The 72,089-nt window shown below is 33.5% G+C and overlaps 5 protein-coding genes and 1 long non-coding RNA gene across 9 annotated transcripts; 1 reads left to right on the top strand and 5 right to left on the bottom strand.

Moving 5' to 3' along the window:
- Positions 1-2,631: 2,631 nt before the first annotated feature.
- Positions 2,632-5,281, bottom strand: LOC146939126 (uncharacterized). Its single transcript, XM_085749737.1, has 4 exons — positions 5,049-5,281; positions 3,674-4,956; positions 3,412-3,560; positions 2,632-3,132 (listed from the first exon to the last, which is right to left on the bottom strand). Exons 1-4 carry the CDS (start codon positions 5,279-5,281, stop codon positions 2,632-2,634), a joined length of 2,166 nt encoding a protein of 721 aa, XP_085605863.1.
- Positions 5,282-6,937: 1,656 nt separating this feature from the next.
- On the bottom strand, positions 6,938-13,908 carry LOC146939127 (amino acid transporter AVT1I-like). Its single transcript, XM_085752912.1, has 3 exons — positions 13,601-13,908; positions 10,369-10,979; positions 6,938-7,639 (listed from the first exon to the last, which is right to left on the bottom strand). Exons 1-3 carry the CDS (start codon positions 13,782-13,784, stop codon positions 7,121-7,123), a joined length of 1,314 nt encoding a protein of 437 aa, XP_085609038.1. The 5' UTR covers positions 13,785-13,908; the 3' UTR covers positions 6,938-7,120.
- A 5,954-nt stretch (positions 13,909-19,862) lies between these two features.
- LOC146939128 (uncharacterized) lies at positions 19,863-21,503 on the bottom strand. Its single transcript, XR_015031553.1, has 3 exons — positions 21,195-21,503; positions 20,949-21,057; positions 19,863-20,077 (listed from the first exon to the last, which is right to left on the bottom strand). It is a non-coding gene; the product is annotated as an uncharacterized LOC146939128 (long non-coding RNA).
- A 4,910-nt stretch (positions 21,504-26,413) lies between these two features.
- LOC146939129 (inactive receptor-like serine/threonine-protein kinase At2g40270) lies at positions 26,414-33,221 on the bottom strand. Of its 4 annotated transcripts, none has more exons than XM_085752911.1 (7): positions 32,881-33,221; positions 31,639-31,747; positions 31,359-31,464; positions 28,231-28,757; positions 27,556-27,746; positions 27,329-27,461; positions 26,414-27,210 (listed from the first exon to the last, which is right to left on the bottom strand). In XM_085752911.1, the coding sequence occupies exons 2-7, from the start codon at positions 31,724-31,726 to the stop codon at positions 26,630-26,632; spliced, it is 1,626 nt and encodes a 541-aa protein (XP_085609037.1). In that variant the 5' UTR covers positions 31,727-31,747; positions 32,881-33,221; the 3' UTR covers positions 26,414-26,629. The 4 variants fall into 4 exon arrangements, with proteins under 4 accessions (XP_085609037.1, XP_085609035.1, XP_085609036.1 ...); XM_085752909.1 differs by having other exon boundaries at positions 31,633-31,747; positions 32,881-32,897; XM_085752910.1 differs by lacking the exon at positions 32,881-33,221 and adding an exon at positions 31,887-31,985.
- Positions 33,222-40,938: 7,717 nt separating this feature from the next.
- LOC146939130 (uncharacterized) lies at positions 40,939-42,720 on the top strand. Its single transcript, XM_085749738.1, has 2 exons — positions 40,939-41,356; positions 41,671-42,720. Exons 1-2 carry the CDS (start codon positions 40,943-40,945, stop codon positions 42,718-42,720), a joined length of 1,464 nt encoding a protein of 487 aa, XP_085605864.1. The 5' UTR covers positions 40,939-40,942.
- Positions 42,721-54,829: 12,109 nt separating this feature from the next.
- Positions 54,830-59,816, bottom strand: LOC146939131 (amino acid transporter AVT1I-like). The gene is made up of 3 exons (XM_085752913.1): positions 59,588-59,816; positions 55,647-56,254; positions 54,830-55,432 (listed from the first exon to the last, which is right to left on the bottom strand). Exons 1-3 carry the CDS (start codon positions 59,769-59,771, stop codon positions 54,914-54,916), a joined length of 1,311 nt encoding a protein of 436 aa, XP_085609039.1. The 5' UTR covers positions 59,772-59,816; the 3' UTR covers positions 54,830-54,913.
- Positions 59,817-72,089: the final 12,273 nt, after the last annotated feature.

A 72,089-nucleotide genomic window follows, 5' to 3' on the forward strand; every position in this document is an offset into this window, starting at 1 on the left:
CCAACACCATTTGCCTAACAAAGCAATATTAAATTCATTCAGCTTCCTCACCCCCAAACCCCCATCCTCTTTACGTAAACAAACAGAGCTCCAAGCAATCCAGGATATTTTCCTGTTATCCTCACTCCCTCCCAAAAAAAAAAAAATTTAAACATAGAATCAATGGAAGAGATTATACCTGACGGAGCTTTGAAGAAAGAAAGGGCATAGACAGGCAGTGTTGACAGGACAGATTTAAGTAGAACCAATCGACCACCAAAGGAGAGAAAACGACTGTGCCATCTCGTCAATCTAGATTTAATGATATTCAAAACAGGTTCCCAAAATACCAATCTTCTAGGATCACCCCCAATCGATAAACCCAGATACATAAACGGAACTTTCCCAACCTTGCAATTCAGTAACGACGCAGCCTCATTTAACCAAGAATCTGAAATATTAACACCAACCAGCAGACTTTTGTGAAAATTAACCTTTAATTCAGACATTGCCGCAAACAAATACAAAACCGCACGTAAAACACGCACATTGGTCCAACTCTTGACACCAACTAATAACGTGTCGTCGGCGAACTGAAGATGAGAGACCACCGTTAAATTTGCGTTTCCTACCCCATATCCAGTGAATAAATTATTGTCCACCATCGCTTTCATCATGACATTCAGCCCCTCAGCCGCCAAAAGGAAAAGAAAAGGCGAAAGAGGATCGCCTTGACGTAGCCCCCTCTTCAAAGAAAACTCATCTGTAGGACTACCGTTCACTAGAACCGAAGCTGTTGCTGTTGTTACGCACTCTCTCATCCACTTTCTCCATAACACCGGAAACGACATCTTTCTCATAACTGCATCCAGATACCCCCAATCCACCGAGTCATAAGCTTTTTCGAAATCAACCTTAAAAAGCATTAATTCCTTTTTTGTTTTTCTTGCCTCGTCTACCACCTCATTGGCTATAAGGATACCATCCAATATCTGTCTACCTTTTACAAAAGTCGTCTGAGTCTCTGCTATTAAACTCCCCATAACCATCCGTAAGCGATTAGCAAGCACTTTCGACAAAATTTTGTAAAGACAACCAACCAGAGATATAGGACGAAAATCATTAACCCGCTGAGGATTGTCCACTTTAGGAATGAGAACTATAAACATAGATTTATACCTCTTGTTAATTTGTCATTCCTATGAAAGTCTGTTATGAAGTGCAAGACATCCCCTTTAACTTCGTTCCAAAAATCTTTCAAAAAACCAAAGTACACACCATCCGGTCTGGGACTTTTGTAACTGTCACAATCCCATATCGCGGCCATGACTTCAGATTCTGAAAACGGTCTGATGAGACTACCTCCCTTCGCATGAGATAACGTGTTTAAAGCCAAATTATCAAACCCCGGCCGAGATGTGTCTGAGTCCGAGAATTGTTCTTTAAAATGGGAGAAAATAACATTCCAAATAGGCTGCACCCCTTCGACAAGAGAACCATTCACCAAAAGTGATAGAATTCGCATCCCCCTCCTTCAACCACATTAAACGCGATTGCTGCCATCTAATACTCGTGTTAATACGAGACAAAGCGTGAATATCATGTGATATACCCCTTAATTCTTCTATTTCTTCCACAGACAACTCCTCCTCTACGGCTTTATCCTCAAAATCCGACATCCAAATTTTTAACCCATCAATTCTTCCAGATATATTTTGAGCGTGGGTTGAATGCCACTCCTTCAATGCTGATTTTAATAGTTTCAATTTTTCTTTAAGAACAAACCCCCCCCCCACCCTTCTACACTGAAGGAGTCCCGTTTGTCTTGTACAAACTGACGATAACCTGGTAAATCTTGCCAACATTTTAACATTCTTGACGGTCGCGGTCCCCAATTTTCCTCATCAACCGATAATTGAAGTGGACAATGATCAGAAAGGCCCCTTAGAAGAGCGACCTGAAAACAATTCGGCCGTTGAACACACCAATCTTCTGACAACAAAAAGCGGTCAATCCTACTCATTGCAAACCCATCTCCCTTAAACCACGTGAAATTGCGGCCACATAACGGAAGATCTATCAACCCATTGTCGGTGATAAACAAGTTGAAACATTGATTAACAATTGCAGCACAATCCCCCCTTACCGATCTTTTTTCCTCCGTATTTCGAACCTCATTAAAGTCTCCACACACACACACCTTCCGCCCATTTAACAGTTGTAACCTGACAGATAGAGATGTCCATAACTCCCTTTTTGCTCGACCCTCACAAGGCGCATATACATTAAGCACATAAAATTCCTCGTTTTATTTAATAAATTTTCCATGAATCTGAAGAACATGCTCCTGAGAAAACGACGACCACACCTCCACCTCCGAAGAGTCCCACATAGTTAATAACCCCCCAGAAGCACCCGCGGAGGGATGGAAAGAAAATCCATGATTTGTGTCACCCCATAATGAAGCACTCAGAATACCATCAATCACCATCAATTTTGTTTCCTGAATACACATAACATACGGTTGTTTCTCGGTCACCAGCTGACTAACCTCCCTTCTCTTCTCCAACCCTCCTAACCCCCTGACATTCCATGATACAATCTTCATCTCTAACACTCCCCCGCTACTACCACCACTCAGCACCGAAACCTCTAAACACCCCCCACCTCCGCACGTCCTCCCTCCTCCACCAGCGTCAACTTCGGTCCTGAGTCCACTTTTTTAGATTGAGACAACACACTAAACTTGTTATTCGGATCAGTCGGCAAAGAAACACCAATAGCTTTGCCTATGCCTTGAATGTCCTCTTCAATCGCTTTGTCATTCCCTTGTAACGTAACCCAATGTTTCCAGTCATTGTTGACTGAAGCCAAGGATGCAGATTCACTGTTGGAACTAAGATTCATCTCCAAAGACTTGATTACCCTCTGCCATTGACGTTCCCGGTCTCTAACCTTTTGTTTCAAAACTTTCATAACATTAGATTTTTTCAAAACTTTCATGACCTCTGCTCTATCTTTGCTTGGCAATCTAGCAACCTTCTTAAGTGTAAACAGTGGATGTCGAAACACTCCTCTCGATTTCTTCCTAACTACGTGAGAATTGGTTGTCCCGCCAATACCATCTGAACCCGTGACCAGCTTCTTTAACCGCTTCTTATTTGAAGAAATAAGGCCAATATCATTTTGCTGAACATAATGTAACTACTCCGCACTCCACGGTCCTGATCGCGATGACCCTGAATCACCATAAGATTCCACTGAAGACTTATCCCGATGTTTCCTTGACACCACCGTTTGCTTGTCACTTTTATCACTCAGAACTGTTGTTCCACTTCGGCCTCTAGTAATTGGAACAAAACCATTATTAAAAGGCTACTGAGTCATATTAAATTGTCGCGCCTCTAATGATTCCTGCATGGGAGAACTGACAGCATCTTTATTAGAATAAACATCCTCCTGTGGAACTTCCTTTGGACTATCCGCAACACTAACCAATGGGCTTGTAGTTACATTCACAGTAATTGATTTCGGAGTTTCCACATTCACTCTTGTATCTTGTTCATCAGCTATAGCATTCTCTTCTTAAACTTCGACCATCGCTTTAACAATGTTATCCGTCATCGTATCCACATTCTTATCCATTTCAAAACCATCAGGAATCTCACCGCCCTCTGAACATGAATGAACAGACCTGTCGTCTTCGTCAAACAAGCAAGCATCATCCCCCAAGCAAAACCCCACTCTTCAATGATTTTAATATCCAACAATACCCCATCTACTAGAATTTGTTCATTCACATTCACCACGTTTATAGATGATGTAGATATAAGAATCCTGGTGTAGTCAAACCTTTCTTTATTTAACGACACATTGTCCGTGCGCAAATATCTTCTACAATCAAGAACACATAGTTTGAAAAAAGTTTCATTCCAAACATGTAAAGGAATACCGTACACGCGAAGCCAGGCGCCTCTTTGGAATGGCAGCACCTCTTTTTCCCATCTAACCAGACTGGCGAAAATAAGTTCGAAGAATTGTTTTGCTTCCCTCACCATATCAAAGACACTAACATCAGATACAGAATGCACGAAAACTTTGTCAGCACCAAGCGGAATTATATCTATATCCTTGAAGCCGACATCCTCCACCCTTTTTTGAATAATCTGTATCGATTCCCCATTTGACACCGTACCAACCATTCCTTTCAACGCCCAATTAAGGTCATCCTCACATGGTGTATACCTTCGTATTAATTTTTTAGATGCTACTATGTCCAATGTTGATTCCTTCGTTCCCTTCACCCTATCCAAAATAGCCTTCTCCTTCCCTCGCTCTCCCTCCCTCACCTTCGGCTTACCTCCCATCCTAACCATCACCGAACCCACCTGCACCTCTCCCTCCCTCCGATCCTTCGCTGCACCTAACGTCTTCGAAACCTCCACTCCCTCACAGCCCAGAATCCCCACGTTTTTTTCTCCCTCAACCTCCTTCTCCCTCACCTTACTCACACCGCTGACACCCTCACCTTGAACCTTACCGACACCCTTACCTCCCACACCTTCCTTCCTCCTCTCCTCCTCCCTCACCTTCGATACCTTCTTGTCAAACCTTGCTAACTTAGCAAAAACATTATACTGACCAAACCATACATTGTTTAGCGCTTTCAAAAGTTTATCCACATCCCGCACTTTAGCATAACGGACAAAACCATAAACTTTGCCATTAACGTTCGTTTTATTAGCCACAAATAAGTCCTCAAGAATTCCACAAACTTCAAATCCCTTTCTCAAAATAAAAATCGAAGCTAGTGGAGGAAAATTTGTAATGTAAAATGTTACGAACCGTTTAAATGACGCATCCACACATGTTTCTGCTCCATCATGAACTGCTTCACGCGGTGGTATATTGTGAGCAGCCGCGCTCCTGACTTTGTGAATGCCCCCCTGCCGTCTAGGTGCCAAGGTGCATAAACCGCTGTCATTCTCCCATTCAGTGTCAGTATAATCGTAGTCCCCCCATGTAGAGGTTTACCGTAACTGAAGTCTGATCTTGGGTTCCCAGCATACCAGTCAGCCTGTGAAGAAACCCTAAACCTATCATTCTGAAAAGCACAGTCGTCCTGCTGAAGCCATCGATCCCCTACCTTGATTCTGTCCTGTCCTGACCCGTCCAGTCGCAGTGCTTTCCTCCTCCGCGGTCTCACGTCGATCCAATCCCCTTCACCCCCCGGAACCCTATCCCCCCGATGTTCCTCACCTCCGGCGAATAGTACCGGCGCGACTGTCCATGGCGGTTCCATTGACCGTCGCAATACGCTCGCACTCCCCCTCTCATCGCTAAGAGATCTCTAAATCTATTCTTAATAGTTTCACTTGTGTTATAATTGTTTCTTTTTGTTGAATATATTAAAAAACACTATTTTTTAATAACTTTTAGTTACATGCATTTATCTCGTGTATGATTTTACAAAAAAATATAATTATTATATTTTAATTTTTCTATTTTTATTTATAACATATAAAAAATTGATTTAGTTGATTAGCAATAAACAGATTGTCTTTGTATGAATTGTACCTTCGAAGGAGACATTTTAAAAATAAAATGAAAATATGTAAGAATTTGAAAACAAATAATAATTTGGACACGTGTGAAAAAACTAAAATAAGGTTCATATTATAATTTTAGTGGTTCTTTGTTTTTTAAAGTTTATATTGGACAGCCAAAGAGTATAAATTGTTAATGGATGGTAAAGGATCCATTATAAGGATTTGAGGCTTAACCATGGAAAATGAATCATTCAAACCAATTAAAACTGAATGATTTGATCCTCAAATCTATAGTTCTTTGCAACACGAATAGATCACATCTACAAGGACGAATACACGTACAATTTGGAATAGGTCTATGCGAATTTAACTCGTCCCAAAGAGTTCCAAGTTCAATAAAGTATTCCATAACTGATTTGGTACCTTGCCTGAGATTGTTGATAGCAGATCTCAAGAGGAGATGTGAAGGCGATCAACTTTTGCCAAACGTTCTTTCAAATCTTCCCAAGCAGAAACACAGTATCATGGAAGACTATAGACTGAGCAATGGATTCAGAAACAAAGTTAAGAATCCATGAATGAAAAAGATGATTGCAGCGTTCCCAAGCACTACGGTTAAGATCAGCAACAGGAATATGCATGGAACCATCAATGAAAGCAAGCTTATTCTTCGCTCCTAATGCATGTTGCATGGAGTGACTCCAAACAAGATAATTGGATCCATTGAGCTTTGGAGTAATAGCCAAAGAACTAAGACCTTCACTTGGATGAACATAATACGCAGAATGTGTCAAAATCGGAAGGAGAAGGTGCTTGACGAGGATCCATAAAAATTGAGTACAAATTGAGAAAACATAGAAGAAATAGAGAGAATTGTGATGAAGTGTGACACAAGCAAGAAGAAAACGCAAGAAACTGCAAGAAAATGCAGGAAAATTGCGAGAAAACAAAATCAAACAGATTGCACAAAAACAAAGCGCAATTTGAGGAAAAAGAAGGAAAGAATCAAGAAAACTGAGGGGGAAAAAGTGAAGATGAAGGATCTTCAACAAGAAACAAGAAGATATGAAGCTTCAAGGAGAAGCATTAATGGCAGAAGCATGAGTAACTGAATCGTAACAAACTTTCTCAAAGAGAAGTCATTGACACCATATTATGAGAGAAGAAGAATCAAGTAAGTTCTCATTAATTGATGAAAGTGTAGCATTACAACTTATATAGAGCTTATGTAGGTGTATGATAACTATATTACAATGATTGTAGACTATAGAAACCTAAGACAGTTAGTTATAACTAATTGTCTAATCTTTATGCTTCTCTCTCTTCTTGATGCAATAAACATAAAAAAAAAATATAAAAAAAAAATCAAGTATAAATGAGTAGTAAAAAATGATGTGTTAAGAATACAAAAAATGCTCCAAACCACCATGTCTTATTTTAAGGGAAAATCACATCTTTATACAACAAAGAAATAAAGCAATTTACTACAAATCGTAGCAAGTAGCAACAGCAATAGCAACCCCATTACAATTATTGAAGAATTAATTAATAACCAGAAACAACAATAACAACCCCCATTGTAACTTTTTTTTTTACAGGTTTTGAATTATATCTACAAGAGATCTATAGGTACCAAAAACAGCAATAGCAACCCCCATTACAATTATTGAATAATTAATAACCATTTCACACCCATATCTCTTGTATGATCCAGAAATCTTCAAGTAACAAATTGATGGCACTAAAATTGAAGCTGAGATACATAATAAAGCTCCAACAAGTGACATAAGGTATGCAAATAAAGGAATAGCCACTGCTATAACAAGAGAAATTATTAATAAAGATATACTAATAATCATATGCGTGACCCTTTTATTGTAATAATTCCATGCAACCTTTATTTTTATGGCATTTATAACTGGAGTAAGTAATAATGCATATTTTGCTATTGGATTAACCAAGGTAGTGTATATTGCCACTTTTGAACTCCATTTTTCTGCTTGGAGGTTTAATGTTACTTGTGATTCAACTTGTTCTCCAAACATTAAGTACCCTAAAATTGCAGCTGCTGTATAACCACAAGTGCATGCTAAAAAGCTAACTGATACGACCTGCCAAAATAGAGGAATTTAGACCATAGATTAGTGTGTTTACAACTGAAATCGTGGAAAAGAAAGAAAATTTAGGATTTTTATCATTAGTGTTGTTAATTTTTTTTTTCATTAACTGGTTTAGTGTGTTTTCTGCTTTGAGAATGAGGTTTGATTCATGCTTGACCAAAAGCCAAATTTATTTTCTGATTCTCGCTGACTTACGGATTTATCTCATAGTTCGCTTTAGACCTAAATATATATTGTACCGACACTTCTATCATAAAACATATTTAATAACAAATTATGAAAATGTCTATGTGAACGTAGTTGGGAGCTATGAAGTTCATATACGATCCAAACACGGAGACATATCTGTATCTTATATGTATTGGACACTGATATATTCCAATGATACTTGTGAATACCATGAAGTATCATACTTAATTTTTAAAATTTTAAAAAATATTTTATAAAATACTTATATGATACTCCACATATAGTAGATACACACGTATATTTATAAGATATTTCACATGTACGTATCCAACAAAATATGAAAGGTGAAAAAAAAAATGTTGTGAGAATATAATGAAGATGTGTACGATTCAATTTTAGAAGTGCATCAGTACAATTGTCTCTCGATGAAGAAGATTTAAAAGTTTTTTTTTATGAACGTAATGATAAAGATGAGACTCAATTAGGCAAACATTAGGATTTCTTTTGAAAGAACATTAGGATTTTTTTTTTTGTTTGGATTTCTTTTAAGGATGATTTAGTGGATATTTTAATAAAGGAATGATAATAGAATATGATTTATACGAAAACTATACATTTTCTATTTTAATTACAAGTATTATTAGTTGTTCCTTTAAAAAAAAGTATTATTATGTTGTAAAGTATGATCTTTATAATTATATATTAATGACAAATAATCAATGTATATTTTCTTGAAGTATTTTGCATGCATATAAGTTTTATTACTAGTAGTGTTGTATCTTAATTTTTTTTTAAAAACTTCATACATACATACATACATACATACATACATACATACATACATACATACATACATACATCATACTCATACTACGTATATTATTAGGCAACATTAGGATTTTTTTGTTTGCAGCTCTTTTAAGGATGATATTGTTGATATTTTAATAAAGGAATGATTATAGAATATGATTTATACAAAAACTATACATTTTCTATTTTAATTACAAGTATTATTATGTTGTTCCATCAAAATAAAAAGTATTATTATGTTTTAAAGTGTGATCTTTATAATTATATATTAATGACGAATAATCAATATATATATATATATATATATATATATATATATATATATATTGAAGTATTTTGCATGCATATAAGTTTTATAACTAGTAGTGTTGTATCTTAAATTTATTTTAAAAATTTCATATATATATATATATATATATATATATATATATATATATATATATATATATATATATCGTACTCATACTACGTATATTAGAAGTTAATTGACTTGGCTAAAAAAAAAATTTAATTGACAATAAAGTTATTATAATTAATTAAAGGCATGAACCTCTTTTTTTTTTTTTTTTACAAGAGGCATGAACCTCTTGTTTATTAGGTACACGATTCTCTTCTTTTACCCAAGATCTCTCGGTTCAAATGGAGTTAAGATCCTCTCCATTTGGTATTCTCTCCATTTCATCCATTTGGAGAGATATAGACACAAAAAAATCTCGAAAAACTAAAAAGTAATTAATGATGGTGGGACCCACTATCTATTTTATGTGTCTATATCTCTCCAAATTGCATACTCCATTTATTATACAAAATGGAGAGGATTTTTACCCGTTCAAATGGATCCTAAAGTGAGGGACAAATCCAAAAAATGTATTTATTCGAGACAATATCACATTATAAATAAATATTCATATAGATAAACCATAAAATTAATATTTTGGCAATCCAATCCCTTTTCATCGGCTCCCTCCAAGAATCCCTTTGAGACTCGCAAACCCTAATCTTGTTCAAACAATTATTCTTGGAGAAAAGAAGGGGACCACACTTGTACACCAAACCCCTAAATTTATAGTTAAATGAGTTTTTTTTTTTAAGAAAAATATAATTTTATTTTATCATTTATAATTATAATGATTAAATGTTATTCACCAAAAACATCAGCTAAATAAAATTGTTTTTTTTTTATTTTTATCGCTTATAATAGAGAATTTTGATTATTTTATACGATAATATGTAAAAAAATTACTATGGTTCTTATAAACAATGAATGATGTGTTTTTCTTATAAAATGATATTTTCTAAAATATAAATGCCGGCAAATAACTATTTATTTCATAAAATTGATCCTTAATTTATAGATTTATGAAACAAGAGTAACGGTACACCTCAATTTACGAGTGTATCGTAGAAGTTCCAAAAAAAATGCTAAAACTAGTGGGGCCAATTAGCTTAGCATGAATCCGTCCCTGCCTAAAGCTACACGTTCATTTTTTTCTTTTTAAGGAGAGGAAAGCTACACGTTCTTGAATCCTATTACTAATTAAAGCCACAGGTTCATATATGTTATTATTTGTATCTACAAATTATTACATGTATATTCAAGGTTTTTTTTTTGTAGAGAATGTATATTCAAGGTTATCAACCAATATAAGTGTTTATACTGATAGATAGATAAGCTCAGTAAATTATATGTAGTAAATAGAAATAGTCACATAAGTGCTTACAGTGGAGAAATGACTTTTATTCCTCATAGAATTGTAGAGTGTAGGCAAAATTGGATGAGCACCATAACAAAAGGCATATAAACTAACAGCAGAAGGTATTCCACTCCAATTAACAAAAACCCTTCCTTTTCCATGAAACCCTATTCCATCAATTGCACCATTCCACAACAATGAAAAGATAAAAATCAAAGCAGCTAGGGCACCACCAGCAGATACATAAGACAACAAACTCAAATCCTCTAACAAAACAGTAGGCAAAATAACAAGACCAGCAACCATAGTAAACAATGTTGTTCCACCAATTGTTAAATTTGCTATGTGGATCTCTGAATTTGGTACTAGTTTGTTTAGATTGTCTCCTTCTAAAATAAGAAAACCTGTTACAGCTAGATAGAGTTCGACATTCATGATGACTGATACTATTAATCTCCCTTTGGATCCAAATGCATGTTGACCTATGTCAGCAAATGTTTTGATATTAGGGTCCATGTCCATGCATTTTTTGACCAATGTCCCTGTGTAGCAACATGCTATGGCTATTGTAAATAGTAGCAATATGCTTAACCATCCTCCAGATGCTAGTGCATATGGTATTGAGACAATACCAACTCCTGAAATTAGAGAAGAATAAAAAGGTTAGTAACAAGTTAATGTCTCAACAATTAATGCTTAGTTTTCTTTTGGTTTTCAGTTCAATAAAAAAAATGTTTCATTGCATTTTTAGCCTCCAAATTTTCACTTGCACACAGGAATTCGTTTCTCTTTTCTAAATCAAGTTTTTTGGTCTCTCGCTCATGTTTTTGGACCAAAAAATTGGCGTGTCAAGTTATTTATTTAAGTGCCATAAAACCGTTGATGTTATTGGGTGTGTCTCTCCTCAAGTGGAGCACGCTTAAGTAAAAACACAGGGAAATGTTAATTGGTGCCTTTCAGCTACTGGTTCAGGAATAAAGTATAGTAGTATTTGTATTGGAAGTTAAGCAGTCAACGTGCTGTGAAATCGGTTGTGTTGGTGGTCATGTGCTTGATTCTCTAATATTCCAGGTCTATTGAAGTCTGAAACTTCAAGCGTCAGTTCTTCCTCCATTCCAATACCGTCTTGTTATCCATCTCAGTCTCATACTGTTGTCAGACTGTTATGCTCGTAAGAGCTTTTATGTATGCTGCTTGGGTCAGAAGGTTGCTAGTATGTGGATCTTGATGCCATGATGGTGGCCGATCCACTCGCCAACTTACTCTTCATTTTTTTAAACTTGGTTTTGCGTCCATACGTGGGTTCGCTGAGTTGCACTTGTGAGGAATAATGTTTATTTTGTTAAGATTGATTTGGGTTGCACCACTTGCTTTTTATTATCACGATGTACACCCAGTTGGATTATAATTGGGTCAAGTCTAATGTTCCCACAACCTCTATATCGCCAAAAACAGTGTCTTGTTTAAACTCGTTTTTCATAGAAAAAATCACCGGCACATGTGTCGGTTGTATATAAAAGAGAATTTTAAATCACAATCGTCTATTTTGAAATTATATGAATGTAAATTATTTGATCCTGGCAGGAGCCAACCATCAAAATTAGAGTTTATCAAACAAATATCTGGTATAGGTTTATCAAACAAATATTAATGTATCATTCTTACAATAAAATACTTACTCTATTTTTAAATTGGATAATAGTCATTTTGGTTCTCGGATGTGTAACGAGTAGCACAATAGTCATTCAATGTATCAAAATTCTAAAATAGTTTCTAATTATGCATTTCGTTAATATTTTTTAATACCGACATATCGGTCCCTCAATATTCTTACATAATATCAAATCAGTCCCTATAATAACTTTTTTATTGTCATATCAATCTCTATCAGAAAGTGTTATTGTGAATATCAAGAAACTATTTTAACGTCAATGACTATTTTTACTAACTGAATGCACAATCATGAACTATTTTGAAATACATGTCACTGTTTGACCATATGTAATACTCGCATAAACTACTATGACTTTTTTTTTTACTAATATAAAGACAAATGTTAGTGTATAAGATGTTGTATGCTTTTTCTCATCAATATTTTTAAAATATCAATTTTTTATAATTTTTTATCATAGATAATTAAATATATTAACGGTCAAAATTGTGCATTATCATATATAAATTGCTCAACATATATTTAGAAACAATTTAGGTATTAATATAGTCCTATTTTCTAAAAAATTAAATACTTTTTTCTCCTTCTCTAACCAGGAGTATTAATTACATTAAAAATACAAGTCCCCTTTTTAATAATTCTGTTTGTTAAAATATTTCCTATTTTCTAGTTTCAGATTTGTAAATTTTTGAAAGGTGTTGGCTTTAGTCTCTCTTTCGTTATTGTTTGTTTGGTTGTGGTTAATATATATAGGTGATGCTTTATGTATCATCTGTTTATAAAAAAAAATACATTAGAAATGTCAAAACAAATTAATTATTTTTTTTTCTAAAACATTAATTTGTTTCCTAAAACATTAACCGCAGTAGTTGAAACAAAAATTCATGTTTTATCTTTGTTTTTTCGTATTTGTATCTTCGTTGTAAGGTATTATAGTCTCGACAAATATACATATATTCCTAGTTAAATATAAAAGTTATCTTTTAAATTAGTCAATAAAAATCATAGGTTATATTGAGCTCTTCTTCTTCAAACCTCTCTCACCTCATCTCTCTTTACTTCACCATAACTTGGATATATTACACTATTGTTGAATGTGATGAACTTTTGTTTTGGTTAGAAATCAAAGGTATACATATTATTATCCTATAGTAAAAAGAAAGAAATGAATATGACAAAGTTTTGTTGTTAAATTGAGAATGAGATAAAGGTGATAAACATTTGTTATTACAAAAATCCATTATTTAAAAAAATGTTATCTATGCATATCCATAAATATCCACTGGTATCTCAAAATTCGGAGATTATCTGTTTGGTGGATACTCACATATATATTGGAAGAATATAGATATCATATTTATTCAACAGAGAGAACACAAATATCATATTATCTTCGTACCATTATATTATATTCATTTACATTCCTAAATGAAAATATATTTCATAAAAATATAAAGTGCAAAAGTAATAGTTAATACTTAAAAAATACGTAAGAAGCAACAAATTAAGGGCATAAGATCAAAATATGGAGAAGAGAAAAGTGATAATTGGTGATGAAAACAATAAGATAGACGGCAAGAAAAGAACCTGAAATAGCATTAACTAGATGGAAGCAAGTCTTGAATGAAGAAGCGTTACCCACATGAACCATGTGATATTGACCCTTATTTTTTGACACAACCCCATTTGAATCATTCACTTGATACACTTTTTCATCAACCAAGAGTGGTACTTCTATGGAGGAACATCTATCACCTTGCTCTTCAGCCATGTACTACAAATCCAGTAGATGAATGTGTCTTGTAATTTATGACTGCATGATGGACATTTGAACTTTCCTTCTCCCTTTTATAATGAGTTCAGAAGGGTTAAAGTCTTCAACATTTTTTAGAAGTACTTGTTTAAAAAAAAAAAAAAAATTAAAAGTAATTAAGAGAGATACCAAAAAAAATTGATTTATTTTTTCAAATAGTTAATGATGTGGAACTCATTAAATGGTAGGATTCAAACCCACTGGGGTTGATTTGGGATTTTGGAGTGTGCTCCTCTCAATGTCTCATGTTCGATTATCTCCGGTGTAAATTTCGATAGGTTAGTTTAACTTCTTAAAAAACAATGGCAGGATGCAAATTCAATTTTTTATAGTTAACTCTTTTTAAAAATCTTTTATTAATTTGTTTCAGAAAATGGAGAGAAACCCAACTCATCCAAACATCATTTTTTTTTCTACCACTAATTTAATGTCCCAAGATGAAAGCATGAAAGAAGATCACTCAAAGAACAAAGAAACAACATTTTTCGGCTTGTTTCCTTCCTTGTGCGCCCTAGGGTGCGCCTCTTGCGCCCCATGCGTATACCAGTGTCGATAAGGCACAAAGTTTATGTCATATGCGTCCCAGAAAGCATCCCATGTGCATGACTCCACTAGGAAAAACTTGTTAACCAGTTTTAAATTTGCCTATATATAGTGACCCTTGCAAACACTTTTATTAATTCAAAAACTTAAGTGATGCAACATGAAGGCAAGGAGCAAGGCAAGCATCAAGGAGCAGTTATGGTTTCCCCAACTCCTCTCTATAGTATGTTTTGTATTATTATTATTTTTTCAAGAAGCTAAACTAGTCAATCCTAATTGGCACCGGGGAGAATCGAACTTGAGATATTCAAGGTCCCAAGTCAACACCACTAGACACATCCTAATTAGTAAAATATGTTTTTTAATTTATTCTTGTTTATGTTTTTCATTACCGTGAGGAACTAATCTCTTGATAATGACATAGAGAGAGGGATTGTTCTAATGTCCAATATATACTCGGAATATGTTTAGAAGATCTGGTGAACAAACTATGGGGTTCTCTTGTCAGCTTTTAAGAGTACGAATGGTGGGAAATCCTTATATTTAATTACTGCATGATTTACCACACGATTATACACGATTGATGTTGGACCTATGCAATCAACTCCTAGATTATGGGTTCGTCATTGACCGTCACGATTGGAATTCATCTCATAAGTCACCTTTAATGGTCGTTGCTGCCACAATGGGTTTCTAATTTTTTCCATTGTTGGCCACGGTTGTATGTATGTCGTTTTGGTTGTTTCCACCATTCACAGTCATGGGAACGGCAATCTGGTTTCTGGTTGTTGGCTCATCATATATGGGAGGAAGTAACCAATAGTGCTAACGACATTGCTCATTGTTGTCTTTACCCATTTGATCAAAGGATGACTGAAGACTGATTTTATGATTTCCTTTTCATCGGATCATTATTATAAACAAATATTTTCTTTTCCAATTTATTGAATAATTGATGTATCTGATTCATAAAATCGTCTAGATTCATAAATCTAAAAATGAATCTTTGTCACCATCAATGATCATCGAATGAAGTAATTGTCGTCCCGTGAGCATAGCTCAGTTGGTAGGACAATGCATTATAATATGCAGGGTCCGGGGTTCGAACTCCGGACACCCCATTTATTCACCTTATAAGGTGAATTCTAGCCACTAGACTACATGACAAGGTGAATTTTAGCCACTAGACTAGACTACGTGACATAAAAAAAGACTACATGACATAAAAAAAGAAATGAAGTAATTGTCACATGACATAAAAAAAGACTACATGACATACTAGACTACGTGACATAAAAAAAGAAATGAAGTAATTGTCACATGACATAAAAAAAGACTACATGACATAAAAAAAGAAATGAAGTAATTGTCATAACCGTATCAAAGATGTTTGCCATTGTCACCAGCCTGGTCTTGACTTGATCAAGCCATAAGATATGGGTCATCTATTTCATGCATATTATCGAAAATGTACGTGCGGATGATTGGTCATTAATATTAGAGTACCCTACTACATTTTTTTTTACTAATCTACCACATGTTTTTGACACGTTTAGAGTACGGATATTCGAAAATGTACGTACGGATGATTGGTCATTAATATTAGAGTACCCTACTACATTTTTTCTTACTAATCTACCACATGTTTTTGACACGTTTAGAGTACGGATATTCGAAAATGTACGTACGGATGATTGGTCATTAATATTAGAGTACCCTACTACATTTTTTCTTACTAATCTACTACATGTTTTTGACACGTTTAGAGTACGGATATAGATTTTCTTTTTATTTAAATTATTAAGTTGCCTATCTCATTGCTTTGTATCGTATAATATGGATTTTTCTATCGTAAAATGTTAAGAAAATCAAAATACTAGTAAATTTGATTTTTACATTAAATATGTAGTTTTTTAATAAGTAAGTAATTGTTGTATTTTTATAACAAGTTACCACTTTTTTTGTCTAGTGGCTAGAGGTCACACAATTAAATGTGGAGAAGTGGTGTGTTCGGAGTTCGAAACTCGGCCCCTGTATAAATTATACAATGCCCCTACCAACTGAATTAAACTCACGGGGACCCACTTTTAGTTGCTTTAACATGTGGAATATTGCACATGATAGACAAATTTAAAATAACTAAATTTGAAATAAATTGTAACAAAAAAGTTTAACTAAAACTGACAATTTGTTTTCAATTTTTTTATTATAATTATAGTGTATATTTGAATTTAAATTTGTAAAAAAATTGAGTTCTTAAAGATAGATATATGTGATCCATATTATGAACCACATACATCATTAAATGAATGAACCTAAAAAGTAAATTTTGCTTATATTTTAAAACGGAGGGAGTAGATGACAAAATTCATTTGTACTCCTCCATTTCAAAATGAGTGTCGCTTTAGCCAATTGCACACAGATTAAGGAATAAAATGAAATAATCATTAGACATAACACTTTTACTAAACTACCCTTGCTTTATAAGAAAAAGACAAATTTAAAGTTGCATTGAAAATTGTGTAAGATAAAAGTTGAAGAGGGTAAAATTGGAAGAAAAAAATTAAAGTTGTATTGGAAATGTAAAATGACATTCATTTTGAAACAATTTTTTTTGCTAAATTGACACTTATTTTGAAACGGATGGAGTATTTCTTATTCCTATATTCAGTCTTGGCAAATATATATCGATAAATTCCAAACAAAAAAAACATATCGGTATACAAAGTCCTTTACGTATTTTGTTTTGTGGACAGTAATGTCCATATCTCAAATAGATGGTGTCCTGTACGTTGTCTTTTGAATTTTGATAGCAATTCATTCACAAAAAAAGATGTAATTTTAGTGTAGCATCTCTTTCCCTAGCAAGTAATAAATAAACACCACCAACTGTTTGACAAATGAAGAAACAACAAATGAGAGAAGCTCACAAAAATTGTTATATTCTAGCGAGTGAAATTATGATCGAAAGCTTTCCCGGGCAAGTTGATCAGCAGACTTATCTATCAGAGGGCATAAATTTTAGTATTTTAATATCGTAATATTAAGCTCCTACTATTGAGTTAACACCTTAAGTATAAAATTGGGAATATTACTATCTTAAAAAATTGATACCAAAAATAAAGGGGATACATGTGAGTATAAGAGAGAAAATTGTCACAAAAATTCTTATTAATTAATTGGACAAATATCATTTCTCATCTAAAATAGAGGAGCCTTGTTCATGACACAATCATCTTTGAGACCTTTAGAACCTCATGTCACCAAGTGACAGATTGATAAATTTACCAGGCACAATGATTCTCCTCTCTAAAGATATGTGAGACTATGAAATTGAGGTTTTTTGTTATATAAATACAATTGAGCACCCTCGTCTCCTTAAATACTTAGGGTGCGTTTTGTTGCGAGAGGAAGTTGAGAAAGGAGAAATAAGTGCTAGAGAGAGAGATAGAGAGAGATGTTACCAAATTACCTCCGCAATCAAAAGATCCTATTAAAAATTAGGAAAATGTTACCGAGTGTCCCTTAAATATTTTTCATTATCGAAATATTTGACTTTTTTTTATAAAATACTCTTCTTTTGAAATCATTAAAGAGTGTCATGAACTAATATAATTATAATTATGATTTGTATTTTTTTGAGCAAATAATTATGTTTTTTATATAATTTAAAAAAATAACTAACTTTGTTCGGTGAGAAAAAAAACATTAGCAAATTTTTTGCTACTCATTCTACACGCTGAACATATTGTATATTTTTACGGGCGCTCAACATATGTTATAAAGCTTTATCATGTTGCATATACTAATTGAAACAAAAAAGAAAAAGCTATCTAGAAGTCCCAGCTCAACTGGAACATATACTAATTGAAAGAAAGAAGAAAAAGCTATCTAGAAGTCCTAGCTCAACTGGAAAAATGCCGAAATTGTTAGACCGGATGCCATGACCGGGGTTCGAACCCCGGTACCTTCACTTGTGTGTGTAAGTTTGTGTGTGTGAGTTTATAATGGCTTGTGTGTGTGAGTTTATACTGGCTTTGCCATTTCGTCTATCTACCAAAAAAAAAAAAAAGCTTTATCACATTGTCCTCGGCAAAGATTGAAGGGTCCCCACAATTTTGATAACCCAAGAAATTTGTGTGTGTGAGTTTATAATGGCTTGTGTGTGTGAGTTTATACTGGCTTTGCCATTTCGTCTATCTACCAAAAAAAAGTCTATCTACCAAAAAAAAAAAAAAAAGCTTTATCACATTGTCCTCGGCAAAGATTGAAGGGTCCCCACAATTTTGATAACCCAAGAAATACCACGTAACCATTTAAATTAGGCTTATTTTGAGTTCATAAAATAATTTATGTAAATAAATACATTTTTATGCTAATTTATAAATTTTATTAACAAAAATTGTATCTTTATAAATTGTTTTTCATAAACAACATTTACAAAGAGATTATATTATATGACCAATTTATAAACCGTTTATATTTTTAAGCACTTCATTTGGATTTCTCTAAATAAAATAAAAAACACTTCAATTGGATTAATTTATACATTTTTTAGCAACTTATGAATAATACATAAAAGTTTATTTATTTATATAAATTATTTTATATAACCTTAAAATAAGTCTAATCGAAACGGGAGCTAACTCTATTTGCAACTTATGTCGTCTGAATTTCTTTCTCTCATATTTCTCTCATCTGCATTTTTTTTTTATTTTTAGTAATGACATATTGCTACGAAAATATGGCATCATTACTTTTTCATACTAATAAGGGTTAAATTTAATTAGTTTTTCTTCGTGTAAGCATTCCTTTCAAGAGGATTTCTTTTGAAAGGCTAAACTACCATAAACAATGTTCATTGACATTATACATAAACCAATAATGCTTCTTATAACAAAAATTTATTTGGTGATTAATCTAAAATGCTTAGACTTGATTGACAAACACTTGCCCTGCACACAATTTCTAGTCATACTATGAGAATGAATGAAATTTGGAAATATGCATGTACCATATAGTTGAAATTTTAGATGGCCTGGCAAATTTTTAGACTAATCACCAACCGATTCTTTCCTCATTTGACTCCACGTTATCTCAGCTACACGAGAAGAAGAATATACTTTGGGGAGGACAAACCCTCTTTAGGATAACAAACCATCTTTGAAATGATGAAACAAGTTTGCATCCTTTACAATGATTTTACTTTAAATAAGCTTTGATAAAAGCTTTATTCCTAAATGACAAATTAAGCAACAAAACAAATACAAGATTAATTTGAAATCATCGCAAGACAATATTTTAAGTATAAAATCCAACACTAATTACAAATCCGAACATTTGAATCAATCATAACCAAGAGGAAGTATTAACAACATTTGATAGCCGGTTACAACATTTGTATATTGTTTTTATTTATTTATTTATTTATGAGAAGGGGGAAGTGTAACGCCCCGGATTTTGGTCCAAGACATTACGCCTAAATCATTCTCATTTTTAGAAAATCACTACTATTTTTTTTTATTTCATCAATAATATATATTCTAGCAAAACCTATACAAAATTCTTTACATAATTTAACAAAAATTCTTAAACTAAATGTCCTTCAAAATCACTTCTGAAATTACAATACAATCAAAAACCCAATTTCGTCCCCGTACGCGCTTCAAGCAAAAACAGCAAAGCATACACCATGTCTTCTTAGGTACCTAAAATGTTGGTTGTAAGGGTCAATTTCCTTATCCAAATTGGTTCATACTCAAAGCACCAGAAACAATGTCATGAAATAGATAGTATCAAAACTTCTCAATCAAAAAGTAATAAGAAAAATACATTTAAGTCTTTAAGGTAAAGTTCATACACATTTCTTTTATATATATAACAGTTTAATGACTTATCAACACACAGATGTATAATAGACCCAATGCAATGCAATGATGTGCAAAATGCATGCTCTTATAACTATATGATCCGGATATAATTCCCGCCACACAGGCATCCACACAGAATATAATTGCAATTCCCGCCACACAGGCATCCACACAGAATATAATTGCAATTCCCGCCACACAGGCACCACACAGATGCATATGACATGCATGATAATGATAATGAAAACTCAATCCCGCCACTTAGGCACCACTAAGAAATGCAAACTAAATCCCGCCACTTAGGCACCACTAAGAAATATGATATTAACCCGCCACTAAGGCAATTACAAGTATTAGTGCATCATCAAGTACACAAACCAAAAGTCAATCATTTCACAAACTCACATTTTCATCTTTTTCTTCTTTAATTCATAAAAAAAATGTATCACTTCTTTTCCAACACCACAAAACATATACAACATAATAATATTAAACATATCCATTCACACCACATTATCATACACAACTTTCATATAAAACACAATTAATAATAAGCACTCATAATTAAAAATAATCACATTTAGTAAAGATTAATTTTACCATGAAAATACGTTTTAATTGTTTTTCTTTTTAAAAGACAAGAATTGCTACCTCTACTTAATAACACAGTCTAGCACTTAGTATGGACGTATGGGGAAAAAGCCCTTACCTTATGGTGTTTTTCCATTAAAAGACGTCCCTAAGATTAATTCTGAACCAACACACGAGCACGTCCTAAGATTGATTCCGACCAAACGCACGAGCGAGCCTATGAAGTGCTACACGAATATATAAACACAATTGGAGCGGTTGGTAACAATACTTTTAGACAAATCCAAATCTTCAAATAAGAAAAGGACTTGGTAATAGAATATGATCAAGAGAATGGAAAAGGGACAACGCCATATGACTTTACCTTAAGTGATGATAAGAAAATGGCGTGACGATTTCTTCTGTGAAGGCTAGAAAGTTACTATATCTTGGTCTTACGTGGGAAAGGCCTGAGCGGTAAGAAGGGTTATATTGTGCTCAAATGACTTCATCAAGAGATCACCAACTAGGGGAGTAGTAGTAGATAAAGGGATAGAGCCATAGAGAGGTCATGCAATTCATTTGGGTCAAAGAAATCAAGAACTGCTTCCCCACATAGTTATAAGAAAGAATAGGAAAATCAATTAGGCACGTCTCTCTCAAAACCAATTGCACATGGATCCCCATAGATAGGTATTTGGTGGAATTGTTTAAAGAAGTAACTAAATGATGCCCACGTTTAAAAAAAATAGGAATGGATGGAGAAATATTAGGAACTAATTTCCATCAGATACTATTCATAATCAGATATCCACTATTAAGGAAAATAGGCTTAGTGGAATTAGACTAAGTCAAAATAACAAAATGGAGAATACTAGCAATTACTATCAATTAAATAATTTTCGTTTAAATACCGAGTTAATGAATTATATATTTTTTTTCTAAAATGACAATGGCTTACAAAGTTACAGTAACGAAATTAACCATCTCTTCTAAACTAATTTAAATAAAATAAATTAAAGCACATATGTCACGCTAAATAAATGAAATAAATAAACTGAGAGGTATATAATTTAATTAAAAGAAGGATGATACAATTTTCTTAAATTCTATACACATAAAATAAGTGGCTAAGGACATATATAATAGAGAAATGATATTCTAACAACCATTTTGTGACAACCTATGTGACAACTTTATCTCTCATACTCACATTATCTTTTTACTTTCTCTCTCTATTGCTTTGGTTTCCGTGTCACTATCTACTTTTCCTTTGAAAATTGGTGGTTGTCACAAAAGTTGTTGATTTTTGGTTGTTAGAATATCATTGCTCTATATAATATATAAAAATATCGGGATGTTACAGGAAGCAAGAGGAAGAAGAAGGACTTAGACCCTTGCAAATACTCTTACAGAAAAATCAGCTGAGATTTGTATCCATCGTTTGATCTTATTTACCAATGAGAGATATTGGCTGCAAATTATAACCTTGGGGCTGGAAACAGCTAGTTAAAGTAACCTTAATTATCTTCTTAGTTTCTTCATGGACTCTCTTTTCAACACCTAAAACCCATCTAACTCACTCATTTTCACTGCTTTATATTTCAATCTTATTTCTATTGGGTTGGATCATCACATATTTAGTTGAAGTTAGAGGGGAAAAAATTCTCCTTTTGTGAATTTTGATCGATCTGGGCACTGACAAATTTTGATATTTTCATGTGCCAAGATCAATTCAAAGTTGCAATCTTTTCAAGTTTTGGATTGTTGGGTTGATTCAATTTCGTATGACTATTGGTGGGTGTGATCTGAAAATTTGATTTTTAATTTGTTTTTCTTTTGTGTTTTTGAAATGGCCTATTTCCATAGCTCAATCTTTCTCTGTAATATAGCAGCAACAAAACCGAAATAAGAATGGAAGAACATAATACAGTATGGATTTTACAAATTTGTGAGGAATATTACACTGCATAAATCCACTAATTTCATTATTATCTTTTACTGTATCGGTTTGTGGCTTCCTTTCTCCACAAATATCTGAAGATTTCCTTCTCTTATCTATACAAGAAACTTTAACTAAACGACAAAAACAATTAAAAAAATTATATGTTTTAACTGGCTGTCGCAGGTCATCAAGATAGGTCCATCAGTGGACCTTTTCTTTTGGGGTCCATTTTTGTTTTAGCGGCTGAATTTTTATGTCACTATTTTTGTCACTATTTATGTGTTGCTATAGCCGCACATAACCATGAGCTAGATCTTCCTGTGTGTCTGTGTGTGTCTATATATATATATATATTGATGAGAAATATGATATGTGCAGAGTGATTAAAGGAAATCAATTCTGCCTATGATTATTTTCATTCTACGGATTTTATTAAAATAAAAAATTAAAGATTAAATCAATATTTATTTTATCTTTCAAATATCCAATAATCAAAATTAAGTATAAAGTATTAACAAGACTTTGAAAAAACAAAGTTGTTGAGAGATCTACATTATGAAGTAATTCACACTATGGTTCAAAACTATTGCTACAATCCCTCAAAAAAAAACTATTGCTACAAAAATTCCTAAAAACTGGACGAGGGACAAAAAATTTAAACCATATCTACAAATTCATCATATAAGGAAGAATAACGTAGAACAAATGAGAAAATGAATATAGAAAAAGAGTAATGATATTTTGACATCCATTTGATGAAAATTTTGTTGACAACCTTGTTTTTCTCACTTCTTATTGGTCAAAAACAATGGAGAGAGAAAAAGGAAGAGAGAGAATAACAACATCATGTGAGTATGAGAGAGAAAGTTGTCCAAAAGTTGTCAAAAAGTGGTTGTCAAAATATCATTTCTCATAGAAAAAATAGAAGACATGCAGAACCATCTATTGAAAGAAAACTTAATATAATTTGGATTCCTTCTGGCACGATTTTGAAGAGGACAATGGGTGTATGAATCGATTGATGGACAAGGAAGGGGCTGCTCGGAAAACTTAATTATTAAAAAAATATAACCCTTTTTCGATCTACTCTTTTCGTAATTATGTTCGGATAGAGAGATTGATAAGGTTAAAGAGATAAAGAAATTATGTTTTGTTTGACCAAAAGAGATCAGACTGCTGGAAAGGGAGAGAAATGGTGGTGGTTGCGGCAGCTGTTGAGGGATGTTAGAGACTTGGAGACAAGCCTTAGAAGCGTATGACTTCCTCCTAAGTAGAAGCAGCAAAGCAAGACAGAGTATATGGAATGTAACTTCAGCAAAAAAGTTGAAGTAGTTCCACAGTGAAGGTGAAAGTGGGAGATCATATCATACCGCAAGTTACATGGTTTAAATATCTTGGGTCCATGATACAAAATGACAAGGAAATGAAGAATAGGCTCAGGTGTTTTATGTGATAAGAAAATACCGCTTAAATTTAAATGAAAATTCTATCGGACAACAATCAGACCAGATATGTTATGTACAAGTAAGTGTAGCAGAGATGAGGATGTTGCGTTGGATGAGTGGTAAGAAAAGACGGGATATGATTAGCAATGACACCATTAGAGAGAGTTGAGGTAACACCTATAGTAGAAAAGATGGTAGAAAATAGGCTTAGGTGGGTTGGACATGTAGATAAAAGACCATTAGATGTTGTAGTACAAAGAGAAGATCAGATGGAGGAGAGTCGGATTAGAAGAGGCAAGGGAAGACATAGAAAAATTATAAGAGAAATTATTAGAAAAGATTTAAAGGTTAATGAGTTAGATCTAAAGATGGTTTCGGATAGAGTATTATGGCATAATCGATCCTATTTAGTAGGATAAAGCTTGATTGTTGTTGTTGTTTTTATTTGTCGCTGGAGATAGCTATAGATCCGAAAAAGAAGAGTGAGATGGTGTTGATTTTGCACTTAATTCGGGCATGAGTGCAACAGAAGGGAGGCCACAGTGTACGGATGGGTAGGCTTCAAAAAGAGAGAACCGGTTCTCATAAAAAATTGTTTTTGAAAAGGAAAAAAACAACAAAATGAAGTGAACTTACGACTGCCTATGTGGTGCAAATAGATTTCGAAAAGGATGACATCATTTTGTGGAACATACAGAGGTTAATGAGAGTCATATTTTCACCTTCATTCTTGAATGTAATTCATTTGGACTTCGTGTGGAAACTCTTTGGCGTTGTTGATCAAGTTCAAAGTTTGTCCTTATGTCAATGTATATGTAGGTGGCATTTAGCCTGGACAAGTCTTAGAGTTTCCCACCATGGGAATGGCCTCTCTAAACAGCCACGTGCCTGTTTTGCCAGTTTTTTTTTTTTATTTTTGATTAAAAAAACATTAAAATGTGATAATATATTTTATCTTTGGTGTTTTCTGTTTCACCCCCCTTTCATGTAACACTGTTAAACACACCTCCATCATATTAGACCATTTGTTTACTAAATCACCCCTCGTTATGATGTGAACTTGAAAAAAAATTGGAAGTGTAGAATAAGTTCTACAGAACCTCATACTCCACTGGTAGAAAACATATAAAACAAAAAACATTGAAGAAAGCTATCATTGAAAACAACCATTAAAGCTAGCTGAATCGTTGCATTCTTCCAGATCTGGAACTTGTTTTTTCTTCTTTGTTGTTTGCATTCCTGCATTCCTGCAGCAAATCATGTGTTGATCCTGCATTCCTGCTAAGAATAGTTGTTCAAACAAAGCACTTAAACTTGTATGGAAGATATTGTCAAGAAGGAACCTTTGTCAGCTTAAATTTGAGTGCGAAATTGGAATAGAAATTCACAGGGGAACAAAAGAGACTGGACAAAACACAATCAATAAAATATTGATATAAGAATAACGTTTGTTTATTATTTGTGTGGGGTCACAATTATTTTCCAAATGTATCACTAATAAGTCACTAAGAGCATCTCCAATGGTAGAACCATTTTTATGTTTTTGAAGCATTTTGGTGGGGTCCAAATGTGCCACATGTGTATTAAGAACATCATTTCATTTTTACTCCAATGCAAAGAACAATATTTGTGTTCTTAACTTACATTATAGGGTCCCACAATTAACCCCACATATTTTTATTCAATTTCTCATGTTTTCTCTTTCCCCACGTCACTCACTCTCCCTCCCACACTCCCCACCCTTCTTTTCCTTTTCTTTTCCTCTTTTCTCTCTCTTTGCTTTCTTTTGCCTGACACAGCCTGCAAGAACTTGTTCTCCCACTAGAACAGTTCTCCAACCTGTCCTCCAGCTCACCCTCCTCCAATGCATAGAACCAAATTGCTGTGTTCTTGTGCTTAGAGAACAATGTGTAGAACAAGCACTAAAGTTGCTCTAAACATTAACCAGTAAAGCATCTCTGCCATTGAAATATAAAAGTAATATATCTATGGTGTTAAACTCACTTGGCCATCATGGGAAAGTCTAACACTTTCCCATTATAAATGCCACAATGTATCCTTATTTTTTTGGATACATGCGTTGTACTGTTGTCACGATCATATGTATTTTATCGTAAAAAGTAGTGTGTTACGATGTGTTGTTTTTTCTTATTCCATACATTTTTTATATAAATTTGTGTAAAATAAGTTATTGTTGATTATTGGACGTACGAATTTGATAAACATGTTGAATTTGTATACATAATATTAAAATTCAATGTCAATCCTACCCATGCATCGCACGGGCCGCGCACTAGTTATATCACAAAGAGGAAGGGTAAAGTTTGACTATGTTACACACATATGTATTGCCTACACTACTTAAAATTCCTAAATCCATCTTAAAACCGATATTATACATGAATTAAATCCATAAACTGATGTCTTAGCTTAGCATATGTCCTCAGACATAATTTCTATTTCAGCCCACCAAAGAGGGGATGATTTTGGAGTTGCACCATCAGGCCCCATATCAGTAATTTCCTTCAACTTAGATGTAATCTCTTTCATTGATAGCCTTGTTTCTTCATCAGAATCTACACAACTGTTAATCACTTTTGACCATTTCTCAATTTCATCATCTTTCAAAGAGTTCAACCTTGTATCAACCAACTCTCTCAATGGTTGTCCTCTAATATATTCTCCAGCCCAATCTGTTTGAGAACCATTTTCCACTGCAAATGGAATTTTTCCTGTTATCAATTCAAATAATATTACACCAAAACTATAAACATTGTCCTTTATTTCTTCTTCTAAAGTTTTTTCACAACCCTTCTTCGTATCGACTTTGTCGGTGCAGAAACTTAGGTCTGATATTTTAGCAGCATAATCTTCAGTGAGGTATATAGAAGAAGATAGCAGGTTTCTGTGGGAAATGGGTGGTGTGAGATGATGCATGTGGTCGAGACAGTAAGCTATTCCCATAGCTATCCTCTTTCTCATTCCCCAGTCTAGATGTTCTGATTCTCTAACTGCAATACATACATGAATAATGGTGTCAATACAAAACAATATCTAAATGCTTAGTAAAATTTACATAATCATTTTCAATTAGAATACTATGTAAATTTTGAAAAAAACAGGACTTACTATGTAGATGCTCAAACAGCGTTCCATTCGGAGCATACTCAAAAACCATCATCCTTGTGAATGGCTTATTCTCTTCACAATAACCAATAAGATTCACAAAATTCTTGTGGTTTACCCTTGATAACATCTCAATCTGAAAGACAAAAAGTAAAAACAACAGAGAGAATTAAAACTAGATCAGAAAAAGTGTGATTCATTTGCTATATTTGTTGCCTTTGCATACGTACCTTCTTTCGGAACTGAGCTTGCATATTTTTTGACCAGTCTTGCGCTGAAGTAGCCGCAGAAGATACAACGGCTATCTCAACTCCACTTGAAAGAGTTCCCTTATATATAGTTTCATCTTGTAGAGAACCAATAATGTTGCTGAAATATTCACAAGCTACTTCGAGCTCACCTCGTTTAAGACTTGGAATACCTGAATCATGCATTTTTAGATCAACAACTCTAGTTCAAAAGAATAAAGATACGAAAACGCGAACAATGAAACACACAATGTTAGATAAGGAATTCGGATAACTGTGCCTACATCTTATACTGCAAAGCGATTGCAGTTCCCTTTCTATTATTTCAAACTTAGGGTTTACAGTGTACAACTTGTATTAAAATATTATGGTCTAGATCGATTACAACAATTACCCCCAAACCCTACTCAACGTACAAGCTCAATGAGTATGCGTATTTCAAATAAAAGCATAAAAGAGGAAGAGACGGCCTTTGTTTGGATATACAATTTAACTAAGCGTTTATCATATAAATGCTTTTTTTTATAAACTATTTCTGTAACAATATAAAACAAAGTCAAACTGTTTTCATATACATTATAAGTTATTTTCATAAGCTATCACGAAGTGTTTATGGAAATAATAAACTGAAAAGATGTATCAAGTATCAGAAATTACCTGTTACGAATGCTTTTCGAAGCTGGCCACTCAACCCTGTGGTCCAAGGTTTAACAGCTACAACCTTACTACTTCTGAAGCAAATGAAAACCATGAATGACACCAAAACAAGGAATGAGAAGCCTCCAACTGTTGACCATATAACAACAGAATGATGCTTTTGGTTTGAACTTTGTAAATTCATTTGGTTTGAAGATGGAGCAGGTGAAGGTGCTGAAATCCAACTAGAATATGGTGGTGTGGATAAAACTGTAGGGGAAGGTGATACCACAGGTGAAGGTGAAGGTGAGGATGATGGTGAAGGGGAAAGTTCTGGTGATGTTAATAGTGATGGAAGAAAAAATGATGGTGATGGTGATGGTGAATTTGAGGGAGTTTCTGATGGAGAAACTAGTGAAGATATTGGTGATGATGAAGGTGAAGGATTTTCTTTGTGATCAAAACTCTTGGTTTTGTGTGAGTTAGCAGAATTTGATGTTTGTAGAAGTTTTCTATTGTATGGTATATCCCCTTGTTGGCCAAAGTGTCTGTCACAAGCATGTAAAATTGTGAATATCGTATAAAAAGTACTCCCTCCGTCTCATAATAATTGTCACTTTAGCATTTTTTCCTTGTCTCAAAATAATAGTCACTTTAGAATATCAATGCATCATTTATTATTTTTTTCCACTACCATACCCTTATTTATTGAATTTCATCTAACTTAACTACTCCACTAACTACAATTAATAAGGGTATATTAGTAAATAATATTGATTTTACCATTGAAATCAACACAATTAATCATTTCCTTAATTACCGCGCACAAACCTTAAACGACTATTATTGTGAGACGGAGGGAGTATGATATATCAATAAAAATAGGCTTAATAGCATTTTTGGCCCCCTGTGTTTACAGAAGTTGTGATTTTAGCCCCCTAACTAAAATAATTCGATTTTGGCCCCCTATGTTTTGCCCCCGTTGCACTTTTGGCCCCCTAGGTCAATTTTGACCAAGTCAATGATGACGTGGCGCCACATGTGTAATTTTTTAATTATTTATTTATATTTTTTTAATTAAAAAATTTTAAAAAAAAGTATTTTTTTAATTTAAAAATTTTTAAAAAGTACTTTTTTAATAATTATCTATACTATATATAAAGGAAACTACCCCTTTCAGCACACTTTTGGGTTGGAATTTTCTTTCCAAAAATACCCTTAATTTTAAATACAAGTAACACATGTAACAAATAGATAAGAATAAATTTAAATATTAAAACAAATGTAACAAACACGATATGAATATATGTATATCTGTTCTTTTTTCTTTATCATTTAAAAAATATCACAAACTAGATGAGTATATTTATACTTACTTTTTCATTATCCCAATTATACCCTTAAATAGTTTTTTCTATAATAAAGATTGTTGTTCGTGTCATTAAAAAAAGCAACAAACATTTATATTTTTACTTTTAATCAAAACTAAAATTTCATTAAAAAAAAAATACCGTTCATAATTTTCAAATGTTAGCACAATAAAAAGAGCAGTAAGACGGGCACGAAGTGCCCGTCTTTTCGCTAGTAAAAAATAAAAAAAATTACACACGTGACGCCGCGTCTTGATCAAAATTGACCTAGGGGCCAAAAGTGCAAATGGGGCAAAACATAACATAGGGGGCCAAAATCGAATTATTTTAGTTAGGGGGCCAAAATCACAACTTCTTGAAACATAGGGGGCCAAAACTGCTATTAAGCCTAAATGACATGTTTTAGTAAAAACAAGTATATATGGAAAAATACAAGCTATAAATCATATACAAGCCTCAAGAGACAAAAGGAAAGTGGCTTTCTACACAAGTTTATGGTTAGTTTAGTCGAGCAAACACTTAATTTGATTCAAGTCAAAAATTGTGATTAATTCAACGGTGGTCGTGAATTGAATTAACCACATTTTTTAATGTAATTATACAGATGTCGGGTTGGTGTTAAATAAGTGGCTAACGTGTGTTATTTTTAAATTATAAATGTTAGTAATTAGTTGTTAAATTTATCTTTTTTTCATTTATTCTAATTTGAACCCAACACTCCTAACCTGTTATTTAACGCTATAATAGAAAATTGCTTTACACTATATCAATAAATAAATTATAATAATATCATAACTGTAAATCTAATTAATTGGACCTTTCCTTCAAAAAAATTAATTGGACCTTTCAAACCAGCTAATATTTGAATAATTTTAAGTTTAACTTGTTTTCTTTATATTATCCAATTTTCTATTTTGTACTCGATCCCTTGTTTAAACTACTTTATTTTTTACTCAAAAAGATACTTCTTTATTTTAATTGGATTTGTTAACCAAACCAATATCTTGGTAAACACTTAGGAAATGCCAACAGACTAATACATTATATCAAATATATAATCACAAATTTATCGAGTAATTTAGTTTTTGAATTATTACTACAATTTTAAAATACTCTAATTTCTAAAATCAAAGTTCTAAATTAGACTACCCGTTTTGGTCGGTAATACTATAGTTCTAGAGAACATGTGGTCAAAAAAATTAAATTTCAATATTTTGAAATTTGTTCATTTGATGTATCAATTTGTCTTGAAAAAACTAAAGTGAGAATTTATTAACAAAGTGAACTTTTGACTAAGGTAAAATTGTGAGAATTTATTACTAACAAAGTGAACTTTTGACTAAGGTAAAATTGTGAGAATTTATTAACAAAGTGAATTTTTAACTAAGGTAAAATTGTGAGAATTTATTAACAAAGTGAACTTTTGACTGAGGTAAAATTGTGAGAATTTATTATCAAAGTGAACTTTTGACTAAGGTAAAATTGTGAGAATTTATGAACAAAGTGAACTTTTGACTAAGGTAAAATTTTGAGAATTTATTAACAAAGTGAACTTTTGACTAAGGTAAAATTGTGAGAATTTATTAACAAAGTGAACTTTTGACTAAGGTAAAATTGTGAGAATTTATTAACAAAGTGAATTTTTGACTAAGGTAAAATTGTTCGAGTAATATGTTCAATTTCTTTAACAATATTTTTATCAAAGAGAAAGCAAAACCACATGAGAAGAGAACTATAATTAACATCAAAAGGAAAAAAGAAGAAGAGGGTGTTACTTACAAGGCCACAATATTTCCATGAGAGCATTCCACTCCAAACCAAAAGCATAGATCACTGATTTTTTCACTATTCCAGTTCAATTCCTTCATCTTTTCAAGTGTCAACCCTGCACATCACAATTCAACCACACATTTGTCAACAAAAAAAAAAAAAATCAACCACACAACACATCTTAATTTAATTCATCCAATATCTTATAATCTTTGAATCAATATGATATAAGCTCAAGAAAGAAAGAAAGAAACAAGGGAACAAAAAATACTTCATTTTCTACCTTTACCTTGGCTGGTTAGAGACAAACTATGATCATGTGTCACTCCAATTATCACCATGCAGCAGAATATTATGAATCTCCACACTTCTTTCATTGTGAGAACAAAGAGTTACTTCTGAAACAATGAATAATATCATAATATAAACAACATAATATGAGTGATGAGAAAGAAAAAATAATATCACAATAGGAAATTAATGGTATATAGATTATGATATGGAGTAAGAAAAAATTTAGATATAAATAAAACGAACTTTTATTATTGAGTATGTGTTTGGCTTTTGCGGCGTTCAATGGCACGTTTGCATTAATTCACCGTTTCATAGAACTGAATTGAGTTGTGTCATCTATTTAGGGAAGTCACCAATTCTATCCCATGTCTCTTTATATATATGCATTCTTATACTATGTTAGAAGCAATGTATATTACCTCCATAAGGCACGTGCTAACCATGCATTTTATGATGGAATTTTTATCACTATATTTGTGTTATTAGCTTTTAGCAAATCTAATAGCTATATTGCACCTATATACAACTTGCCATAAACTTATCAATATAATAATGAAGTGCTAGTTTGCATTTCTTTTTTAAAAAAAATTAAAAAAAAAAAATCGAAACTTATGAAATAAATATGGTAGAGACTGATTTGACCCAAAATTATTTACACACAGCACAATATATTTCCATCTTGGCATTGTAATTGACCCGTCACCAACACTGGACTATACAGTCAACAAGTAAATGATCAAATTTAGAGGAGGGACTATGTGTCCCTCAAATGAAATCAATAGAGAATAATTTGGACATTCATTTTTGTCACGACTGAATTCGTTTGCATTCAATTGAGAGGGATAAAATTGTCAAAGATTTTTTTCAACAAGAATGACATGTTTACATTGTCTACACTCTCCAAGAAGAAAATAACCATGGTGATTTTCTAGCTAAGTTGGACGCTTCCTCCAACATTTTGATCTCATGGTCCATCAAATTACCCCTCCGTCCAAACTCTATAGAACCCGATTTCGTAGAGTGTAGTTTGTAACCAAAAAATTAAAATTGAGAAGGATTAAATTAGATCTTTAATGTATATAATTATATAATTTAACAAATGACACATTTATACAAAATGGGGAATGCTATATATCATTTTACTACTTATACATCACTCACACATAGACCAATTCATGATCTTAAACATTTTTGCAAGCATACACTTACTCTACCAAAAATGTTAATTAAATCTTACATTTTACGTATCTAATTTTCCAACTGAGTTGAAGAGGTCCACCACACCACTTATGTATCATTTGATTGCAGTATAGAATTAGAATATATAAGAGTCGTGTAAGTTTTCTTCACCTATAAGCCATGCAAGAGACATGATGCCTAAATTCACATAATGGATGCTGTTGGCCCTTATTAACAACCATTAACATTTTTTATACCACATATTATAATATACTCAAACTTGCATTAGTGCCATGTGGACCAAATATTACTTCTGTGGAAGCAATAGTTTGATGATTTAAATAAAACAGGATTAGTTGGCTAGTTAATTTGATGCTGAAGAAAGGTTGTGTTCTTTCTAATTCTACTATCCACTGAAGGAACATATAGGAATTAAAAGGGTAAAGCTATGGCGTGACACAGAAGTACTTAAAATGATAGCAATAAGAAAGAAAAAGATGAAGGATAATGAGATCCAACCTTATTTGAATGTGACAAGATAATTAATGATGACAAATATTGAATAATCATTCATATCATAAGTTCATAAATCCTCTCATAGCATTTATTTCCAAATTATAAAATAGTTAAAAAATTCCTGTGTGCACCATGTTTCAGTTGGCAATGTGTTAATTCATTGGAGACGAATTTTACTAGTAGTCTAGAAATTCTATAATGACTAAATGCGCATCATATTAAATTAGATTTCATAGTTCATATATCATCTTAAATTAAATTTCATAATCTTATCAATGTGTTTGTCTTTTCTTGGTTGCTTACTTTGGACACATTAGCTACCATATCTAATATGTTTATGAGAAAGGTGGCTGCATATAAACCTTATACACAAGACTAAAAAAAGTGTATATATATATCGTCACAAGACTAAATATATAGTGGTTGGACACACATGCAAACAGTAGTATGAGCCAGGAGTTGGAGCTGAGGCCCTTAAGATTAACAAATTTAACAGATGAGATTCGAACTTTGATTCATTATGTTACGTTAGATTAAAAGACCAATTTTATAGCAAACATCAACATCAGAATTATGAAAAAATTGATGCTTTGAGTAAAATGTTGTCGCTTGGAGTATGTTGTCGTTATGCAATACAAGTGTTTAAAATAACTTAAATCCAAAAGAGTAATGATATTTTGACATCCATTTGATGACAACTTTGTTGACAACCTTGTTTTTCTCTCTTCTTATTGGTCAAAAACAATGGAGAGAGAAAAAGGAAGAGAGAGGATAACAATATCATGTGAGAATGAGAGAGAAAGTTGTTCAAAAGTTGTTAAAAAGTGGTTGTCAAAATATCATTTCTCAATCCAAAAAGTCTGTTAAGTTTAACATGCCGTCAAAAGGAAAATATTTAGAGAAACCATCAAAATAATGATCCATCCACATTGTAGTGTTGTTTATTCAGACATAGGAGTCAATGAGTCATGCTCGTGACCTAAAAATAGGGCCTAGGTTTGGTTTCATGGATCAGCAAATGGACAAAGCAACCTCCTTTGTTTTAGCAGAAAACGGCGTGCAACCTTTTCCGAGTGTGACGCTAAATCATATCCACATACCGTACACAACTTCACATGCTTCCAAATTTCTACATAAGGTTCATTCTATGCTTCCATATCACATTTTGTTTAAACAATGCTTCGATATCACATTAAATTGAGAAATCTAAGATGAGTTTTGTTTAGATTACTCATCATTAGTTGAATTTAATTTTGATCCATTAGATGTTGACATGACAAGTTATGTGCAAATTCAAGGAGGCCATGACCTCTACAACCTAAAGTTCAAACACTTTTCATTAAAACCAATTAATATCAAATTTATAAAAAGTCTATAAATTTTCATTAATGCTTTACATGAAACCTTTGTTTTTTCTTAAGAGGCTAAAAATAAATATATATTAAAACACCAAAGAGAAGTCCCTCCAGCACCAGATGTATCAATGAAACATAATAATCCAACATAGTCACATTACAATAAACAACAAAGAAAAACAAGAAGGAAAAATTAGTAAACAAGCTTTTAAGCAAGTGGATTATGCCTCCAAACAAGATAATCCAAATCGAACATAATATAAGTCGATTTTAACAACCAGAAAGTTTGAAGTTTAACTTTTTCGCTTAACGAATGAAGAACGTCGACCTTATATATGTTGAAAAATCCTCTCATTTCTCTCTTTTCAAATTACCCAAATCACATAAATCTATATAATATTAAAAGTCATCCGTTTATTATTCGAAAAACCTCCTATCCCACCAAACTACAAAAGGTGGTCGTAAAAAGTACCATAAAAAGTCGTAGAGATACCTAGCCAACCAGCACTCAAAGACCAAAGTCTACAATACAAATTACATTTAGTAAATAAAAAGTTGTAGAGATACCAAGCAACCGCAATCAGCCGAGCAATTAACATCAGAAGTAGCCAAAATATGTTGTCAAAGCAAATTATCCTTTGTAGGAATCTGATTCAGAAATAACCGCCAAACAAAAATGTTAATTTTAAGCGGAACCGCTTTAAGCCACAACATGTGATTAAAACCCATATTAAAATTAACGTCTACAGTTGTTAAGTTGTTATAAACACTTTTGATCGTATACCGTTGAGAATGATGAAGTTTCCAAACCCATCGATCTACCACATCAACCTGCAAAAGAACATAAGTCAATTGGTCCACACACTCCTCACCAACTCTTCCTCCCAACCAAACAACCTCATATGCCACTTCCACTCCCCAAAAAATGTGTATTTGCAACATTAGCCAATTCATTATCTGCCAACTCAAAAAGCTTTCTAAATTTAATTTCTATAGAAAAGTCATCAAGCCACGGGTATCGCCAAAATAAAGTAGAGGACTCGTCTTCCACCTCACGATGAATATTACCCAACAACCACCCCTCATCTAGCATACCAACATCCGCTCTAATTTTATTCAAATTCTGCCACCACACTAATCCTCCCCCTATCCCAAAACATAATCTCCCTCCTTCCTCACCATTCCTCAGACATAACATTTTATACCCAAAACTCTCCCTTTTCTCCATAACCCTCCAGACTCATTTGCCAGGTAAAGATAAATTAAATTCATTCAGCCTCCTAACCCCACACCCTCGTTTCTCCCTTTACCAAACATAAATTATCATATTTTATCCAAGATATTTTCATAAAATCTTCAACACCCCCCCCCCCCCCCCCCCCCCAAAAAAAAAAAACTAAAAATAGATTCAAAAGAAGAAATGATAGATTATGGTGTCTTGAAGAAGGAAAGAAAATAGATCGGCATGAGGACAAAACACACTTGAGAAGTATCAGCCGATTCCACAAAGATATGTTCTTACACTTCTACCCCGACAACCTACTTCTAATGCGTGCAACCAAAGGATACCAAAAATGAAGCTTCATAAGATCTCCACCAATGGGCAGCCCCAAGTACAAAAATGCAAGGCGACCATGTTTACAAATTCGCAACCAAAGTTGCCTCATGAAACCTTTGTTAAAAGGTATGATGTTAATGTGTTGTATTTGTAAAGAGAAATGATATTTGTACAACTATTCATTCTTACTCTCCTTTTTTTATTGTTTTTGTCCGATAAGAAAAGAAAAAAATTGTCACAAAAGTTGTCTAAAATTTATTGTATAAATATCATTCTTCATTTGTAAATAAGTGAAAACGTATATTCCCAACTTACCATAAAACATGGTGGGTGAATGCTATGACTGACCAATCAAAACTGGTCTAGACAATATGATAAGGAACTTTTCTCATGACATTTATCATTTCTCATATATTTTATATCTTAAACATATATTTCAATAATTTAATTAATAAATGAAATTTTGAATGATTGTTTATGAGTTTAATAAAATAAATTATAAGCATTTAAAGTATGTAATTTACCTATCCCTGCTATTTCTACGTCCCTAAATATATGTTGTAGTTTGACCAATTACATTATCCTTATAATCTATTTTAATCATTTTTATCAATGTAAAAAAGACAAAATATTAGTATATAAGATGTTCGATTTGTCTTAATGAAGATTTTAAAAATATCAAATTGGATGGGCTAGTTTAACTTTTTCAATGCCTCAGGTTCGATTCTCCCTGATACCAATTTGTGTAGCCTAATTTATAATTTTTTATTATAAGTAACTAAATACATTGATGATCAAAGTTGTGACTTGAAAGCAACTTTTTTAACAAACAAACAAATTTATGAACCATAATGTTTTTATTTCCTACTCTCAAAACATTATTACCTTGTTTTGTTTCGGAGGAGACTATCTATATCTTTGAGGAATTACAATGATTATTGAGTGTTTTTTATATATCAGATGATGTTGGTCACTGGTGCAGAGAAGAATGTGTATACTTGTTTGTATGCTTTATGTCATTCTAATCTTGAATTAGTTGTTGATGACTTTTGGTACTTCGTCAATAATGGAAGAATTTAACTCTATCTAGGACAATAGTCTTCTCTTGGTAGCTGCTAATTTTGAGAAGGATATTTACTAGAACAAACATAAATCGAAGAATGGTCATTATATATGTAAGTGTGGCTCACGCGCTCAGGAACCAAAATGACTATTATAAAAAATAAAAATAAAACTAAAGATAATATTTTTCGAGCGCGAGATTTCAATCCGGACATAGTAAGGGATGCTAATATTAAATATTGGATTATGATTCATGACCTTCCTCTTGAATATTAGAAAGCCTAAAATTCTACTATTTTGTTTGTGATTCTTCATTATGAGGTGGTGCATAATTGAATGTTATTGTTACCGATAATATTTTGTTTGAGATTTCACTTCCGTAATTAAAGTGAATTTCATTTTGCTCATTCAGGTTAATTACATCGTTAATTAACTTTAACTTCACTTCCTTATCCATTAATTATTTTGTAATTCAAGTGAATTTCACTTTGTTTATTCATGTGAATTACATTGTTAATTCGCTTTAACTTCACTTTCTTATTCTTTAATTAGTTCGTAATCCAAGTGAAGTTTATGTTAATTATTTTGTTCGTTCACGTGAATTTCATGTAATCTACTTTTCTATTTTCTAATTTGAATATTTCAGCACAGACACAATTATTTGAGGGATAATGGAATGTTAGAAGACCTGGATAGTGATAATGAATGAAGTTGAAGGAGAAGAAGAAAAGTGGAACGATGATATGGCCAACGATGAAGATGATTCTTGTGTTTGCTCTTTCTTAGTATCTTATCATATCCGGTCCACTGACTCATAACAATGTTGTAAATTGTAAACCTGATTTCATTTAATTCTTTGCCCCTGATTGTAGTTTAGAGTTATCTCATAACTGGACACATTGTTGGTTGTCAACCAAAGCACCTTAAATAATAACCTACGTTTTCTGAAATTAAGATAATAAATTTTTGTCTTCTTTGATAAACAAATCACATAATGAGGTTGGAGTTGGAGTAGGCATTGTTGGACTTAAATCTTTGTTTCGCATGGTCCAACAAATCTTTCATATCATCGATCTAGTTAATAATAATCATTGCATTAAATACGCTCCTATCATCTATCCAACCTAGATTTAACACCTCTCTCCCCATCCCCTTTTCCATGGAGGTTGTTAACAACTTGGAAAATGACTTTTTTTTTTTTTACAAAGGAAAATAATATATATTAAAATAATTACAAATTACATAGGTTAAAGTTTAAACTCATCCTCTGTTCAGACACTATTTGGGTTCATTGATGCATATTGGGCATTTACATAAAACATCTTTTCGAACTCCCTACTGCCTAAAACTAAGTTCCCGGAGTAAGTTATAGGTATCAGATAAATGTATTGATACAATGAATGAATTTGACACTATCACTCTCAACCAATTGAAAACAGCAATCGGATGCAAGCAACTTCGATTTATAAACAGCAAAGACTTCAGTTGTGTCTGCCTGACCAAACTCATCAAGTTTCCAAGTTGCAGACACAAGGATATCTCCATTATCATCACGCATAATAGCTTCAATGCCATGTGTATCAGGTTCTTTCAAGCAAGCATCACTATTTGCTTTAATCCAATATGTAGTAGGTTTTTTCCATTGATTATTGCAGCCCTGACACGGTGTTGTGTGTTTTCTGGGTGTTACGAGCTCGACGTGTACATATACAAGTTCATTGATTGGAGAGCCTAGTTATTGTTCTTTTTTTTCAACTTTTAAAATAAAAAATTTTAATTTCCTTCCGGTATTGTTTCAGGGCCTGTTTGTTACGGATTAAAATAAAAGCGATTTTGACATAAAATAATTTAGAGATTATATTTTAGAGATTTAACGAAAAAATCAGAATTTATTTTACAGTAATAAAAATCACTTTTTGTTTAAATAATTTAGTTTGTTTGGATACAACTATATAAAAGAGATTTTTTATTACAAGATTAGTTCAATCTTTTGACTAATATTTTCTCTCTCCTCTAAAGAAATTTATTTTTTGAGAAGCTAAATTTAACAGCTTTTCATTTGAAGCTATTTTTAGATATTTTTTAGAATCTGATTTTTTAAAAAGTTGTAACAAATGGATGCAATACTCTTAAACGTGATTTTTTTTTTTTTAAGAGTGGTTATTTTTCTTAAAACAGCTATACAAACGGGCTCTCAATTCTAAAGGCTAGCAAAATTTCAAAACAAGATCAATGTTTTAAAAACATATTCCATAAAACTCTCAAGAGAAATACAAGATATTTAAAAAAAATTATAATTTATTTATTTTTTGAAGTATTTGGAGTTCTTTTCACTTTCACTTTCAGAAATAACAATACCACTCATGCTATGATCAACGATGAAAAGTAGAAGAAACAAGAAAGTAAAATTCCTTTATTTCGTTGTGATTTATCTCTACAAACACCAAAACACAGTCGAAAATACTCCAGCAAGTTAAATAAAACATTATGGCAATGTTGCTATGTAAAGATGAAGAAAAAGGAGAAAAATGGGAAGGAATGGAGGGAGAGAAGGTATGGATCTAGTGTTATTAGAGCATGATGATATTATGAACCTATTTGATCTAATAGTTTATTATTAACTGGAACACCATGGTGAAAAGTATGGAAATGGCTCTTATTCCTAATTTTGGTTTTGTTCATTCACGTGTCTACGTGAGTTAACTCATGTTAAAAAAAGTCGAGCGTGAGTTAACTTACGCTGCACATTTTTAAAGGAATGAGCAATTTTGAAAAGTAGAAGACCAACTTCCGAAAAGTATTTATTTCACCATGCCATGCTTCCTGTTTCTTTTGTTGTGGAGGTTTGAAAAATGGTGTTCGATTTATTTACTACTTTTTCATATTTTATGGTTTCATTTGTTATTTACACTTTTATGATCAATTTATACTGCAAATTCAAAATCTTCACATGACAATTCTTGAAATGTTTTTTACATTCATATTTCATGTTATTTAGTTACTGCTAGTATGCTTCTTACAAATGTTTGTGAAGGTGAAAATAACATGGATTGAAAATTTGACTAGGGAAAGTTCATTTTTATGTGAGTGTCAACCTACTCATACATTAAAGAGTATTACTTTTCCCACCCTATGGCCTTCTCGCGCGCCCTATTTTTTTTACCAAAATACCCTTTATCCGGATAATATATTCCGGCAATATTCGGAATGTATAATCCGGACCGTTTGAAAATCACCCTGTCTCGTGAGGACTTGCGAAACTTGGGGTTGGTCAGTTGAAATACAATCCGGATAACATAATCCGGACTTAACAGCTGTATTCCGGAGAAGATATTCAGCACGCCCTGTATTCAAAACGAGCGGGAAAAAGTAGACTTTTTTTCCGGAATATGTAATCCGGATAGCTAGGTTATATATAGTTCTCCAGAACCTAGCTGAAGCAGACCACCTTTATGTTGTATGCGCAAAATTTCCCAAGTTTTTGGATTATGTTGAAAAGACAATTTTGGATCCAGTTAAGGATAAGTTTGTGAGGTTTTGGGTTGACAAACACCTTCATATGGGGAATACTACATCAAACAGAGCTGAATCTGCACACGCTTTGGTTGAAAAAGTATCTGAGTAGTAGTATGGGTGATTTGAGCACAAACTGGAAATCCGTTCATGCCATGCTAGAGCTGCAACATACCGCAATACATGCTTCGTTTCAGACGAGCATTATCATGCTTGAACATCGGTTCAAAGACAAGGTGTTGTGGTCTAGGTTGATCCGGAACATTTCAAGGGAAGCTTTGCATCATCTCGTAGTGGAGTACAATAAAGCACTTGAAATTGGTACGAATAAATCAAGATGTGGTTGTTTGAGTTTGATCACTTACGGATTACCGTGTGCGTGTATGCTAGCTTTGAAGATCAAGAACGGCACTGCCATTCGTTTGGAAGAAATTCACACCCACTGGAAGAGGTTGGGGTTCGAGTACGAGGTTGACCCGAAGCTTAAAAAAGAAGACATCTCTCTATTGCCAGAATGGGATATTCTCCAGGTATTTTTTTTCCCAACACTGTGTTAGTTTATGTTCTGCCCAGGATTTCTGTTTCTGTATTCTATACTGGTGCAATCCGGATTACATAATCCGAACATAACAGATTTATTCCGGATTATGTAATCCGGATAAGTAGCATTTACGCCCCATGCAAGTGCATTTAAGGCTCATGCAAAGGGTGTATCGGGAAGTTCCGGATTATACAATCCGGATTACCTTGTCTATTTCGGATTGTATAATCCGGAAGACACCAGTAGTAACAGAATGGCATGTTTCTGACTGGTTTCTTTTGACTATTTTGTTACATATTGTAGGCGCGGTTCAAGGACGCCGATTACAACATGAAAGTGCATTTGAAAGAACAATTCCGGCAATTTGTTTTACCGGAAACCACCTTTATGCGTCCACCGCCAAATAAGGTCACCACCAAAGGAGCTCCAAAGAAAGATAAGCAAAGCATTCGATCGACAAGGCGGTCCCCTTCCCTATGGGAGATTGTTGACTCCCAAGAGCAAGAAACACAGGGTTCACAGACATGGTCAACAGGGACAAGTAGAAAGAGAGCACGGAAAAGCAACATGTCTCCTACTCCTCCTAAGCCAATTCCAAAAAATCCCAAGAAGCCAACACCCGTTGAGGTCCACATACCAAACAAAGACCAAATCCCAATTTGGATGCATGGCTTTATTCAAAAGGCTACGGATGTACCTGGTGATGGCCATTGTGGGTTCCGAGCAGTTGCGGTCCTACGTAACTTGACTGTTGATGATCACGTATTAGTCCGGTACAACCTTTACAAAGAGCTTATCGGTGTAGAAAATGACCGCTATCGGAGGATGATTAATGATGATAGGCGGTATAAAGAGGTCTTGGACGCTCTATCCTACTCCGGTATTGGCATTGCACCGCCGGATAAATGGATGACAATGCCGGATATGGGGTTCCTCATCGCACAGAAATTCAACCAAACTGTTGTTGTGTTGTCTATTGGGAAATCAGAAACCTTTTTCCCTCTATTTGGTCCACCGCCGCCTCCAACTATCGATCCGTTGATATGTCTAGCATATGTGAATGACAACCATTTTATGGCCTTGAAATTGAAGGATGGTTGTCTGATTCCTCCCACTTCCGCTCTATGGAGACAATACCATCGAGAGGATGCAGACACATGGCTTGATAGATATGTCAGCCGGATGGCAGATTATAATGAGCTAAGTCGGGCGGCGGGTGTTGGGGTCATAGAAGATGATGAAGAGTTGTACGTTGTTGAAAATCTTGATCCCGGTGAGAGGGTTGGTGCTGGTCCTGCTCCTGGTGTGAAGGTTGAAGTGGATGATAGTCCCATTGATCTTTCGGCGCCATAGATTAGATATATATCATTAGTTTAGTTGAAATGTATATCATTAGGTGAAATGTGTAATGATATAAATTCAACTTTTTTTGGTATAATGATATATATATATATATATATATATAATCATTTTTTGATATAATATTTAAGTTAATTGTCTTTTATACAAACATATATAATGATTTATTGAAAAAAAATGATAAAAACCACAATGACATGAAAATCTGTTTCAGTTCTGTTTCAGTTCTGTGCATTGCTTCATTCCGGATTATATAATCCGGAAATCCCCGAGGGTAATTTTGGAAAAAAATAGGGCGCGCTAGGAAAGGCAGTGGGAAAAGTAATACTCTACATTAAATTGCAAGATGCATGTGCCTTCACACAAGTCGCACAATTAATGTTGGTTATTATTGTGAGTTCGTTCCGTAAAAATGTGAATTTGAGTCATTCAAAACTACTCTTCTAAACAAAATATATTGTCTATAATCACACTTTCAAAAACATGTTTGCATTTTTAGAAATCTCATGTTAGATTGTTCTGCTTGGGCAACATGTCATTTGCAAATGGATTGGATTGAGTTATAGTTGTTGTAAATTTAGATGTGGAAATTATCACATATAAGAAATTAAGGAGAAATATCATAACGAATAAATACAACTAATAGTAAAGTAAAATAAAGGATAAGGAACTTATCGAATCTTCATAAATCAAATTAGAGGAAATCTGCAAAACAGCGCACTGTTAAGTAACTTGAGGCGTGACATAGTCACCGTTCTTGAGGATTTTATCCGCCTCATAAGTGCATATCCTCCCAGGATACAATAGTTCTTCTCCGTTATGAATCATAACCGAAAGTGACAGAGCAGCTCAAATTTATCTCAAAGATAAGAGATGTAACCCAGGAACTCAATATTTTGGATGAGAGAAAATAATTGTGTAGAGAAATATGAAGTGAGGGAATTTATATGTGCAGAGATTTTTCTGTACTGGAAAATATTGTGTTATAGGAAGTTACGTGACCCATCTTTAGAGAAGAAAATGAAGGATATGTTTATGTAGTTTAGTGAGTTATACGTTCTTTATTTAGAGAATGAAAGGAAGGATATGTACTTGAGAGTTGTGGCGAGTTGTTCCTTATATTAAGGAAAATGAAGCTTAATAATAGGGAATTAGATTTTAGTCTTTGACCCAACTGTCAAACATCAACAGTTATACAAATAAGGCTTTGACTAAGTAAATATCACATGGTGAAATCAACAACAAATAATCAACAACTTTTAATAACTTTTGAAATATATAATATCAACTACAAAATACAACAATATATATAGTTAGTGATGCTCTCATGGTCATATATATTTTGACCAACTAAACCATATTCATATATAAATCACTTATATGGATTTGGATTCATAACGATAATCATGTTTTATTATAAACTCATTATAAATATGGTTATTATTACACAACAAGTGTGAAGATGGAACCTTAATATGCAAGCTATCACATAACAAGAGTGAAGACAGTAACTTGGAGCGCAAGCAAGAATCCCAAGCTTAGTGATTAGAGTTTATTAGATGTTATCACCCTATGATTACTATGGTGTACCTTTATTCATCTATAAATAAGCTTGTAATCACAATATCAATAATGAGAATTTTCAGTTTCAATCATTTTATTTCACTTCATAATATGGTATCAGTTTCTCTCTTCAAGAGAGAGAAAGTTAGTTACGATCCAGTTCTAACCGTTTTCCGCCATTGAAGCTTGAAGTTCAAGCTTCTTCATCACTCTGTTTCTCTTCGTTTTCTGGTGAATCGTTCTCGTTTCGATTCCTTCTTCTTGATTTTGATCTCAATTTCTTATTGAGACTTTCTTTTTTTCTTCACATTTCTCGTGAATTGATCCTTCTCATTCTTCAATTTTTTGTTCTTCCTCTGATTCATCATGGTTCGTAATCAACGTGAAGATACTGAATCTCCATTTTACGTTCATCCGAGTGAAGGTCCTCACTCTGTGATCATTTCTCCCAAATTTGATGGTTCCAATTATCTTTCTTGGAGTAGATCTATGCAGCGTGCTCTTGGCGCGAAGAACAAGCTCTCTTTCATCAATGGATCCATCCCTGTTCCAGATGACGATGATCTTAACAGAAATGCTTGGGAACGTTGCAATCATCTTGTGCAATCTTGGCTTATTGCTTCAGTTTCTGATTCGATTGCACAAACTATTGTCTTTCATGATACAGCGTTTGAAGTTTGGCAAGACCTTAAAGAAAGATTCTCAAAGGTTGATCGTATCAGAATTGCAAATTTGCGTTCCTCCATCAACAATCTTAAGCAAGGTTCAAAATCAGTTTTGGAGTACTTTACTGAGTTGAAAGCTCTATGGGAAGAGCTTCATTCTCATCGTCCAATTCAGAATTGCACTTGTCCAGTTCAATGTCAATGTGCTGCTATGAGAGCTAACAAAAAGTATCGTACTGAAGATCAAATCATTCAGTTTCTAACTGGCATGAATGATCAGTTTTCAGTTGTGAAAACTCAAGTTCTTCTACTTGATCCTTTACCTTCTTTGAATAAGGTTTTCTCTCTAGTTGTCCAGGAAGAGAGTAACACTATAGTGACTCCTTCTCTTTCTTCCATGGATGAAGGCTCTGTTCTTGTGAATGTTTCTGATGCTAGAAGACCTCAAGGTCGTGGTAGAGGTTCCTTCAATAAACCTTCTACTAGATATTGCTCATTTTGCAATAGATATAACCATACTATTGAGTATTGTTATCAAAAGCATGGCTTTCCAAATAAATCCAGCACTCATGCACAATCTGCTAGTCATTCACAAGCTAATGCCTCTTCAGTTGAAACTTCTGATGCAAGTAATGCTTCTGGTGGTGTTAATACCAGTTCTGGTGGTATTGGCAATGTTTCTGGTAATATTGGTTTGGCTCAGGATCAGCTTGATCAGCTTGTCTCTTTGCTTCAGCAAGCAAACTTGATTTCCTCAGCTTCAGTTTCTCCTTCTGGCCCTACCACCAATCACATCAATGTGTCACCTCAAACTCCTTCTGGATACTCTGCTTCCTCTTCATCTGCAGGTATATATAGTATCCATTCCTCATCTTTACTTTCCAATTCATATTGGTTACTTGATTCAGGAGCTAATGAACATATTTGCAGTCATTTACCTCATTTTTCATCCCTTTACTCAATTAAACCTGTTCATGTTAATCTGCCTAATAAAACTACTGTTGTTATTCATCAAGCTGGTACTATCACATTCAGTCCTCAATTTTATCTTACTAATGTTTTGTATTGTCCAACTTTCAAGTTGAATCTCATGTCTGTTGCTAAAGTGTGTCAATCTCTATCATGTGTTTTTCACTTTTCTGCTACACAATGTCTTATACAGGACACCAAGTCATTGAAGATGATTGGTTTGGCTAGTCAACAAGATGGCCTCTATAAGTTTCATAGTTCAAATTTAGCTTCTATCAATTCTGTTTCTAGCACAATAAATGTACCTTGTACTTCTGTTTCTGCTATTACTTGTAATGCAAGCCAGTTTATTCCTGTTAAAGCCTTATGGCATTTTAGATTGGGACATTTATCCCATCAAAGAATGGATAAAATGTCATCTTTGTATTCCTCTATTGTCAATGATAATAAAGCAATTTGTGACATTTGTCACTTTGCCAAGCAGAAACACATTCCCTTTACTTCTAGTTTATCTCATGCATCATCTAATTTTGAATTGTTGCATCTTGACATATGGGATCCTTTATCAGTTTCATCTGTTCATGGTCACAAATATTTTTTAACCATTGTTGATGATCATAGTAGATTTCTATGGATCATATTACTTAAATCCAAAGCTGAAGTTCCTCATCATGTAAAATCCTTTGTCACCATGATTCAAAACCAATTCAAAGTCACCCCTAAAACCATTAGATCTGATAATGGACCAGAATTCATGCTTTCTGACTTTTATGCCTCTCTTGGTATCCTACACCAAAAATCATGTGTTGAAACTCCTCAACAAAATGCAAGAGTTGAGAGAAAACACCAACATATTCTTAATGTTGGTAGAGCCCTTCTTTTTCAATCTAAACTGCCCTCTTCTTACTGGTCTTATGCCATTCTTCATGCAGTTTATCTTATCAATAGAATCGCCACTCCTATCCTTCATAATCAATCTCCCTTTCAGGTTTTATATCATAAACTTCCTGACATTTCATCCTTTAAAGTGTTTGGATGTCTATGTTATGCATTCTCACTGCAGGTTAATAGAACTAAATTGCATCCCAGAGCTAGAAAGTCTATATTTCTTGGTTTTCAATCAGGTTACAAGGGATTCATACTCTTAGACATGCATTCTAGAAATATTTTCATTTCTAGACATGTTTTATTTTCTGAACATATTCTTCCCTATCCTAGTAACCCTGAATCCATCACTTCCCAATGGGAGTATTTTCCCTCCACCCCTACCACACAAATTTCCACTTCTCCTAATATCACTCATGTCCCTCCCATCATTGTTGATGACCCTCCTTTTGCCTCTTATCATGATAACCCTACTCCTCCTGCACCTTCTTTACCTGCTCCTACTAGACAGTCAACTAGAATATCTAATACTCCTGCATACTTACAAGATTATGTTTGTAATAATATTCATGCATCTCTTTATCCTATTACACATTATGTTTCTCATCATAACTTGTCTAACCAACACTCTTGTTTTGTCAACTCTTTACATTCCAACCCTGAACCTAAATCTTTCACTGAGGCAAACAAGTTTGACTGCTGGAAGCAAGCAATGCAAGCTGAACTTTCTGCTCTTGAGTCAACTGGTACCTGGAAAATTGTTGATCTCCCAGAACATGTTACACCTATTGGTTGTAAATGGATCTATAGAGTCAAGTATCATGCAGATGGCTCTATTGAGAGATACAAAGCCAGACTTGTGGCTAAAGGTTACAACCAGATTGAGGGACTTGACTTCTTTGACACCTTTTCACCAGTAGCCAAAATGACCACAGTAAGATTGGTTCTTGCTTTGGCCTCTATCAATCATTGGAATTTACATCAACTTGATGTAAACAATGCTTTCTTACATGGTGATTTACAAGAGGATGTATACATGACTCTCCCACCAGGTGTTTCATCATCTAAACCTAATCAGGTTTGCAAGTTGATCAAGTCCTTATATGGTCTCAAACAAGCAAGCAGAAAATGGTTTGAGAAATTGACTTCAGTACTATTACATCATCAATACAAACAAGCACCATCTGATCATTCCTTATTCATTAAGGAAACTGCTTCATCATTTACCATTTTACTGGTGTATGTAGATGATATCATACTTGCTGGCAACTCTTTGACAGAGTTTGATCACATTAAATCCATCCTCCACAACTCTTTTAAAATCAAAAACCTTGGCCAGCTTAAGTATTTTCTTGGTCTGGAAGTTGCACATTCTTCACAAGGCATATCTTTATGTCAGAGAAAATATTGTTTGGATCTCTTGTCTGACTCAGGCTCTATCAACTCTAAGCCTGTTTCCACACCTTCTGATCCATCCATTAAACTTCACAATGATTCTTCCCTGCCTTATGAAGACATTCCATCTTATAGAAGATTGGTTGGCAGATTATTATACTTGAACACTACCAGACCAGACATCACATTTATCACACAACAGCTTAGTCAATTTCTCTCTAAACCTACTCAAACTCATCATCATGCTGCTTTGAGAGTTCTCAGATACTTGAAAGGATGTCCTGGTAAAGGACTCTTCTTTCCCAGAAGCTCTTCTTTACACCTGCAAGGTTTTTCTGATGCTGATTGGGCAGGGTGTATTGAAACCAGAAGATCAATCAGTGGCCAGTGCTTCTTTCTTGGCAATAGCTTAATTTCCTGGAGAACTAAGAAACAAATGACTGTTTCCAGATCATCTTCTGAAGCAGAGTATAGAGCTTTGGCCTCAGCTGCTTGTGAAATGCAATGGCTTCTCTATTTACTCAGGGATTTGCATGTTAAGTGTTCCAAACCACCAGTTTTATTTTGTGACAATCAAAGTGCCCTTCATATTGCTGCCAATCCTGTTTTTCATGAAAGAACCAAACATCTAGATATTGATTGTCATATTGTCAGAGAGAAGCTTCTTGCTGGGATTTTCAAACTTCTGCCTGTATCTTCACAAGACCAGTTGGCAGATTTCTTCACAAAGCCCTTGTTGCCCCAACCTTTTGGCATTCTCTTATCCAAGCTGGGTTTGCTAGATCTCTATCAACCTCCACCTTGTGGGGGGCTATTACACAACAAGTGTGAAGATGGAACCTTAACATGCAAGCTATCACATAACAAGAGTGAAGACAGTAACTTGGAGCGCAAGCAAGAATCCCAAGCTTAGTGATTAGAGTTTATTAGATGTTATCACCCTATGATTACTATGGTGTACCTTTATTCATCTATAAATAAGCTTGTAATCACAATATCAATAATGAGAATTTTCAGTTTCAATCATTTTATTTCACTTCATAATAGTTATGCATATATAATCGATTATTTTTACAAAAACAGTTTATAAATGAAAATGGTTTGGTAGCGATGGCCACCCAACACACACATTTTTTATTTGCTTCTATAAGGTCAGCCACTTGATTAAGTGAACGAGTAACATGTTGACACCGAAAATTGAACAACAGAGGAAATAATGGCCTCAAAAAAAAAAAAGGAAATAATGCCCTGAGGCAACAAATTATAAATAACACGTAAAACACTTGCTTCATCTTCAATCAATTTAGGCTAAAATGCACTTTTGGCCCCCTATGTTTGGCTCCGTAGCAATTTTGGCCCCCTATTAAAAAAAACAACTTTCCAGCCCCCCAACTTCATTTTCTTTTGCAACTCAGTGGCCCCCTCCTATTTTGACTCGGTCGGCCGTTAGATGGACGACACGTGGCATATAATAAATTAAAATTAAAAAAAACCAATTAATTATTTACATAATTAAATAAATATAAAAAAATGAAAAAAAAATACAAAAACTCATAAACTCAGAAAAGGCATCGTATTCAAAGACACGGCCGGCGACATCTCCTTCCCACCCTCTGTCACTTTCTTCCACCTTTCCCTCACCGTCGTCCCCACCACCATGTTTCCATCCTCGGCCTCATATCTCACCCCCACCTCCGTCGCTCGCTCCCCAGTCCACGACCACCATCGTTCCCGTCACCGTCATCTCAACCCGGTCGAAATCTGAAGAAATCCGTCGTCCTGTCCAAATCTCAGATTCACCATCGTAATCATTCTTTGTTTTGGGTAGAGATCTGAGAGTGAGAGAAAGAGGTTGAGGGAGGCAAAGACGGTGAGGAACGGCGACAGTAGAGGACGGCAAGGACGGTAGCTGATTGATGGTAGCTGAAAATGACAAGCTTGATGGTAGCTGAAAATGACAAGCTTGAAACTGTGCTGATGCTTCACCGGATGAAATTACGTTTTTTTACTTTGAGCAAATTGGGTCTTAGAAACAGTGGGAAATGAAGTGGGTGATGTTTGTTGATGGTGAAGCTTAGAGAAAGAATGGGAATGTGCTATCAAAGAAGTCTCAAACATACATACACACATGAATCGGACCTGCTTGTTGTGTTCTGTTCTTTCACGTTTCCGTTTCTGGCCTCTTCCTCATCTCTTTCATGAATCGGACCTGCTTGTTGTGCTAATGAACGAACTCGAACCTTGCTTGGATCTAAACCGTGAATGTGCTAAGTTTCGATTTCGAATGACAGTGGTTGACAGTGTTAAGACCGATCTTTCTTCACTTTCTTCTTCTGATTCGAACAGTGTTAAGATACTTGGATTGTGAATATTTGGTATTGGAATTCAAATTTGAGTTGTTGTGATGAAAGTGGAAAATAATGTTTTTTTTTTTTTCACAAGAAGTGGAAAATAATGTTGCTGTAAAATTTGTTTACGGTGATGGTGAAGGTTGTTGGTGAATTTGAGTTTCTGGAAAATTAAAAAGAAAGTGTGCTGATGGTATTACGTGGTTGTGTTGGAAGATTTGGATTTGAGTAGGTTTGAAAATTGGTGATGAGTTGAGTGGATTTGAGCCTTGCTGGGTTTATGTGTTTGAACACAGTAGTGTTATTCTTGAGAAAAATAGTTGCTGGAAATTTCTTCGATAGTGTTCTTGAGGCTTTTGGTGAAGAACGAGGGTTTTGATCTATTTTCTATGGGGCTGCCGATTTAGATGTGTTTGTACATAATTAAAAAACCAATTAATTTTTTTATATTTATTTAATTATGTAAATAATTAATTGGTTTTTTTTTAATTTTAATTTATTATAATCCACGTGTCGTCCATCTAACGGCCGACCGAGTCAAAATAGGACGGGGCCACTGAGTTGCAAAAGAAAGTGAAGTTGGGGGGCTGGAAAGTTGTTTTTTTTAATAGGGGGTCAAAATTGCTACGGAGCCAAACATAGGGGGCCAAAAGTGCATTTTAGCCATCAATTTAATAGTAGAGAGATTCCCTATATACAATGACTTAATAAAATTCATGTTGTTTGCCACCATGGTAAATGCCTAACAAATGCCTTTTAATAAAGAAAAATATAAAACAGGTATGAGGATTAATTTATTAAAAGAAAATGTTAGTTGCTTTTAATGAGGGCTACATTTTAATACACTAACTGGGTCTCGAATCTTTGTAGGTGCAGTGTTGTTTATTTCAAACAAAGGATTCAATGAGTCATGCTCGTGACCTAAAATATGGATCAGCAAATAGACAGCAAGGCAACTACTTTGTTTTAGCAGAAAACGGCGTGAAACCTTTTCCGAGTTTGACACTAAATCATATCCATATATGTACCGTACATAGGGGTGGCAAAGAGGGCCGGCCCGCCCCATTTAGGCCCGCCCCGTCTAAGCCCGCTAAAAACGAGACGAGACGAGCCGAGCCAAATTTTGTGACCGAATCCAAAATCTCACCCCGCCCCATTTAGTGACGGGCTTGCGAGTTGGCGGGCCGGCCCGCCAAACAAAAAAATTAATTTTTTTTTACAACTTAATTGTTAAAAAAAGTATGTTGCTTTTATGGTAAAAAAAATATAAAAGAATAGGTAGCAAGTAAATTTGTGAAAAACAAGATAACTATCAAATTGTCGAATTCAACATCATAACTAATGACAAAATAAGGCAAATGCGCAACATAAAACAAATCATAAAATAAATCCAACAACCAAATTATAAAATAAGTCTCAAAATAAATAAACTCAACAACCAAGATAAATCCAAAATCATAAAATAAATCTCAAAATATATTTAACAACCAAAATAAATCCAAAAACCTAAAATAAGACTCAAAATAACAAATTGAAACACGAGTTAAGCGGGTCGCCCCGCCACGTCCCGTGCCCGTCCCGTTTCCAACGAGTTAAGCGGGCCGGGTCGGCCCGCCCTGTGCCCGCCCCGTATTTTAACGAAACGAGACGAGCCGAGCCAACTATAGAAAGCGAGTTCAAAACTTCGACTCAACCCGCCAAATGGATCGGCCCGGCGGGTCAGATCCGTTTTGCCACCCGTAACCGTACACACAACTTCACATGCTTCCAAATTTCTTCATAAGGTTCATTCTATGCTTCCATGCCACATTTTGTTTAAACAATGCTTCGATATCACGATTAAATTGAAATCTAAGTTGAATTTAGTTTAGGTTACTCATCATTAGTTAAATTTAATTTTGATCCATTAGATGTTGACATGATGACATGACAAGTTATGTGTAAATTCAAGGAGGTCATGACCTCTCCAATGTTCAAAAACTTTTTCATTAGAACCTATTAATATTAAATTTATAAAAGGTCTATATAAATTTTCAGTAATGTTTTATATCACGAAGGAAAACTTTTATTAAATTAAAATGCAACAAAAGCCCCATGAGAACACCTAAAAACATCAGCAAAGAAACTAGAAAACTCTAAAAAATAAAGGATTGTAGAGTGCTAATACTATGAAATTAATTCCTCCTAAACAAACCACGACCAAGGGACAAACTTCAGCTGAACAAACCGAAAGATTGACCAATGATCGAATAAAATTAAGCACCTTAAAATTTCACTCCATGCCACTAATGAGCAATTGGACAATGCACAATCGAAGACAATGCGAAAAATATCTTCAACATAACCGGAGCTAAACGGACAAAGATATTGAGATACAACTAAGGTACCTCTTTTTAATCGATCCACTTTCATCTATTAACCACTACATCAAACACAACATAACAGCTCCTCAAAGACATTTTTGCGAATTAACCATGAGAACTTGAACCTCGTCACGAGGACAAGAGCACCAAGCTGAAGATAATGAACAGAAATGCCGACCAACACAAGTGATGAATTTTTTATCAATAAATATACAACGATTCCACAATAAGGTTGAATATTTTGCTAGAATATTGGTGATGTTGAACCAGCCACGGATCCATGCATAGTGGATTGGGGGCAACTGCCCCCACTATTCTTCCGGTTATATTTGTCAAGTTTTTGATATTTTAATGGTTGTCCCCTCTTAAAATAATGAATTGCCCCCATTAAATAGAAATTTATACCATAAAAAAAGCTTCGCTCATGAATTTTATAAAATTAAATGTGTAAATGCATTTGATATGAAATTTTGAATAATTTCCACCATACTTTTTAAATATAAAGAAATGTAAAGAACAATTTTATCTTGTAGACTTTGTAAAAAAAAAAAAATATCTTGTAGATGTTGACGATTCTTTAATTTTTCTAATATATAATAAGATAGTGATTATAATCTCGAGTACTTTTCTCAATGATAATGATGTTATTATTATATCATTTTCGCATTGCTAAAAATTTTCTATAAATTTTTATCATATAAAATTCTGCCCCCGCAAGTTAACATTTCTGGATCCGTCACTGTGTTGAACATGAAAAACTCTCTTCGTTTTGTAAATCTTGTCAAATAATTGGTCATTCATTGAACAACTATCATCGACATAATTGTAGGGAAGACAAACTTGTCTGGAAGATACTGGGCAGAATATTATTGTTAAACATATCCCCCAGAAAATTATATATAATGATCCACACAAGTTTTAGCAATAATATTCTGCCTAGTACTTCCAGACAAGTTCTTCTTCCCTACCAAAGACTATGGCGGGTGAATCAGGGGCGGATCTAGACATTTGATATTGGTGTGGCAAAACTTTCAAAGAAACTATATATATTAACAAAGTATAGCAAAATGGTTTGGGTGAGCATTTTAACATGGTGTTACAGGTTCGATTCCCTGCAAAAACCTTTTTATTAATATTAACAAATTTAAAAATAAAAAAAAATCAAAACTGCAACTCTCGATTCCCTGCAATAATCATTTTATTAATAATTTTATTAATATTAACAAATTTAAAAAAAAATTCAAAACTGCAACTCAGTAGGAATTCAAAACTGCAACTCAGTAAAAAAAAATTCAAAACTGCAACTCAGTAGGAATTCAAAACTGCAACTCAGTAGGAGTTGAACACAGGTCATACGAAGAATCATCCATTATCCATTAAGCATAAACCGCTAAGCCAAGAGAAAAACTTGTGATATGTAAGCGACTTATATTATATATATAATTATTTAAGTCAAGTATATGAACAAAAAATTGGGAAATAATCTGGTGTGGCAACTGCCACACCATGTTTCAAACTAGATCCGCCCATGCGGGTGATATATAATACTCAACCAGAATCATCTAGACCTCAGATTAATAATGATCCACACGTTGAAAACATTCATGAGGAAGTGTCATTACCTAGTAATTAGTATCACTGCTGAAAAAGATTATGAGCAGGTTTTGGTATATGTACATGTACATGATTCAAATTTGGAAGAGAATCAAACCAATAAACAAGCAGCGAAAAAATAGGGTAATACATATCGAGTTCAGAAAATATTTATATCAAGCTGAATTTTAAGTTGAACTAGTTCTTATCGAGTATGCGAGTTCAACTCGACTCATTTCAGCCCTAACATACTCAACAACCTTTCTTTTTTCTCACAACACAATCTCCTAAACATGATCAAACCATAACAAGACCTCTAATTAACAAAAGTATTTTATATAACCAAGAAATAAAGTAATTTGCAAGCCAAATTAAGTTCCCATTACACCATTCTCTCTAAAGAAACTTACAAATTCTGAATTATATCTACAAGAGATCTATAAGTACCAAAAACAGCAATAGCAACTCCCATTACAATTATTGCATAATTAATAACCATTTCACACCCAAATCTCTTGTATGATCCTGAAATCTTCAAGTAACAAATTGATGGCACTAAAATTGAAGCTGAAACACTTAACAATGCTCCAACAAGTGACATAAGATATCCAAATAAGGGAATGGTCACAGCTATAGTAAGAGAACCTACTAATAAAGATGTACTAATAACCATATGTGTGACCCTTTTGTTGTAATAATTGCATGAAACCTTTGTTTTTATGGCATTTATGACTGGAGTAAGCATTAATGCATATTTTGCTATTGGATTGACTAAGGTAGTATATATTGCCACTCTTGAACTCAACTTTCCTGTTTGGAGGTTTAATGTTACCTGTGATTCAACTTCTTCTCCAAACATTAAGTACCCTAGAATTGCTGCTGCTGCATAGCCAATAGTGCATGCTAAAAAGCTTAAAGATAGGACCTGCCAAAACAACGGAAGCGGCTTAGTCAAACTGTTTTTATATAGGATACGAGTTGTTAACATAAGCTATCCTGGAGAGTTTATGAAAATGAGATGAAAGCAGCTTCTCGAATCTTGACATGTCATAAGCTCTTTCAAATATATTAATAAGTGTTTATACTAGTAGATAAGCTCGTTAAATCAAATGAAGTAACTGAAACAGCTCGGTACTTACACTGTAAAAACGACTTTTGTCCCTCATCGAGTTGTAGAGAGTAGGAAGAATTGGATGAGCACTATAACAAAAGGCATATAAACTAACAGCAGAAGGTATTCCACTCCATCTAAAAACCCTTCCTTTTCCATGAAACCCTGTTCCATCAATTGCACCGTTCCAAAGCAAAGAAAAGATGAAGATTGAAGAAGCTAAAGCACCACCGGCAGATACATAAGACAACAAACTCATGTCCTCTAACAAAACAGTAGGCAAAATAACAAGAGCAGTAATCATAGTAAACATTGTTGTGCCACCAATTGTTAATCCTGCTAGGTGAATTTGCACGTTCGGTACTAGTTTGTTAAGGTTGTCTCCTTCTAAAATAAGAAAACCGGTAACAGCAAGATAGAGTTCAGCATTCATGATGATTGATACCATTAATCTCCCTTTGGGTCCAAATGCATGTTGACCTATGTCAGGAAAGGTTCTGATATTAAGGTCCATGTCCATGCATTTTTTGACCAATGTGCCTGTGTAACAACATGCTATGGCTATTGTGAATAGTAGCAAAATGCATAACCATCCTCCAGATGCTAGTGCATAAGGTATTGAGACAATACCAACACCTGAAATTAGAGAAGAATCAAACTCAGTCAAATGCTAGTTAATTGGTTATCAGTTGGTAATGCAGGGACGTTGATATGCAGGGGTCTGAGTTCGAATCCGGGATTCTTCACTTCAGATTTAAGATGTGTGTGTCTATCGACTAAACTATTTGACAAAGAAAAATGTTTGACTGTAGTTTTGGTCTACAAGTTTCACTAGCTCACGAAATTGGTCATCCCTTTTTAAAATCAGTTTTTTGGACCGTCACTTAGGTTTTTCGATTCAAAAGTGGTGGCATGCCCAGCAAGTAATTTACATGGCATAAAACTGGTTAACGTAGAATCATCAAGATGGATTTATAATGTACAGGTTTTATGCTACAATAAAAAAATAAAAAAAAAATTGCTACGTAACCATTTTTGGATTAAAAAAATTGAAAGAGAGATAAAAAAAATTTAAAAAAGGCGACCAATTTCATGAGCAAGTGAAAATAAAGTGACCAAAACTGCAATAAGCATAAATAAAAGTAATTGTTATAAGATTGTCTTGCTTTTTTTTAAAAAAAATTAATGTGTGCTACTTATGCAAATAGCTGAAGAAATGGACATTTGAAAAACAACACACTAACAAAATGGGCACCATTGGATCATGAAAAATTGAATAATATATTTTAAAAGTTACTTATTTTATGTGGTAAAAAAAATAGTATAACAACACATGATTGAATGAGGTCAAAAAATTGTGTACTTTAATAATTGATAACGATTAAATTCAACTATTAGCTTTTAAATTATTTGAATTGAAATATAGTCGCTAGGATGGAGAAAAACAGTGCCCATATGTATTGACATTAAAATATTATGTCAAACAAAATGTTGTATCATTCCATTCACATATCGTTATCTCTACAGCCTTGAAAGCAATATCTCAGTCATCATTTGGATACAATGGAATATTGTACCCAAATAGCTGCAAATGAATGCAGACAAAGTGAAAATCAGAGTAGGATCTAATAGAATAAAGGGAAACGATAGATATAGTAATACAAAATTTATCAAAAAAGTTTCAAGACGGTGTATTTGCTAACACCTTTCTTTAATTACACACAATTTTCTCCCTTGATTTTCGTCAAATAACAAATTTAATTAGTTGAGATCTTTTCTTGATAAATAATTGATAAAAACTCTCTAGATAAATAGTAATGTTCAACTCTCTGAATAAATAGTCCCTTAAAAAAATGTTGAAGATTAAAATGTTGATTTATCCTTAAAAAAAAAGTTGATTTAATCTATTCGTAATTACAACTTCGTTCACGTGTCCCATGAGTTTAATTTTGTCCTAAAAGACGAATGTGGAAAAGTTGAAATTTTTTTCTTAAAAATCACAAAATTACACGTATTATGGGAAGGCTCTGGACACTCACCATCAGTCTTGGCATATTCCCTAAAAAAATTACCTCATCCAATCATATTTATAAAAAAAAAATAAAAAATTATGTTTATTTAATAATTTAATAACTAATGTATTTGGTCTATAAATATGACCAAATACATTGATTGTTCAATAAACCTAAAAAATTACTATTTTTTATTATAAATGTGTTTAAGGAAAATAAAATAATCTTAGCAGATCTTATTAGAGTTGCGAAATAAGATTGATTATTTAGAAAATCAACCAAAATAAGACATACTCCCTCCGTTTTAAAATGAGTGTCGCTTTAGCCAAAAAAAATTGTTTCAAAATGAATGTCACTTTAAGTTTCCAATGCAATAATAACTTTTTCTTTTCAATTCTACCCTCCAATTAATACTCTGCACACTACTTCCAAAATATTACTTTTAAAACTAACCAATAGTTAATAAGGATAATTTGGTAAAATAACCATTCTCTTTCTTTTAATCATTGCATTTCTTAATATGTGTGTAAACACCTAAAACGACACTCATTTTGAAACGGATGGAGTACTATACTTACTAGGTTTGACTGCCTCAATAAAAACAATAAGGTTTGACCGAATAAAATAACAAATTCAAAATGCATGTGGCACATGTGTTGGACATATTGTTTGATTGAGAATTTTTAATTTAGATATGATTTAATGTTTTGTAAATAGTTCACCATTTTCGTCTTCATAGTTCTATGAAGCCCCGATACCTGACACGATACCGATACGATACGATACCGATACGGCGATACGGGAAAAATTTCAAAATTCCCGATACGATACGGCCTCGATACGTTATTAAAAAATTAAATTTAAAATTAATAATATAAGTGCACAATGTATAAACATAACTAAAAATGATAATAAACAAACATTCACATTAATGAAAATGATCAAAACAAGTGACAATTACATATTTTTTCCGCACAAATTAGATAGAATATAGCTAAACATCATTAGTACCATCCAAAGAGAACATCATAAGTACTATAAAAAAAAAAGAACATCTTTGTCTAATGTTGACTACTTAACAGTTAACACTAATTTACATCGAAAACAAACAGCAGAAGAAACGTAACATTAGAGAGAATCAATCAGTGGTAATGGTTAGAAGAGAGAATAGCTATTGCTATGTGGTGACGAGAAACCCTATTTTTTTTAGGTTAGAAGAGACAATATGATTTTGATAGCGCTGCCAGACTTGTAGTTTTATTTCTTATTATTTTATTTTACTTTTTTTTAAAGGAAATATGTAAGACAGAAGTATAGGTGTCGGAGTATAAGTAAGCTGTGTCGGAGTACAAATTAGTCGTATCCCCGATCATTTTTTTCCTTCAAAAAATAAATATTAACTGCCCGATACTTCTCCGATACGCGTATCGGGACATATCCGACACGTATTGGTCATTGTTTTTCAAAAAAATTAATATTAATTGCCCGATACTTTTCCGATACGCGTATCGGGACGTATCGGGGCGTATCGGTATCGGATACGTGTCGGATACGATACTTCACCATTTTTGGAGTATCGGGGCTTCAGAGTCATAGTTCGGTTAGTAGCTTGATTGATATCAATTCAACAAAAATATGATAAAACGAATATATCACTATTTTTCGTACTCTTTTGTCAAAGTGATGTTAATCAAACCATCATATCAATCACAAGGACGAGGAAAATCGTGAATTTATTCATGAAATCGTCAATCAATTTTAGAGTTTCAAATGATTTTTAAGTATCATGAGTGGCCCACCTTAAAACCCACATTGAGAATGGAGACCAAAAAATAAAAGACACAAAGAAGACAAGAATCAAGAAGAACAAATTAATGGCACAAAATAATAATATAGAGAAGATAAGAGTGATTCTTGATTATGAGAGACAGTAAAAAAGAAAGGGCAAGAAAGGAACCTGAGATAGCATTAACTAGATGGAAGCAAGTCTTGAATGAAGAAGCGTTACCAACATGAACCATGTGGTATTGATCCTTATTTTTTGACACAACCCCATTTGAATCATTCACTTGGTAAACTTTTTCATCAACCAAAAGTGGTACTTCAATGGAGGAAAATCGATCACCTTGCTCAGCAGCCATGGAGTACACTCGAGAAGATGAATGCGTCTTGTAATTTGTGACTGCCTATTAGACAATTGCACTTTAGCTCTGTTTTATAATGAGTCCACACACGTGGTTCCTTTCTCTTTTTCCCCACTCCTAATTTAATAGTATTACCAACTAATAAGAAATATTATTTTTTTTTCTCATAATTCGATTGGTAAAAACACGGTAGGCTAAACTGTATTTTTCGACCCCTAAGTTTTAAAATGTAGCGATTTTGACCTCATATTTAGAAAAATGACAATTTTGGCCCATTTCGTCCCAAAATTGCTGAGAAGATGACACGTGTCCCAAAAAAAGGTCATAATCGCAACTTTTTGAAAAGATTAGGGGTCAAAAGATCATATTTCCCTTATGTTAGGGTCAAAAGAGCATATTTTCCTAAACGTGGGGGGTCACTTTTGTCATTTTTTTCATAGGGGGTCAAAAAAAAACTTTTTAAAACTTAAGCGGTGAAAAGTGCACTTTAGCCAACATTGTATTGTGTAGGTAAAAGTTGGGGTTTAAATTCAAGATTTTTCGTTTATTCATTTTGAGGGGTAAATTTTTAATCACAAGATTATTTAACAAAAAAATAAAAAAAAAATTATTTATAAGCGTTCAGACGAGCACTGTCTAAATTATAATCAATATGTTTTATGAAATTTTGGTTTTGATTTAAATTATATGTATAGATGTTTGTGATTTTTATATATTTTTCAATAACATCAACAATATAACATTCTTAAAAACAAATTTGTTTAAATGTATAACTGAAATAATGAAAAATTTAGCCTAAAAAATTATATATTCTCTTTGTATATTGTTATGTAGTTACATTTGTTCTTTTAGGAGGTGTATATATATTGTTAGCATAAAATATTTTTGACACGTTAATCTAATTACATTTTGTTATGTATCACGGAAAAAAAATTAAGAACTAATAACTAAATAATTTGATTTGACTAGGTATAAAAAATAATTATAATAATTTATTTCAATTAAAAAAGTGATCAGTGTATTGGTAATCAAATAGTGTAATATATATATATATATATATATATATATATATATATATATATATAGTGCCATGTATCGATTAGATATTTATTCTCAATGTTTTTATTTTCCATATAGTACTAGAAAACTCATACACAAGTGAATGAGTCAGAGTTCGAGTCTTGGTCACAGCGTATGACCTACATATATTTGGCAAAGCATATTTTTTTATAAAGCATTTTTTATTTTGCAAAACCATCATAACGAATTACATATACTACTTTGATCTTATCCACTAAATATTTAATTAAATTTTTCAATAGATTTAGTTATTTAATCTTAATTCTAATTTAAGATTATTTGGTGCAATAAATTTAATTACATTATTTAATTTCACATTAAAATTGATAAAAAAAATTATTTATTTTATTACAAGAGTCTTATTTTTATTCAGTTTTTAAATATTTTTAATTTTAAAATCAATTTAATTTTATGTATTCTTTCCTTTAATTTCTATTTAATAATTTTTCTAATCAACAATATATACATAAAGAAATTAATTTTAAAACTAAAAAGGATAATAGTTGTTTCAATTTATTATTAAAAATATATTTTTTTTCCATTATTTTGTTCATTTTACAAGTCAACCTACATTCATCCTTCAAAAAAAAAAAAGTCAGCCTACATTCAACATATTCCATTTATTTATTATTTCCAACTAAGATTTAAAAGTCTATCTACAATTAAAAAAAATTATTACATATCTTGTTCTATCAACAAACTTTTTTAAGAGGATCCTATCAACAAATTTAAATCACTTAACTCTTCAAAAAAAAAAATCAAATCGCCGAAGTTAAATTCAAAAAACACACACCTATAGAAAAAATAAAATCCTCAAAAAAAATATATGATCAAATTACACTGATTTATTGTTACGCCTAGGTTACATAGATAGATAATGTTTTAAATGATACATATTTTTAAAATTTGATTGTTGAATTGAAATTTTATATCATATAAATCACATATATATAAATTTTTACATAAATATAAATTCAATTGATACATTATTAAGGTGCACTAAGATTAACATATTAAACCCTTTTATGATACCTCGTATTATACGCTTTTTATCATTGTTGTTGTTGTTGTTGTTGTTATGAAGATGATTATTATTATTATTGTTGTTGTTGTTGTTGTTGTTAGGGGTGATAATGGGTGTCCACGGAAATTAATAGTAGTCATCTACAATTTTCTCTATTTGACAGAAATGATATTTGTGTCCCCTTCATGTTCGTGTGAATATCCACTAGACCGGTGTTTAGTGGATATGAAGGAATGTATCCATCCATAAGTATTTGCATATTTCAACGAGTATAATTTCTTTTTTTCTTTTTTGACGCATTGTTTATTATTTCTAAGACCCGACACATTTGTTTATTATTTCTAAAACAATTGAATTTTTAATAAATACCATGCATAACACAAACAATAATTTTACATGTGTCTAACTTGGGCAACGTCGTGCTCACCTCGGTATGACAAGATAGCCTCGAAACTTGCTTCATGGAGATATGTGATAAGGTAGCTTCAAAACTTGTTTCATGGAAAGGTAGTATTTTGAATAAACAAGATTGTGTCACTCTTGCCAAGGTCATGCTCACCTCATACCTATATACAATATGCAAATTTGTTGGTTACCTCGTTATGTTTGTGAGACCATGGATAAAACTATGAGGAATTTTATTTGGCATATGGTTGGTTGAAACAAGATTATCAAACTTGGGAGGTTTGGTGGTTTAGGAATTCATCTGGTCTGTTTGCAAAACATTGCATTATTAGGCAACCTTGATTGGAGCTTAGTGCAATCTAACCAAAAGCTTTGGGTATCAATCTTGGCTGATAAATACCTATTTGAAGGAAATATGTTATTAAATAAAGCATAGGCTAGTTCATCTACATGGAACTCCATTCTCAAGGATCTTGATGTCTTGAAGGTTGGCTTCAAGTTTAATATTGGGGATAGAGACAACAATATTTGGGTCAAACCGTGGCTATCAAAACACCTTTTAAGATATTTCACCGCAACATATGAGTTTGAAAATCAAGGACTTATGAGTTGATGGTAAGAATATCATTGGAGACTTAAACCTTCCACTGCCCCCAGGAAGTTAATACTTCAATTTAGAGATAGCAACCAATTTTGTTGATTCGGTTGAAGAATTTTGGCTTTGGAGTGTAAATCTAAATGGTGAGTATACTACTAGGAGTGGGTTTCAATGGCTCTTATCCAAATCTCAGGATTATGACCCGAATGACCATTTGAATTGGAAGAGACTTTTTTCAGCAAGTGTTCATTTTTTATTTGGCTGGTTTGTCATAACTTTCTTCCAACTATGTTTGTTTTGCAACATTGAGGTGTTAATGCCCGCAAGTCGTGTCTATCTAGTGTAGGTGTGGATTCCCAAAGGTTCCCATAAGGATTCGTGAATTAGGTAGTTTGAACATCTTAGAAGCATCGCAAAATATGGTTGTTGAAGCAGGAACTATAACTCATTTGATTATGTCGAACTTGTGGCGTACAAAGAATAAATTTGTTTTTGAAGGAACTCAGACAGTGAGTGATTCTACGAATTGACAATGAAAACGCTCTGCTAGGGTTTAGCAGAAGCGCCGTTTCACCCATTTTCTTGCTTCGTTGATTCATGTTATCCTTATTTTGTCATATGTGCATCATTGCTCTCCCTAATTAAGCCATTCACGTGTTGCAATTTTCTTCTTGATTTTGGTGAGAGAAAGCACACTCTATTGCTACGTGGCTAAAGATTGTTGGTTCACGTTCCAACCATTCTATCAGTGTTGTTTCCATCATTACTAATCCGGTCAATTTTCAATTGGTGCTAGATCGGTCACCAATCGCCACACCAGTAGCTTCGTTTTGGCAATTTTTCCGATCGTTCCCCTTGCCTTTGCAGCAGACATGGTGTTTTCTTGTCCATGGCCTTGCGTGGCGGAAGCATCTGACAACCTTAAGGCACCGCAGCAACAACGTTCCTTTGCGCAAGTGCTCTCACCTGCGGCTACTATTACTAGAGGATGTGTATACCAAAGGGTTAGAGAAATGCAAGCGTCACCTGTACGACAGGTTGTTCTTGAATAAGGGCGACAAGTCGTACACCGCCAAAGAAATAACAGCAAAGCTATCAAAGCAATGGAAGACAAATGGTTCATGGCATATGATTCCCCTTGGTCGTGGTTTCTATGAATTTTCATTCTCCTCCGACGATGATTTGCGCACATCCCTCGCAATGGGGGCAGTTAATTAGCAGTCATGCCTGCTGCGGCTTTCCCGATGGTCCAAGGATTTTAAAAAATACTCTCAACATATCACGCATGCATATGTTTGGATCTGGATTCCAGACTTGCCACAGGAAATCTGGTTAGAGAGAACGCTAAGGCTCTGTTTGGATTGATGGAACATAATGGAACGGAGTGGAACATAATGGAAGGGAACGGAGCGGAATGGAATAAAATTTTCATTCCATCGTTTGGAAAGTGAATGGAATGGAACTAATTATAATTTTTTTATTCCATTTTTACCCTTAAAACATTGTTAGATAGAAGAACTAATAAATTAAATTATAAGAATATACGAGAAGCCTCAAGAACCCCTTTACTACTTTTTTAAAATCTTCCCTGTATCTCCACCCTTCACCAATGTCCAGCTACTTTTACACTCCACTGCTCCAATCTTGTTTGTTTCCAAGGCGTTGAAGTAAGGGCAACAAGTCCATATGCTTGATTATGCTAGCTCGATGTTGCTTACAATCATGTTTTGATTTGAAGCAGAGACGTCAGAGGGAGGAGAAGAAGATTCGTATGTTTGAAAATCTAGAAAGAGTATGTGATGAAATAAAAAGTGGGATAAAAGGGTAATTATAAGATTAAAAGCTCCATTCCATCATGTACCTCCCAAATTGGGAGGAATGAAAAATGTGAAGAAATGATGGAATAGGATGGGATGGATTCCATCACATTCCATACCACTCCATTCATTTTTTTTAAAATTCAAACAACGGAAACCACTCCATTCCATTCCATTCCACCACATTCCATCAATCCAAACATAGCCTAATGGAAATTGTTGGTGCAATTGGCACCCCTCTCATTATCAATGCCGCAACTCTGAAACGTGCTTTTGGCCATTACGCGCGGATGCTGGTGGATATAGACTTTTATCATCGTTTGTTTTACGAGATCATGGTTGAAAGAGAAGGCTTTGCGTTCCATGTCGAGGTTGATTACGAATGGCTCCCTAACTTCTGCATGCGTTGTCAGATTCTTGGCCATTCGGTCCCGAATTGTCGTTGGTTGCATTAGGAAAAGGCTTTGAACAAGGATAGCGATAACACTCAGAAGGTGCGGGACAAGGGGAAGAAGTTAATCACACAACAGAAATTGCAAACCAGGAAATGGCAGGCACGTGAAAAACCCATTGGCATTGGGTCTTCTTTAGCTTTTGAAAAACCAGTTGCGGCGACTGAGCAGCCACCTGAACAGCAAGTTTCCCCTATGGTTAGTGCTCCCGTTAACAAACATATTGCACATTCCAAAGCTTGTCTAGCAGCGGCCACCCTGGAGGCAAGCAGAAATAACCATGGTGACAAGTATGTTTTCTCCTATCACTTGGCACTGGAAAATGTTACTGATGAGACTATTTGTACTACTGATGTTGAGAGGCCCTCCACATTAGAACCGGCACTACAGGTTGTAATTATGCTAGTTCCACTCACAGTTCAACAACAGGAGGGGGGCTTCGCAAGCAGCAATATGTAGTTTGGAAGTTGCGGCAGCAGGCAACTCTACTGCCAAACATTCTGATCAGCACCCTTTTGCAAATGTTATTCCGCTCCGCTATCCTTTAATTACTAAAGATTTAGAGATCATACAACAGACCCTGGTGGTTTATAATGATGTTGGTGAGGAGGGATTTACTACTGTTGTGTCCAAGAGCCACCGAAAAAAGAATAAAGGCTATCAAACCCGCTCCAAGGGTTCGATACCAACTTCGTCTCAATGAAGATTTCATGGTAAAAATGTGTGTTGTGGCAGCTATTTATGCGCATAATTTGTACCTTGATTAATCGGCATACTTTGGGCTGATCTAACCATCTTCACGCTGTTCAAACACGATTTGGTGGGAAATTATGCCTGATTTTGTTCGGGGGGATTTTTTTTAGGGATCGTTATGGGTTACCTAAATTTTTTCCCCCCTACATTTTTTTCCTTTTATATATATATTATATGGGTGAGCGGTAGAGGATTTGAGTTCCCTGGGGATGCTGAATTAGTCGGGATGTCCGGCGGCTCTTTGATGTCATCCTCACTCTTGATTCAATAAAAAAAAGTGATTCTACGAATGCTTGCTTTTTCCAAAACTCTATATCTCACAATGAACGTTTGGTAACTAAAATTTGGCCAAATACAACCCAAACCAACCCACATACACCCTTAATATTTTGATCCATTTTGTTTTCCCTCTCTATAACTTGGTAGTCTCCCACAAATTTGTGCTTATCTGTTATCATTTACTGACATAGCATCGAAATTTCGCAGTCAACGTGACTTTCTTTAAAATTTTGATTAAAAAAACCAAAAACCAGATGTTTAGAACCCAACTCCATATTTTCTCAATCCCAATGAACATGAGATACTACAAGATTTATAAAAATAAAAAATAAAAAAAAATTCATTTTAAGTTGTATAAAAAATCTAAGCTAGCTTTGGAACTTTGGTGCCACATTAGAAAATTATGTCACCTTAGCATAAATTAGAAAGAAAAAAAAATGGTGGAAACTACCAAATTATAAAGGAGAAATAATATAACGGGGCAAAAATGTAAATTTATGATACTTGAATGGCCAAAATTGCAATTGTACCATTAAAAGCACTTCATTTTGTTTTTAATAAAACTATAAAATTGGGTAGCAAAAAATGTATCCAAACTCTTACAACATACTCCCTCCAGTTACATTTATAAGCAAAAAATTAATTTTTAGGTTTATTGAATACCTCGTATTCAATAAACCTAAATAAAGTAGATATTTGCTTACAAATGTGACCGGATGAAGTATACGTTTTGTTTAATTTGTATTAATTAACTTATTTCAACTAATCATATTATCTGAGTCTCTCTAATATCGAAAGTTAATACAGGGGAAGCACTTGGGCTTCTGAATGCTATGAAATGGGTGAGGGATTTACAGTTGCTTGATATGGACTTTGAAGTAGACTCAAAGACGGTTGTGGATATCTATGGCAAGAAAGACACCGTCTACAACTTTGGTGCAATTATTATTATTTTTTTAGGCAAAATAGAAAATAAATTAAATAAAAAGAAAAAGGTACAAAGACAGGGAGACATTAGACCTAACCCAGGAATAACCCTAACGGGAATACATCGTGACAAATCAGTCCAAGTGGATCAACTCTAAACTATTCTAACAATGAAACACTAATCACAGGCACAACCCAGCAAACCCGCGTACGGGCTCGAAACCAAATTACAAAAAAGTATGAAAAGTGAACATTGCATAGAACAATTAAAGTCTTAAAATGGCGAATGGATCGACCGCCAACACGGTATCAACATCCAAGTGCCAACAACTCCCTGATCAACACAACAAGCATAAAAAGCTCTTTCGAGCAATACAACGCGTAAGAACTCAGATCGAGGGATAAGTCCAATATATCAATAACCATATCCTTTCGGGATTAACGAACCACACCCTCACGGGTTTTTGAAACACACACCGCCCTTTCGGGTTATAGAACCAGACCCATTCCGGGTTTACGAATCCAACCACCGCAAAAAAGCCACGTCTAATCCCACCCAGTCTCTAACCAAAACAAAAACAGAAAACAACACAACCATAAAACAAACCAAACAAACCAGCCACAAACGCGCCATCAACAGCAACCGGTAACACCAACATTATGAACTCATGTTAAGTTCATTAACCAATGAATTGCTCATCGTTTAGGTATAGTGGCTTTATTTTTAACTGGTTTTCGTATTTTTATCAGCATTCCAACATGTATCAAAACTATTATTTTAAATGAAATGAATTAAGATTGTTCCAATAAAAAAATCTAAACATATTATCAAAATTAATTAAATTTCATAATTTATTCAATGAAATGTGAAACCACATCGGACAAGTGAGAATAGATATTTTTTGAGGAAAAAGTGAGAATAGATATTTACAAGTAAAAAGGATTTGTTTGTTAGCACGTTCTTCTCACACAAGAGCATAAACTAAAACAAAAATGTGGGGGGTAAATATGGTCATGTTGAAAAGTCAAACTCTAATTAATATACCGACATCTTTTAAAAAAATTATCATATTATATAATTGAGAAATGATATTTGAACATTCATTTGGCGATAACTTTTGTGATATTTTTATCTCTCATACTCAAATTATGTTTTATTTTATCTCTCTGTTGTTATGGTTTTCGTCCCAATACTATTTTTTCTTTGTAAATTATGGTTGTCAAATAAGTTGTCACCAAATTGATTGTTCAAATAACACTCCTTTATACTCCCTCCGATCACTGTTATAAGCAAAAGTTCACTTTTTAGATTCATTCAATAAATGATGTATGTAGTCTATATAAAGAGACTACATACATCATTTATTTAATGAACCTAACAAATCAACTTTTGTTTATCGTAATGACCGGAGGGAGTATAATTTATAACTAAATCAAAAAAGGTTATGCTTTTAATCGGCTACAAATTTTGTGGTCTAAAATTTTAGGTCTGGTCTTCTTGATCCTTAGATATACCTTGATTAAAAACAAATATGAAATCTATATAATCTACTCCCTCCGTTTCAAAATACATGTCCATTTTAGAGAAATTGCAGTAACCAAGGAGAAGCTAGTTTGACACAAAAGTTCCTATTATACCCTTGTCTTTGATTTCCTCCATTTTACATTTATTTACCCCATCTCATAATTACTTCCAATACCAATACCAAAATTAATTAAAGTCAATCATCCTTCAATACCAACACATTCTGGCAATACCAATACATACGGTTCATCTAGTAAATCACATTGTTTTTGCTACTGGATATTCATTCAAATCTAGATATTCATTCAAATCAAATCAAAACCACAATCTGCCTTTATATTTAAGTCAAAATCCTTTGTTGCTTTTGAAGATGCTTCTCCACAATCACCATGTTTTTGCATTCTATCATCTTGTAAGGTTATGTTTGTGTCACTTTGTAACCCATCAAAAGAGTCTTCAACCCATATTGTATGCTGTCGAAAGAGTCTTCAACTCTTTCATTTTGCAAATCTTCAACTTTCACAAACTTTCCTTTGTTTTCCATTTTTTTTGTAGTTTTAATTATAAAATTTGCTATTTTTATAAACAAATTAGAGAGTCCAATTAATTAGGAGTAGTTAGTTACCATGGATTAGAGTAAGTAGTCATGGGAAAATAATTTCTTGGGAGAGTGCATCCATTTAAAATTGGGTCAACATTTATTAGTGGAAAATAATTATTGTGGAGAAAATCTAGAATCCAATTAATTGGTATACAAGGGTATAATAGACAAACTGTATCCTAAAACTATCAAATGGATATGTATTTTGAAACAAAAATTTTCTCTAAAATGGACATGTATTTTGAAACGGAGGAAGTATATAACTCCAATTCTTCTTTAGGACTCTTTTGCCTCAACTAATGATAGATGCCCACGTAATCTGTTAAGGTCAATTAACTATAAGCTTGTCCCATAAAATCTTGAGCAGAAGTATTTGGTCTAGTAATAGAAAAACAATAGTAATCAATAGTACTATATATACGTGGTGGGAAATGATTGAGTGGCAAAAGTTTTCCTCGAATTACACGTGATGCATCATGCATCTGTGTCTCTCGTTATTAGGAGTAGAGTTCTTTACCGCTGCTGTTACAGAAGTGGGTACAGTATTATTAATAGAATATACTTTGAGGGAAGAATACACTGTATATAGATAGAGGGACATAGATTTTCTTCTGCTTAAACGTTGAATTGGTCCCTTAACTTGATTTCAAATATCGGTTTGGTCTCATAAATAATAAAAAGTCCGTTTAGGTCCTTTAACTTTATTTAAAATATCGGTTTGGTCTTTTCTGTTAATTTAATTCAAAAAAAACGTTAAGTTTTGGTCCCTTAACTTATTTAATTAGTATTATTTTGGTATTTTGATCCTTTAACTTATTTAAATATTACTCCATCCGTTTCAAAATACATGTCCAAGTCAACCACTTCACATATGCCAATGCACAATTTTGACCGTTAATATCTTTAATAATCTAAAGTAAAAAATTATAAAAATTTAATATTTTAAAAATATTTGTCGAGATAAATCAAACAACATCTTACATGCTAATATTTGTATTTATACATTAGGTAAAAAGTATGGTCAAAATAAGTCAAGTGAATAGTGTACATTACAAAAATTGGACATGTATTTTGAAACGGAAGGAGTATTAGTTTGGTCCCTAAACTTAACGTTTTTTTTTAATTAAATTAACAGAAATGACCAAAATCGATACTTTAAATAAAGTTAAGGGATCTAAACAGACCTTTTATTACTTATGGGATCAAACCGATACTTGAAATCAAGTTAAGGGACTAATTGAACATTTAAGACATTTTCTTATTATTTACATTTACATTAAGATGTTGTACCAATGTGATGTTCTCAAAATGGGGTAATAGTCACTTTGGACCCTGAAATTGTAACGAGTAGTCAAAATAGTTCTTCAATGTATCAAAACTTCAAAGTAGTCCCTGATTGTGCATTTTGTTAGTCAAATTAGTCCTTAACGTTAAAATATTTCATTAATATTGTCAGATTAGTCCTTATAAGTACATGTTTATTGTCATTTTAATCCCTATATGAAAAGAGTTATTGTGAACATTGAGAGGTTATTTTAGTGTCAAGGATTATTTTGACTAACATAATGCACAATCAAGGACTATTTTGAAATTTTGATACAATGAAGGACTAAAATGACTAATCATTACATATTCAGGGACTAAAGTGACTATTATCCCTTCTCAAAATAGATTAGAAAATTCACAACCACCACCATGCAATCAATAGGAAGTGTTACTGTTTTTGCAATTAAAAATTGTTAAACAAAAGAGTGTGGAGTAGACTATAAAATTGATATCTGACATACGCTTTTAAAATTATCTCAAACTTTACCAGTATTTTATGATAGTTTTAACTCTGGCAAATATTATTTAGTAAATACCCTTCGTCAACACTCGTTTGATGACGTAGTTAACGGTGCTTGTGTAAGAGATTAACAAAGTCATAGACTGTAGATTTTGTGTTTGAGAACGCTTCTCACGATCAGAGATCAACATAGTAGTTTACTCGATTGAAGAGTGAATGGTGTTAAAGATTTTTTAGGCAATGTTAGCATAATTATTAAGCAGTTCTTACTATCATTTAAATAATATTCAGTTTTGGAAAACATAAATTGATAAATGGGTCCTTTTTACCAAAGCCTATGTTTTGAGGATAAAATATGTTCCTATCTCACATGGATCGTGTCTTTTGTACGTTGCCATTTGATAGCTATTCTATTCATTCACAAAAGAGGCGTATCATCTCTTTCTCTAGCAATATAAACTCAACCAACCCTTTGACACCAAATGAGCAAACAAACGGGAAGTGTAATTTTTAGTTATAATAAAAAAAGTGTAGATTGATAATATACACTTTTATGATTTTTTTTTTTTGTTTTTGTTTTGTTACAACACTTTTTAAGTACGTGTAAATGAGCAACTCATATGTTAAAATGAGTTGTGTTATTTGAACAACTATTTCAATGACAATTTATTAGATAACCATTGATTTATAAAGAAAATGAGGTTTTGACACGAAAATCAAAACAATAGAGAGAGATAAAATAAAAAATATAATGAGTATGAGAGAAAAAATTATTACTACAAAAATTGTTAAAAAATAATTATACAAATATCATTTCTTTCAAAACTCATCTAGGAGAAGTGGAGAACCCCATAGGACCAAACAAAATCAACATGGCTACTTTACTGGACTTGCCAAAGGTAAATACGACACAATAGATGATAAGGTAGTTTCATCAACCACCCATTTGCTACCTGCCTAAAATAGTAACCCCTATTACATACATATAAAATAAATATTTAATAAACTACTAACTACCTATTATTACATATAAAATGCATATGTACTAATTTATTTGATATACGCATC

This window comes from Medicago sativa, chromosome 3, assembly GCF_051527215.1.
Source record: "Medicago sativa cultivar Bolivia chromosome 3, Bolivia_mono, whole genome shotgun sequence".
In the NCBI taxonomy this organism is placed as follows: Eukaryota; Viridiplantae; Streptophyta; class Magnoliopsida; order Fabales; family Fabaceae; genus Medicago; species Medicago sativa.

Bases quoted from the DNA above. Each gene is read 5' to 3' on its own strand.
- LOC146939126 (XM_085749737.1), bottom strand. From the start codon at position 5,281: ATGGAACCGCCATGGACAGTCGCGCCGGTACTATTCGCCGGAGGTGAG. The intron at 3,561-3,673 runs GTCTGTTCATTC...AAGTTTAAGAAG, and splicing joins TTGTTTGACGAAGACGACAG to AGAATGCTATAGCTGATGAA. The intron at 3,133-3,411 runs GTCAGTTCTCCC...TCAAATAAGAAG, and splicing joins TTTATTCTAATAAAGATGCT to CGGTTAAAGAAGCTGGTCAC.
- LOC146939127 (XM_085752912.1), bottom strand. From the start codon at position 13,784: ATGGCTGAAGAGCAAGGTGATAGATGTTCCTCCATAGAAGTACCACTC. The intron at 10,980-13,600 runs GTTCTTTTCTTG...CTCTAATTTCAG, and splicing joins TCTAGTTAATGCTATTTCAG to GAGTTGGTATTGTCTCAATA. The intron at 7,640-10,368 runs GTAAGCACTTAT...CTATTTTGGCAG, and splicing joins ATAAAAGTCATTTCTCCACT to GTCGTATCAGTTAGCTTTTT.
- LOC146939129 (XM_085752909.1), bottom strand. From the start codon at position 31,726: ATGAAAGAAGTGTGGAGATTCATAATATTCTGCTGCATGGTGATAATT. The intron at 31,465-31,632 runs GTAGAAAATGAA...TGTGATGTGCAG, and splicing joins TCTAACCAGCCAAGGTAAAG to GGTTGACACTTGAAAAGATG. The intron at 27,462-27,555 runs GTACGTATGCAA...TTTGTCTTTCAG, and splicing joins AAGCTCAGTTCCGAAAGAAG to ATTGAGATGTTATCAAGGGT.
- LOC146939130 (XM_085749738.1), top strand. From the start codon at position 40,943: ATGGGTGATTTGAGCACAAACTGGAAATCCGTTCATGCCATGCTAGAG. The intron at 41,357-41,670 runs GTATTTTTTTTC...TACATATTGTAG, and splicing joins CAGAATGGGATATTCTCCAG to GCGCGGTTCAAGGACGCCGA.
- LOC146939131 (XM_085752913.1), bottom strand. From the start codon at position 59,771: ATGGCTGCTGAGCAAGGTGATCGATTTTCCTCCATTGAAGTACCACTT. The intron at 56,255-59,587 runs GTTCCTTTCTTG...CTCTAATTTCAG, and splicing joins TCTAGTTAATGCTATCTCAG to GTGTTGGTATTGTCTCAATA. The intron at 55,433-55,646 runs GTAAGTACCGAG...TTGTTTTGGCAG, and splicing joins ACAAAAGTCGTTTTTACAGT to GTCCTATCTTTAAGCTTTTT.